This window comes from Mytilus trossulus, chromosome 3 (assembly GCF_036588685.1).
Source record: "Mytilus trossulus isolate FHL-02 chromosome 3, PNRI_Mtr1.1.1.hap1, whole genome shotgun sequence".
Classification (NCBI taxonomy): Eukaryota; Metazoa; Mollusca; class Bivalvia; order Mytilida; family Mytilidae; genus Mytilus; species Mytilus trossulus.
Window position 1 is genome coordinate 74,591,354 of NC_086375.1, and position 72,089 is coordinate 74,663,442.

Sequence of the window (72,089 nt, forward strand, 5' to 3'; positions counted from 1 at the left end):
GCTGTCCTTGACTGTCGACTTTTATATTATTGAAAGTAAAACTTATTTTCAGGAAATTCTTTCGGTGATATTTAAATATAAAGATAACATATTCTGGTTTAAATCTACAGAAACTGTTATTTGATCCATGTTGATATATTTCATGGCAAACTGTTTTTTTACTAGCTTGAGATAAAATGTATTTGTCGTCTAAAAGGCCAAGTGTGATCCAATCATATTTTTAACAGCCTTGAACAAATTTATTTAGCATTTTTAACTTTTCCTAATGCAAGCTCAAGAAGGAAATATTTGTAGATAACACGTGCGTCTGGCACACAAAATATTAATCCTGGTAATGATGATTTATAAATACCCATGCAGTTAATTTACCCCAAATTTTAAAAACAGAGGTAAAACCTGGACACAGTTGTGCGGTCAAAGTTGTCACAAAACTTTTGTGATGTTTTCATGTAACCCACACCAAGCTATATAGCTGCTAATATGAAAATTTTCTTAAACTTGAATTTTACTTGAAACGGGGATTTTATTTGAGACATGCTAAATGAACTGTTTAAATGTTAGCTACTCTACTTGAGTTTTATTTCGGATTGTGTAATTCCTTATAAAGTCATACGACATGCGCATGTTCAGGGAAGGGATTAAGGATATTAGATCTCTAAAATGTATTTTCAGAAGATTTTTTATTTTTTTTATTTTGTAAGTTATTTTAAAAAAAACCATTCCCATGATTTCATACTAAGTCTACACTAATATTTTACAAGTACATGTGTGTTATTTGATTTTCCAATAAATCAGTGATATATGCAACAATTTATGTTATAAAAAACTATTTCGGACATCAAAAGCTATTATTCGAATAAAATTATATGTATATCGTGTTTTACTTAAAGAAAAACAAGGAGAATTCAAGATATGAAATACTCATTAGGAGTAATCAAATTTAATACAGATTACACCAACTATACAAATACAAAATATGACACACACTTGAAACAGAAAGCATCCAAACAAGTTAGATTAGCAACTCTCGACATATTATAGCCTATAACGATGGCAATGGACAAGCAGACAGACAGCATTCGCCACTAAATGTGTCATGGTATTCATAATCCAACAGATTTTAATTTGTTTGATGACGTGGAAATATTGACGTTGATTTAAACTGTTTTAAACCGTACACATCGTGCAAAAGCATGCATAGTATTCAGGAAACACAGAAACAAATGCCGTATGCTCACACGGTACATCTTTGCAAACATTTTTATAAAGCAAAATATTAAGTCATTTCTTAATAAAGCAGCTATAACGAAATATTCCTTTTTCAAAAACTGTATTTCTTCTTTTCAATACCTGATTAAGTGTCAAATGGTTTTAATTTTAGGATTAAGAACAGGTTAAGAATCTGTTACAAAACCCATTTACGGTTCCTTGTCATAAGCATAAGCAACATATTTATTCGTTTCTATTTATATTACTAGTATGAACAGTTGTTTTGCAAAAATGTTTGAGTTTCTAGTGTAGATACTAGTTAAATGTAATAGATGATAAGGTTAACATTTGTAAAGCACATTTATTATATGAACCAAAAAATGATTAAAAAAACCTTCTTTAAGAAAACATCCAAAATATTATGTTGAATATCTTGTTACTTGATCGAAAACAAATCCAAATAATTACAAACTTATACTACTCAGTTGGTCTATAATATATTAAATGAATGTAACTTAATGTGAAAGAAATAATAATAATACTTTAAACGACTAAATTACCCCATTTTGTTCTAGACGAAAAGTATACAAGAATACTCAGATATAGTTTGAGTCACAACGATACAGAAACCGAAGGTAGAAATTATAATTTTCAGTAAACTGATGAAATTTTTTATTTTAATGCTTGGCTATTGAACAATGTACCTATTAATAGAATATTCATTTGTAAATTCGAACCTGCACTAATTGCATAATAAATTGTTCATGATCTATGTTAAGTGGCATGCGAGATCTTATCGTGACTATTACTAGTATCAATATCTTGTTTCAAATTTGGCAACAACTTACTGTATATAGTCCAAGGACAAATTATATGATTATTACGTCAATCTATTATCCTAGTACCTTTTTATGTGTCCTTTAGAGTTTTTTTTCTCGTTTAGTTGCATTGTCATTACCCTTTCATACATATATTAGTATTAGCCATTATGATCATCATCTGTTTTCTTGTAAGTAAAACAAATTCTGAAAAGCTCGTTTAATTTGTAGTTTAAAACAGGTTGTTGTCAAATCTGAAATTCTAGAATCACACCAGTTAAAATTGTTAGGTCCTTTTCATTTGGGATTTATAAATACGTAGCCACAGTGCAACTTTAAAATTATAAAACTATACGAGTTCAAATCAAACTGCTAATCATTTTGGATTTCTACATACACCGCCTCTGTTTATTATTTTACCGTTGAAATAAATTAGTATACAAGCTTAAATCGACCAGTGCTGTTTAATGTGAACGTATAGATCTACGCAGTCTCTATTGTAATAGTTTATACTTTCGACAACTGTGAAATCTTAGAATTGGACCAGATCATATCTGACATCCCTATTACTAGTATTTGAAAGGCATTACTTGACCATGCATAAGATCATAATGTTTTTTTTTACTATAATACACACTAAAATAATATACGAGTGGTTTATGGTGCTAGACACGATGTCTGCGGTGTTGCCATGATGTCGCACAAGAAAGGATTCGAATCCCGCTGAGGGAAAAACGAAAATTTGCGAAAGCAATTTATGTAACTTAACACTTATTTAAGATGTACGAAATATTAATGAGCTTGGCCAAACAAGACTTGCGAGATAGTGTAATTAGATTCACGTCGTGACTTCCGTTTCCATGTTGAGCGAGTGGTTGAAAAACTATAAAAGCTATATTGCACGATATAGTCGGCAAATTGAATTCTGATAATTTACAATCTGCACTGCTGTCATTAGGGAATTGTGATTAAGTACCTACTGAAGAAACTTTATTTCTAGTTTATCCTGCATGCACAATGGCGATCACTAAGACGCTAGATGAACGTTTATAGTGTAGGGATACAGGCGAGCCCCTCCATCTGGTAAATGACGTCACAAAGGCGCGTATAATTGACGAGTTTTTTTCCGGTAACGGATGAACTCGAAAGTGGTCTATTAATTTATGTGAAAGATTTTAACTTACTAAGTCCTTATTAAGCTCCGGTTCAAACTTAAATATGAAAAATCTATCAAATATGCCAAAAAATGTCACTTTTCAGATGTTTTTTTGTCAAAAATGAAAATGGCCGCATGCGTGTAAACTGTTCATCCTCAACCTTTATATATATACATTTATATAAATATATGTTATGTATTATCATCAAATACAAGATATACAACTTATATTTTAATATTGAGAATGAACACAAATGTGGCAACTTTCAGTTAAAAAAACAGAAACCATCTAAAATTAACCTTAAATGCGAAAATTGTAAAGATTTCAGTAATTTAGCTTGACTTAATGATGCTAGTACCCCATATATGTGCATTGTTTTGTAAAATAACAGCCCATATTTATGTAGCAGAAGCATTCTACTTTCCAATAAATAACTAAAAGTTTGCATTTTACCAATTTGGTAAAACTGCTATATTTTGGAGAGTAGACGTGGTAAACAGGTGTTTAAGTTTTAATTACTGATCATTTCTGGACCTACTCCTTTGAAGTATAACCGAAGACTATTAAAGGATCCGATTGTCTTGACCATTAAATATCAAGTCCACTAGTCTTGTTTATATCCATACAGAGAACGAATACTCCCACATTACAAAAATATAAATATAGATTAAAATGACATAAATAGAACATTGTAAAATGTAGGTCAAATGAACTGGGAAGCCCTATTAAGATTTTCAGAAAACATCGAAACCAATCTATAGTATTTAAATTCTTTAGATATTTTGAAATATTTATTTTTTTGCATTTATAAACTAATGTATTAAACCAAATAGAAACGGTAAAAAATATATACACAAGTATTTTAGAGTTCTGTGAGCTACTTAGACTTTTTGTTGGTATTCAGGTATTTAGAAATGAATACTAGTTGAAACTGAAAATGAAAGTAGAAACTCCATTTTCAAAAACTCTATGTGTCAAATTGAGTTTTCAAATACGATTAATAGTTGCACTTTCAGAATTATTATGCTTGTTTCTACTTGAGGAGTTTGGATATAAAACATAATGCTGGGTCAACTTCTTCATTTATCAAAAAAAGTTTTAAGAAGGTTGTATACTAAAACTCAAACTGAAAACAGCAACTGGATTGATTATGACAATGGATACATGGAGACATGCAAAATGGATATAGAAAATTGTGCCTCTTGTGACGAAAGAAGATCGAAAGTAATAGATCATTCAGAACTTAAACATGTTAAGGAGGAATCATGGACAATTCAAAATTGGTGGAATCTCGAATGCTTAAAACTAATAATTTCACTTGCCACATTATTGATCAATTTCATAGTTGTTTCACTCATGATATGTGATCTTAAACTTTTGGAAGGCAAAATGTATAGTAAAAGTGAAATGCAAAAATATCAACATAATACAAAATCCGACTTCTGTATTCACTTTCCTAAAGGCACTAACAAAGGGAGGGAACTCGATAGCTGGACGTTTCATTGTTTAAAGAATTCACAATATTTGCGGCATTTGTTTGATATGGTTAGTATGTATCTTCGAAGGAGAAATATAAAATAAGATGTGGTATGAAAGAAGAGCTATGCAATCTTTACCGATAGTATATTAAAATTCTTTACAAATCAATGTTTCATTTTCAAATGCAATACACTTTTGAAGTAGTGATCCGTACTAGTCTTACACATGTTGCCAGCTTTATTTTGTGTTTTTATATAACAATAACAATGTTTGAATTAACATTCTCCCTAAAAATCTATAACATATGACTTAACATTTTATTCTATTTTCAACGTTCTAATATGTTCTTTCTTTTATAAATACTTGGGTTGAAGATTGATAGTAACAAAAAACAAGTGGGGGGGGGGGGGGGGGGGGGGTAGCCAAATAAGTAATAAGAAAGTATTACAACATGTATTAACCATAAATGGTAATTAATACCCCCGAGATCTAGTTTCTAAAGAGAGAAAGTTCTTGACCTTTAAATGTTGACATGCTGAATACCATGGATCCTTTTCCATGACGTAAAGTCAAAAGATAAAACTCTTTCTACTTATATTAATATATAATATTATATACATGTAAGATACTATATTCTCTCTCATATTAAGTTAAACTGTATATGAGGAGTAGAATTATTGCACGCGGCCAAACAATAAGATTAATTGATTGTTGCATATAAATATATTATACGATGAGAACAAATTAAATTAAAAGCACAAATGTGTTATGCAAAGCAGTATATAACATAAGGAGATGTGGTATAAAAGAATTATCCACCAGAAACCAAATGACGTTATACATAACAACTATAGGTACCGGTAGTCATACGGACTTCAACAATGTGCAAAATCCATACTGCATATATCAAGCTTTATAGTGATAAGAATGACGTCTAGGAAATTGGGAATTCATCTGAACGGAAAGAGAAGCAATTGTTTCTTTAAAAATAAAGAATGGTGGTAGAGATACTTCCTTGCATCATACAATCTACGAATCTCACAGAGTTGCTGAAAGATTCGTTTACTTGAAGTCAGCTAGGCACTTATCCTACAATATATACACAGTTTTTTTTTATTATTTATTGCAGATGACGCTAAGTTCGAAACGACGATTAGTTCCACATTCTGACAATATCAATGTACAACAGAAAACCGTTTTCCATGAGTATGTACAAGGACAGAGTTCCAGTAAAAACGGTAAATAAGGCAAAACGTGTTTATATTTTAAATGTTTTCCTACATCGGATCCACATAGATTACGTACATTTTGTACACTAGTATTATTTCAAGTTATTAAGGTTCATCATAACAAATGGACAAATATGGCCGTATTTTTACCTCAAAAACTACTCTGTGTATAGACTAATATGTGCTGTTTGAAAAGTTTTAATGCCTAGCATCCACTAGATATATAAAAGTTAAATGCATTTTGTGTTTAAGAAAGATAAAATCTTTCTTGGTTTTTGCTGGGCATTTTTTTCCCTTTCTTCAGAAGGTGCAAAAATAAACGAACACCTACATTAATTTTGATACTGTCCACTCACTGACTCAGATAAACTCTTTAACTCACCTATAGTTGTGAAGATACCTGGTGTCCAGGTCAATTAAGGACAATGAAAACAATACAAACCGGTTTTTTTACCTGAGGGAGCATCTCATAGTTGTTCCACAACTTATAGTCAATTTTCACACCTTTTGCATGAAGGAAAAAAAATGCCCATCAAAATCCAAAAGAGATTTTATCTTTCTGAAACACAAAATGGATTTAACTTTTTTATATCTAGTGGATGCTAGGCATTAAAACTTTTCCAACTTTACAAGTAAGTCTGTACTCAGAGTAATTTTTGGCATGTAAATACAGCCATATTTGTCCGTTTGTTATGATGAACCTTAAAACAAAACAGATGTATGTATTTATCAGGTCATGTCAAATAATCCAAAAACTTATGACTAACTTCAAATAGACAGCGCTGTCACAGCTAATCTCCCAAAAGCATGTAGAGCAAGACTTAAGTTAGCTTCCTTGCTTGGTTTTTATTTTGTAATAATCATTAGGATAACACCCAATTAAATTCAAATATTACATGTACAGTTTCGACTACGCCTATATGTATTATTTAAAGATGTCAATCTTATATACCAAGCTTGTATAAACAATCATAGGATCAAAGCAAGCAAGCCAACCAAAGTTGTTTGCCTGCTAGAAGAGTGTTGAGAGATAAATGTTCAAAGTTTAAATAGGAACATGAAATGAAAAAAAAACTTCGAACCGATATCGATTCATGTGAGAAAAAAATTGGTCAAGTATAGTGTAACGGAATTTATAGGTTCTGTGGTAGCAATATCTAAGCATTAGTTCAGTCAAAATTAAGCACATACTACTGTTTAGGAGTCGGCATGTAAGCATAACTAAAAGACCAGAAAACAAATACGTATAAAACTGGCCGGAATTTTAATATTTAAAAAGGTCAAGCTATAGTATTCGTGTTTAAACAGCTTCATATGTTATAATTGCTATAACATACGTAGAATTAATAATCAAATTGCACTAAACTGTCCTTTAAACTTTGAAAATAAAGTGAAGCAATTAAGATGTGGACATACATATAAGATCATGAACAGTGTTCGGCATTTTAAAACACGATATTTTACAAGCATAAACCTAGATCACGCAGTTTCAATTTTGTTGCTCCTTTAAAAGTTAACAGACTGGACTCAACATCTTAGTTCCGAATAACATAAAAATAGGACCAAGACGCGTCCAAAGCTGCTGTTCAAAGGAATCTGAATAATCAGTACATTTGTCACAATGATTTAGTATATTCATGATTTCAATTCAATAATTGTCATTCACCCATTTCATTTCTCTTTTTGTAATCTTTCTTAGCGATTTACACTTCATTCAAAGTAAACGGAAACAGTTTTATGGGTAATCCTTTGAATATCAACTAAAGAGTGCATTCTAGAATTAGAGCATTTGTTTTATTTTTTAAGTCTTATCATCACATATTCATAACTTAGTTTTTATGTATAATTGATTCCTAAATGAATTTTATATATTACCATACCAGCTTAATTATGACTGTTCTATATCTTGATAGCTATTCTGCGGATTTTAGGGGGGGGGGGGGGGGGCAGTATATGCCTTATAATCAGGTAAAGCGTCGACTTCAGCATAACACTCTTTAACATTCATCGAATATAAAATATCTTATCAATATATTGTCTCTAAAATATCAAAGTTCAAAGTTACTTCATTACAAAATGAAAAATAAGTATTAAGTTGAGCAGTATGACGGGTAGGGGAGTTTGAATTTCCACTGCATGAACAATTTATTTATGGTGGATAGAGATAGAATATTTTGTCTTTTTAATTGAAAAAAAAACATAATTTTATTTCAAGGAAGCGCTGACAATAATGATGATCATGAAATAACAAACTTCTTCTGTTTATAAAAAGTAATATTCTATCATATGATAATATCGAAGCAGAAAAGAACAGTAAGAATATAATATACTGTAACATACCTATACTCTTACAGGGTTTGTATCTTTTGCATGAACGACGATTAAAAAATAATGATTTGATATTTCTTCCATTTATTCAGAAAATGAAGAGTGTCCGAAGTTATCAGGACTAGTAAAGCTTAGAAGTTTATTAACAAACAGGAATTCAAATACCAATGAACTAACCGTTCAAACATCTGGACTTTATATGATTTACGTACATGTAGAATTTCGAAGTCTAGACCGTTGTTCAAGGTCGCGGAATGAAGTTAGTATTCAAGAAAAGGGACACGTAATCGTTTCTGATTCAATAGGACACAAAGAGGGACCTCTTGTTTGTCAACCAAAAGTATATTCAGTCTTTGTAAAGCTGAAGGAATCAAGCTCTCTTACGGTTAACATCCCAGACACCAGCTTTCTTGAGTCTCATTGGAAAAGTAACATGATAGGTGGCGTTCTTGTTTCATGATTAATTGGTGACTATAAGGACACTGTACAAAGTCTTGTTGGTAATAAAATGAATTATGATGTACATTTCAAAGGCAGCAATCTAATTAGGAATTGGACAAATAGTGGCATGTGACTGTGACATTTGTTTGTGTTGCTATCTGTTATTAGAATGATTCTTGTATATAAATAAGTTTGGTATCTGGATTTTCCCCTACTTTTTAATGAATAGTTGTAATATGTCACCTCAAAATAACAAATCTGCAAGAAATGATCAGAAATACGTGCAGTATAAGTATCAGCAAGATATTTTTGAATTGTATTTTCATTTTTTATGCATTTTGTGTATTTCCGGGTTTTAATGTGTAACCCATCTTTTCTCATTTTAGAGGTCATTTCTGACGATCTTAATTTATAATTTAGTTCAATACCAAAACGAGTATAATCCTCTGCTAACGGGAGAACATTGTTTGCAATATGCCAATCATATTGTAACCGAACTTCTCGTGGATTTCGGGAGAATTGCATTACACAAGATTTCTTCGCATTAAAGCAAAATCGCCATCTATTAGAATAGTCAGCACATGTATCTAACATTCGCTGTAAACCTGACGGGGTTGTGCCAATACATGAAATGTCGTCAGCGAGGGCAGGTGAGCAACTGGCTACTAGTATATGATATACACCTGTTTTTTTGGTTACATTTGTCAAGTTTAACCAACATTTCGTTTATAAATATTAAATATTATAACCCAGACAATACTCAACCCTGCCTTACACCTTGTAATACAGGGGGAAAAATCAGAATGACACAGAACTCATGGTACCAATATGGGCGTATGACATTTGCGCCGATTTTGAAAATTTTCATTCTTTCATTTGCGCCGATTTCATTTTTTCATTTGCGCCGATTTAATATTTGCTCCTAATTAGATTTACTGGTAAGTTAAAACTTTGTACATGTACTGTGCTATACCATTGGTAAAATCTGGTTATTATTGTTTTTCATCCATGTTTAAGTTAATTTGGATTCATATAATTCTGGAACTTCGTTGTAACTTGATGGACATATTGCACTCCGAAACGGAACGAGGAGTCAATTCTCTAATCACCGAGGGCCATACATATCGCAAGGTCAGTGTTCTGAAATATAACTACATATCTTACTAATGTACCATAAAATCGTGTAAAGCCAGAGTTACTACGACTTCTATTGTCAAAACACAGACCGAGCATAACCATGTGGCAGATGTCCGAAAAACAGATGCTAAAGAACTACGGATACGGTCAACAAGGAAAAAAGTATGGAGATGTATCTTGTAGGCCTTCTTCCACCTCCCAGTGGTGAGCAGAGGACAACAGTTATATACATGTTGTGTCATTACATTTGTACAAGTGGCAAATGAAAGAGGTCTATAATGATAAATGACAAATAACATGACTTGGATAAAGAGTTCTCTCATTGACACTCATTAGACATATCACATCTTCTTATATCTATTCACCTGTAATTTACCTGTAATAAAATCGGCGCAAATGAAAACAAAAATGGGCGCAAATGAAAGAAAAAATCGGCGCAAATGAAATACAGATCGGCGCAAATGCAAAACGCCGGTTACGACAGTCATTTATAACTGACCACATTTTACCTGTTACCCCTATATTATACAATTTATATATTAACCCAATTCTCCATAAGTATCAAAAGCTTTTTTAATATCTAAAAATGCAACAAATATTTACTGAACAATTCAAGGTTATGATAAATAGTCTCATGTAGGTTAAATGATGCTGCTTAGCAACTAAGGTACTTTTGAAATCCTTGCTGTTGGATTCGGATTTTTTTTATCAAATAGCACAAAATTTATTAACCGAGCTTTAATAACGCTTTCAAATAATTTCAAAACACAGGACAGTGAACTAACTGGTTTGTAGTTATCAGGTGAAGTCTTGCCCCTGGTTCGACCTTTGAAGATAGGAACAACGAGGCCTAGCTTTCAGTTCTGCGGTATTCGCCCTGGTACAGGGACATACACATAGATTTTTATTGTTACGTCTTTATTTTGTTTTCTTCTAAAACTTCATTTTATGATTTTTCCTTTAAACAAAATGATAAGTTTGTGAAAAATCAAATTCATTTGTTATAAATAATGTTTAATTCCAATAACAGCTTAAAGGGTTACATACACATATAAATCATAATAATTTCATATAACCCAAAAATAAGAACTTTTACTAAATACTTTTGGCTGATTATCACAAAATATAAATATAAAAATGTTCATGAAATAAAATATAATAAATACTACTATAAACGAAATACAAGCGGAGAATGATAATTTTTGATTAACATAAAATGTCAAATCAAATTCTGTATAATTACAACCAAAATCTAAGTTTTTTCTGCTGTCAGATGTAAAAAAATTACATAATTTATTTAATTCTTAATATTTCTGACAAATAACAGCAGGATAAGTTTGTACGCATTTGTTTGACTATTTTTTATATTAAAACAAAGGGTTTCCATTTTCAGTTTCCATTCACAACTTTCATTTACAATTTTTACATATTCTAATATTGTTATCCACATTATAATATCTGCCTGTTTCTTTGTTTAAAATATGAGATGATATGCGATATTTACTAATGCATGATTTGTATATTATATAGTTTGCAGGTTTACCTAAAGAAAAAATGCCAAGCATGTGTACTATACATATATGTATGAGAATCTAGCAATTAAACATTATTGAACTGAGTTAAGTTCATTTGTAAGATTTCATTGATATAAGGAACTATATACATTCTATGTCATTGTACTGTATAAGTGAATAGAGATATAAAAGCTTAAAACAGGTTCGAGGAGAAGCCATATTTTGCTTTTTTTCAACGTAGTTAATATAATTTGAGCTCGGATCACGTCCATGTAAATACAGTCAGTAGGATTTGAACAACCACGCATGTTAAGTAGCATTGTAGATGGAAAAACATCATGCGGTGAAACAGGGGATATGTTACCACTAGTGAATGGGAGGTTGACAAATGTTAAACTTAATTCGTTGTGAGTATAAGAAAATTCCAAATAGGTCTATCTAGTTTCAGTCGTTTCCTTAATTTCATAATTACTGAGGCATAGTAGATTCACGACCTGTTTAAAATATGAGCTATTGCGTGAGTTATCATCATTATTCTTTTGAACGTGAAAGTTAAACACGTTAATTTACCTGCATCTTCGCTAGCCAATGGATGCGATCCACTTCCGTTCTCTTCTCCCTTGGTGAATTGAGATAAACTTTCGGAGACACAAGGTAAGGATTTTTTCAAAACTAAATCATTAACGTGCAATAATTAATAAACGTATTTTAATTGATATAATTTAGTGTCAGCACAGGTAAATAAAAGACCCTGCAAGATGAAGAGATTTGAACAGATTGAATGCAAAGTTTGTGGACAGTACTAAATAGAACAACGTCGAAATGTAAAAAAAAAAAAACAACCGAAATACTGACTATGATAGCAGTGAATGCTAAATATGTAGACCACCCTTAAAGGATAATTTCAGATCAAAATATGTTTTCCATTGAAACTATTTTCAAGTAGAGTCGACCACTCAACTTTTAATTTCAGTTTTTGCGACATCAACTCAAAAATGTTTCAACAGCACATCTTATGAATGGGCTCAGTTTGAGATTCTCTTACATTTTCACTAAATGATAAGTTTTATGATAGTTTGACAATATTCGTTAAATTAGTAGTGAAATCGTCTTATTATAGTCCCTTTCGGGGCTTTGCAATGCATTTGATTCCATTTCTGGATCGCATAACAGCTGCCATCTGTGGAGACACTTCATGGTTAGGATCAAGTTCTAATGTAAATCTAAAATTATAGTATATCGTTAATCAAACAACAGTTATTAAGTATTATAGCATGAAATGAAATCATTTGACAACTTAGAAAATTTAGAATTGGCAATGATGACATCTACAGCGAAGAGGTAAACTAACAAGCCAATATATTCATTAAACATGTTATCACTTGCAAGTTTGATCTTCGCAATTTGGTTGACTGTATAGTATTTATAGTCAGAATAGAAACTAAATTCATTATACTTTTGTTTTAGTTTTTTTTTTATAGTTTCTGGACATGACGTTTGATTTATAATGTGACTTAACGGCTTGTGAATTCTAGCAAGTCACACTAACATTTATTTCCGTTGACTTCCGAAATAGGGACATACAAATACCGAATAAATCTTTAACATTATAATACATTAAATAGTTTTACCTTTCAAGTATTCTGGTAATAAGAGTCTTTTCTTCGTTCATTGCAAAATGTTGTCCAATACAATTCCTAGAACATATAATATATATCTTTATTAGAAGAATAAATATGATGAGTGTTCATTTTAATTAGTTTCTTGTGTATATTTCGGAGTTTAGTATGACGTCCATTATCACTGAACTAGTATATATTTTTGTTTAGGGGTCAGCTGAAGCGCGCCGTCGTGTGCAGGAGTTTCTTGCTGCATTGAATACCCATTGGTTGCCTTCGGCTGTTGTCTGCACTTTGGTCCGGTTGTTGTCTCTTTCACACATTCCCCATTTCCATTTTTAATTTTATGAAACTATTACTTGTTTATGCAAACAAAGGGCCAAAACTGAAATCAAATATACGTAACCACTCATAAGAGAAACTTGGTATGTGTTTATACACAAGAAAGACTTGGCATTTGTTTATACATAAGAAAAGCTTGGTATTTGTTTATACATAAGAAAAGCTTGGTATTTGTTTATACATAAGAAAAACTTATTAAAGTGAGAGGGTTAGCGCTATAGAACCAGGTTTAATCCACCATTTTCTACATTTGAAAATGCCTGTACCAAGTCAGGAATATGACTGTTCTTGTCCATTCGTTTTTGATGCGTTTTGTTTTTTGATTTTGCCATGTGATTATGGACTTTCCAAATTGATTTTCCTCTGAGTTCAGTATTTTTGTGATTTTACTTTTTGGTATGGTTGTTTTTATATTATACATGTTAACTTATAGTGTATGCGTGATAAACTAAATTAATATCAATTATATTAAACCACTTACAGAAGGATTTGATATTTTTTTCTTCAATATTTTCCATGTTACAGTGTATGTGTAATAAATCAACCATACCTTGGTCCAGCAGAAAATGGAGTAAATGCAAAAGAGTCAATCTTTGTAGCATTATCCTTTGTAAAGCGACTTGGGTCAAATTTCATCGGATCTGTCCAGACAGCAGGGTTGTGATGGAGACCGTATATGTTGATACGGAAAACAGTATCTGGAGGAAAAGTAGTTTCGTCGACAGTGAACTCCTTTGTGGATTGTCTTAGAATTAAGGGGACTGGTGAATGAAGCCTCATTCCTTCTTTTATGCACTGTGTTAGAAATTCAAATTTTCCTAAATCGTCCCTGAAAAAATAACAATATCCTCAAGAAAGATGTAGATTACATGCAATCATTTTTGAGACGAATTGCAATCTTCTGGTAATAAGCACCGTTTACCATCCGCGATTTTAAACCAAGATCAATCAAATAAATATTTGTTTTGTTTTGAACAACATGCGGCAATAAAATAAATTTGATTGCAATTTGAATAATATGTATCTATATATCAAAAGATCTTTCTCTAATTTTAGCTGATAAATGTGGAAATTGTGTTTTGATAACCAAAGAAGGGCGAACGATACCAGAGGGAGAGTCAAAGTCATAGATCGAAAACAAACTGACAACGCCATGGCAAAATTAAAAAAGACAAACAGACAAATAAAAGTACACAAGACTCAACCTAGAAAACTAAAATCTAAGCAACACAAACCCCACCAAAAACTTGGGTGATTTCAGGTGCCCTGGAAGGGTAAGCAGAAATTGTTCAAATGTGGCACCCGTCGTGTTGCTCCTGTGTTTACAAACTCGGGAAATAGTCTAATTCGATAAGTCACATTCGTGAAAAGGGACGGGTATTGTAGTATTGTATTCCATAATGGTCAACCAACTCGTGATGGAATCCGTAAATTTACAAGGGAATGATTGCATCTCAACCATTTGGAACTCCTTGTTTAATAGCTTCCTTGTGAGCAGTAACCCTCTATCATTTATTTTGTCGTAAAGTTTTGTTTTAACCGACCTTAATTGTTAATTTCTTAGTGTAATTCAAGATATGAGGCCGACTAAACTGTATCTGTTGTATTCTTTATTTCTAAAACTATGGGATAGATGCGTTCAATATAGTCACGAAATTTTGAATTATTTAGTGAGAGAAACATCATCTATATAGCGGAAAGGAAAGTTAAAGGATATTTTTAACGTCTGATCCTTCTTTCTAAGAAGTTTCTGTATGAAGTCAGCTTCATAATGATAAAGCGACACGTCGGCATAAAGAGGGATACAATTGGTTTCCATTGAAATGCAGACAGTCTGTTGAAATACTCGTCCCTCAAACGCAACAAATATGTTTCCAATCAAGAAATCAAGCATCTTGATAATGTCATGTTCAGAGAAAAATACTAAGATTCGGTTAGTATGGTTAGTTTTACATGTTTAACCCAGCTACTATTTATATGCTCATGTCAGCAATCTGTAGTTCAATGTGTTATGTTGGTTTATATCTGTCATAACTGTTTTTCTTTATTTAGTTTTCTCATTTGAATTGTTTCATTTTATTCATGTCAGGGTCTGTTGTAGCCGACTACAAGGTGTGGGTTTTTCAATGTTGAAGTTTGTACGTTTGCCTTTAATTGCTTATGTTCATTTCATTTTATTATGCCACATCTCCTTGTTTCTTTAATAATCGTGTAGTCTATCCTAAGTGTTTAATGTTTTGTGCCCTTGTGATTTTTCGACGTTATTTTGCCATATCTTTGTTCAGTCCTTCTTCAACTTCTAATTTCGATTGTCAATTTGGTATTTTTTGATTTTTCTATCTTGATTTTTCATTTTACAGAATTTAATCATCTTATGTCAAAAATTACAATTTCGTATTCCAGAATGCGTTGTTCTAGTTGTTGGCTTCATATTGTACAATTTCTATTTTCAAGATTGTCACTTTTAAGAGATTTTAAATGTATAGACACACATTATAGTCATTATATAGGAAACGTACCATTTTACAAAACCAGGATTATTTTCAAGCGCTTTGTCGACCTCATCCTGACACATTTTCTGGTATTCTGGATGTTTTGCTAAATCATACAGGATCCAAGATATGGCACTGGTTGTGGTGTCATGTCCTGATATGATAATATATGTTGGTTAGTATATTGTTTTCGTGGTTACATTGAAATTTACAATATGTTATAATTCTTCATTAGTATCACCTGTCAGATGAAGTAAATTGATGTGGTATAATTTTCAAATACACAACTATCACCAAGAGACTTGTCAAAAGACAAAAAAAACGAGGATCAACTGAGCCATCGAACGGACTACTTTGAGCAAATCCTTTACTGTTTAGTAAGCCTTATAAAGAGGGGGGCAAGGGGGGTCCCAATAACAGCAAAACAGCAAATTGATTTGGCTTATAACAGATAACAAGGAATTAAAATGGACAATAACAGATAACAGTAAATGAAATATTAAAAAAAAGTCGGGTCCTTGACGAATCCTGTATTTCTTATTACGGGTATAATTCTTTGTAATGAATTCCATTTTCTATGAACATCTGAGAATACCTTTTTTCAGCATTTGTTTTTTAGAATTATGTATCTAGATATGTATTTGGTATTTTGTTGTCTGTCTGTCGTCAACATGTCGGACATTAACTCAAACACCCTTTATCCAATGTACATAAAACTTTGGGAAATTGTTTATATCTATTGACCTGAGCTCCCTATTGTATTTTTATTTTTTATAAATTTTAGATTTTGAGTTTCTGAGTAATGGAATTTTATTCAATAAAAACGTTTTTTTTCCCCCAGTTTTCTGATAATATCTCAAAAATCCTTTCACAAATTTGCAAGGAATTTTGGTGAACTCAAAAACGTTGTCTGCAGTTCTCATGAAACTTTGATGTATTGTTTATATATACATGATAGTTATCGAATATTTCAAAAACTTGATGGGAGTATCATGCGCATATAGCGTAGCTGTTTATTTAACTTCGTCCTTTCTACTCCTAACATAACCTCCTTGGTTATAGAATACTTTTTTTAGCATTTATTTTTGTACAGTTATAGAAACTCACACATACTTGTAATTCAAATAGTGTGTAATAAAATTGAGAATGGAAATGAGGAATATGCCAAAGAGACAAAACTGATATCTAGTAAAAAATCAAGGGCAGTTATGGTATCAAAATAGGTCCAATAGACATAGTTCTTGTGTTTGTTGCTGCTAAAAAATGACCCAATAGAGTTTAAGTATATATATATTTTCGCATTCTGACTTTTTTAAATTCTCATTTATTGAGGTGTGTGAATTTTTCTGAATTTGTCTATGAGGCAAAGTTGTATATAGGATAGAAAAATCAAAAGCAACAATTACAAGCATGCAATTTATCAAGTACCTCAGTCGTATCAATTTTGACACTCCAAAAGTAATGTATTCCACTTTTTTTCATAGGCCTTATTTAAACAATATTTTATCAAGTTTTTGATTGTTCCAAGTCTACTAGTAAGTAGAATACATAGTTTAGTAGGGGAACAATGGCTTAAAGACGAAATAAATCATTGTTTGTAATGAGTTTTGTGCAGCTTGGAACCCAGAACAAGGAGGGAAGAGAAAAGAGGGACGAATTATACCAAAGGGACAGTCAAACTCATAAATCTAAAACAAACTGACAATGCCATGGCTAAAAATGAACTTTCATTGTACAATGTATTTCAGTGGTTCTGCTTTGAGAAGAGCTGAGTCAATGTACCATATAACATAAATGGTAAATGGTTAACTGGTTGTAATGAACTTTTCCTTAATTGAGATCCTTGTCGGATATTCCTGGCCATATGTTTTCCTTTTTGTCATATTACGAAGTGTTCTTATTTAATATGTTCGTAAGTACCGGAAACAAGGAACATTATCCTCAAACAAACAAAAATAAGATAATTCTAAATAAATGTTTAAAAAAAATGGAATGTATTTCAAAGGATAATCTCACTTCTGTGATGGGTATATGTTAATGGAACCCTTCTCCGAAAATGGGACCAACTTATTAGTAATGGTAGACTCTTATGTCCAATGATCTTCAATTTCTACCAATTTTTGGCCGTCAAAAAAATGCTAACATTCCAATTTTCAATAACAGTTAACAGCAAATGCATTATCACAATAACAGATAACAAAAAAACTAAAAGCCCAATAACAGCTAACAAAGAATAAGACAATAACAGCTAACATTAAATATATTTTCAGAATAACAGATAACAAAGAATTAAAATGCCCCATAACAGCATAACAGTTAAACCCCTTGCCCCCCCCTCTATAAACGTAAGTTCACGGTTTTGTGTAAAAATGAATATCAATAAAATCAAATCAAAGACATAATTTAATCGCAAACTGGTATGCAAGTAAAACAAATATTGCATACAGCAACCTACGACAACCACTGACTGACATGGTTTTGACTTGAGACATGCACATTCAGAATGTGGCGGTTATAAACATGTTTATCATAGAGATTTATCTAAATCTGTTATAGCGATAAAACAGCTCAACATAAGAAGAAACTTGAAACTTTTCTATTGCAAGGATTTGTCGTATCATCTATGCACGAAGTAAGCAAAACCAAAAACACAAAAGCATTAATGACCTAATAAAAGTACTTGCTGTTGCTGAAGGCTAGTTATGACTAACTTTAAAAACAGAATTGTGATATGATAATACCAGCTTTTCATTGTTGATGTAGTGAAGAAAAGATGTATATAAACTGGCTACATTTAAATGTCTTAGTAATATAAAGAGTAATATGGGATATTTCTTGCAAAACAACGAACAGATAAATTCATCTATAAAACACAAGAAATGTATCTTACTGGATAAATGTGTTCCTTATATCATATAAAAAATACTTCCAAACGTAAAATTGAGAATGGATATGGGGAATATGCCAAAGAGACAACAACCCGACCATAGAAAAAACAACAGCAGAAGGTCACTAAAAGGTCTTCAATGTAGCGAGAAATTCCCGCACCGGAGGCGTGCTAAAGCTGGCCCCTAACAAATATATACAAGTTCAGTGATAATAAACGCCATACTAATTTCCAAATTGTACACAAGAAACTAAAATTAAAAAAATACAAGACTAACAAAGGCAGAATACTACAGAATGTTTTTTTTGTGAAAGACTTTAAAAAAAGACGGGTTTGTTTTTCTTTTCTATGATTTATTAACAAGAAAAAGTGATAATAAACCTGAGCAACCGATAGAAATTAAAACAAACCTCAGTATTTATAATTATCATCACATTCCTCGCGGACCGGTTTAATAAAAACAAAACAGCTCTCAACTACCAATAGGAAATAAGAGATACTTCAGCGAACGATTTCAAGTAAAACAAACCTCATTGACCAGTACAAAATTTTCAAACCTCATTGCCTGATATGAAATAAAACAACTTTGGCGACGAACGATATACTAAATAAGACAAACCCCTTTGATCGATATATTAGAACAATTTGGTTAGAATACATAGCAAAGTTTTCAAGAAATATTTTTCATTTTGTTCACTTCGTCAGAAAATTAAAATGAATATCATGGCCAAATATTCAATAAAATTTTAATCATTTCTACATCTACATCTTATAATATTATTAATTCGTATATTTTAACAAATTTGATTCGTTTCGGGATAGTCACATGTTACACTATATTTTCGAAGGTTGAGAGAAAACGGCGGATAGGAAAATGCATATTGGCCGGCAAAAAGCATATCAGTTATTTTTAGAATATCTAAAAACCGATATACTTTGTGACGTCATGTAATGAATTTCAGAATATTGTTTAATCGATAATTTGACGAAAAAAATCTTCAAATACGTAAGATGTCAAAAATAAAGTCAATGAAATAACATCTTATATGTTGTTATTGTCAAGGAGACAATGTGATATCTTTTAAATTCCAACAAACCTAAATGACGATTTTGATAAAAATATGGTCGGAAATTAATAATATAACAAATATAGCCTTTGTATGAGGTCAATACAGGATATATCGACCTTGGACTTCGTCCTCAGTCACTATACTTCTTTCATGTCAATATATCCTTGTATCGACCTCATACAAAGGCTATATTTGTATAATATTGATTTTATATAAGTAAGTCATGCAGTTATTTGGTGGTGTATTTATGAAATGCTAGGGCGTTTTTGAGTGAAAGCTCACGTTTGTCCAATAAAGTCATACAGGACTCAATGAGCGATAGATGATTGCAACAAAAACTCTACGACCAATATAGTAGCACAAACATTATCAAGCGATAAAATGTAAAGTAAAACGGAGACTAATATTAAAAAAAACAGACCTCACCATGAGCAGTGAGCCCTATTGATTAAAAACATCCAGGTGACCGATATAGTATATCGAAACCATAGAATAACCATCAGCGACCATGATAAAGAACAACGATGAAAAAGGTGTTTGTTAGATTTGTCTTTCAAAACATATACTAAAATGTATATAATTGAATTTACCTTCAAACATGAACGTGTCAACTTCGGCTCTTATGTCAGTGTTGCTCATTCCGATCCCATTTTCATCTTTAGCAGAAAGGAGAATATCTAAAAAGTCTAAATGTTTCTTTACATCCCTTTGTCCACTTTTCTGTAAATAATGTATGAGCTAAATCATTTTCTCTTACATTCCAAGGCCAAATCCCAATTTGTTACAGTATAAAAAAGGAAGGGAAGATAAGAAAAGCTACATTATGTATAGAAATGGATTTATTTCGATCTCAGATTGACCGAAATAATTATACTCATTTCAATCCCGTTTGTTCAAACTAACCTATATCGCCGCTGTTTAAATGCAAAGGAGTGTTAATTAAAAATTAAGTTAACAAAAGAAGAATATAAAACAGAAACATTCTTCATTTATTCTAAGAGTAGTAACGACTGTTAATTGACCAATCCATCAAATGTATGTAATACTGGATATACGATTGTATATAGATATAGGAAGATGTGGTGTGAGTGCCAATGAGACAACTCTCCATCCAAATAACAATTTAAAAAGTAAACCAGTATAGGTTAAAGTACGGCCTTCAACACGGAGCCTTGGCTCACACCGAACAACAAGCTATAAAGGGCCCCAAAGTTACTAGTGTAAAACCATTCAAACGGGAAAACCAACGGTCTAATCTATATAAACAAAACGAGAAACGAGAAACAGATTCCTGACTTAGGACAGGTGCAAACATTTGCAGCGGGATTAAACGTTTTAATGGATCCAAACCTTCTCCCTTTTTCTGAACAATAGCATAACATCACAACATAGAAAAACATACGATAAAATATCAATTGCCAGACTTAGCTCAATCAAAAAACGTATGATTACACAATGAACGAATAAATTTGATCTGCGATATCTGAATACAAATGCACAGTTAATTAAATATTAGGCTAGTTTTCCAGTTTAGCACAATAACAGATATATGACTGGTGTCAAAACACCTTGGAGTTTCTACGAGGAACACAATCGAAACTAAGTATGTATAATAAATTATCACATATTTGTTAGGATTACGTTGGGTTTTGCATATGTAATAACCTCAAACTTGCCCGGGGGAAAACTGTTATTTTACCTGTTATGTTTCATAAAATTGTAAAAATTTAACTTTTGCCCCCTTTTCTGTAGAACTTAAGTATGTGATAAATAGATTATAGCATGTCTTTAACATAATAGCCCTGGGATCATCCTTCGATCCATATCGGCCCTCAGTTAAAGCCTCGATGCCGAAATGGGAGTTTCAAGATGATACCAGGGCCAATATGGAAAAGGGCATGTTGTAATCTGTACATATTGATTTGTATAGCAGCCCGTAAGATTCACATATGTCGTTTCCAAATCTAGACTAGAATCATAAACTCATACTGATATACATCAACATCGAAAGGATTATTAATAATATTATATTTACAAGTATTTTCTTTCTATTATCAATCACGTTGTCTGCCACACTATGGATATAGTCACAATATTTTCTGAATGATCTCCCGTCTGAACTCATATTATAGATGAAATCAAAGATCATCAATGGATTGCTGTAAAAAAAAAGTTTTAGCCAACTTAGGTTGAAATCGCAGGAATTGTAAATCTTAGCTTGAATTAGCGATTCTTAACATGTCCCTAATATTGTTTATCTCGTTTTCAGAAGTTGTACATCCATAACTATGTCATTTGTACATATGTTAGCGTTCCAGATAAAGGTTAAAGCAGTAGAGCACTTCAGAGCACTTCAGAAAAAAAGGAAAATGTGTCCATGGAACAAACATTATAATCCCGCTTGCAAACAAACTAATAAAGAGACCTACATACATCAAGAACAGTAAAAGTTACAAAACCGAAATTAAAATTTAACCTGAGTCTTGTAATTAGATCATTGTGTTTCAGTTTCATAACATTTAGTTGAGGCAAACTTGAGTGATAGAATGGAAACGAACAACCCAGCAATTTTCTATTTGCAATGGGGAATAACTAAAGAACAGTTAAAGAAATGCTATACAAGTTCGAACTTGATCTGGGGCTATAACACGTTAACAAACTCGCAGACAAATTGGATCAGTCAAATATTTATATATGAAACATAAAAAAACCTTATTGTTTTCAAGAATGTGGCATTAGAAAAAAATGACGATTTACACAAAACAGGTGTATTGGTATGATCAATTTTGATCAAACTCGTAAAATGATACTGCAAATAAACATTAAGGGAAAGGGCATAAACAAAAAGCGATTTTAAGTAATGACATGAACATGTATCAACTGTTTGTCACTTGATGTAAAGCAAACGTAAAGAATAGGAAAGACATAGGTGTACGTACTTATTTCGTCGAGCCACACATTTTGTTACCTCTGTGATTGCCTTACAATATGGATGTTGTAGTCTACAAATAATGAAATATTCATTTGCTGGTAATTGATTTGAAATATATCATTATCAAATAATGCAATTTGATTCCATTATATGTGTGATTTGATTGAGGGATTGTTTATAAACTTTACAGAGATATTCAGTTCAAAGACAATATTTCAGTTTGCATCTGCGTGTATAATATAAGGAATAAAATGGTGTTTAGATTGAGGACCTTGAAGTAAACGTTTCCCAAGAATCTGTTCACGAAATTAAGCGAATATTTCAAGATTTAATATGTTATCAATTGTTTGATTTTATAAAACTGTTAAATAGTATTTTTCGTCGGAGTGAGCGTATATAGTCGTGTACGACTTTACCAACGTGATGTGTAACAAATGATGATGTACAATGTATTCATAACTTGGGCCGATTGAGAAATTGTCATGTTGATATAAAAAGACAAAAGACCTGTAATATCGAATAAATTGGGGGGAAATTTACATAAAAGTTATTATTGAATGGTCATTATCGTGATATATGGACTTCCCAAAAAACAGTGGTATTGACTAAGATAGTGATAACGACTAAGCCGTTGGCGAGGTCATTATCGCTGTCGCAGTCAATACCACTGTCTTATGGGCGGTCAATGTATCTAGATAATGACTAAGCCGTTGGCGAGGTCATTATGCTGTCGTAGTCAATACCACTGTCTTATGGGCGGTCAATGTATCTAGATAAGCCGTTGGCGAGGTCATTATCGCTGTCGCAGTCAATACCACTGTCTTATGGGCGGTCAATGTATCTAGATAAGCCGTTGGCGAGGTCATTATCGCTGTCGCAGTCAATACCACTGTCTTATGGGCGGTCAATGTATCTAGATAAGCCGTTGGCGAGGTCATTATCGCTGTCGAAGTCAATACCACTGTCTTATGGGCGGTCAATGTATCTAGATAAGCCGTTGGCGAGGTCATTATCGCTGTCGCAGTCAATACCACTGTCTTAATGGCGGTCAATGTATCTAGATAATGGACACAATAACTAGAATGTTTATTTCATTCAGGAACCATGATAAATCTAAATTTCTTATAAACTCTATTAGTTCAAATCAAACTTAGTTATTGTACGATTTCTATAAGAAAGAATGAAGATCATAGTGATAACCTAACATTAATGCCATTCATTTTAGGTCAATTTTTCAGAATTGCAAACAAAACAAAATTTACTATAATTTTATAATAAACAAAAACATATAGCAAATATATTCAACAACCTCAATATAAAATTTAAAACCGGAAAATGATTAAATAAAGGGCGATATCTATTGAAAGAGAAACCACACACAACCGGACATCAACATGTTGAAATAATTGGCCTTTATAACATTTTTGATTCGAGCGACACTGATGAGTCTTTTGTAAACGAAACCCGCGTCTGACGTTAATATTAAATTTTATTTCTGGAATCTATCGTGAGTTTATTTGTAACCACTGGGTCGATGCCACTGCTGGTGGAGATTTATTTGTCCGAGGGTATCACAAGCCCAGTAGTCAGCACTTCTGTGTTGAGTTGAGTTATCATTGATATATAGATATAGGAAGATGTGGTGTGAGTGCCAATGAGACAACTCTCCATCCAAATAACAATTTAAAAAGTAAACCATTATAGGTTAAAGTACGGCCTTCAACACGGAGCCTTGGCTCACACCGAACAACAAGCTATAAAGGGCCCCAAAATTACTAGTGTAAAACCATTCAAACGGGAAAACCAACGGTCTAATCTATATAAATATGCTTATAATTATAAATTAATTGTTAACAAATCTTTGAATTTTGGAAAAAATAAGGCTTTTATACCTCCGGAATAGTTTTATTTATCTGAATTTGGCCAAACTTTTAGGAATTTATGGACCCCAATGCTCTTCAACTTCGTACTTTATTTGACCTTTATAACATTTTTGATTCGAGCGTCACTGATGAGTCTTTTGTAGACGAAACGCGCGTCTGGCGTAAATATTAAAATTTATTCCTGGTATCTATAATGAGTTCATTGTGTTAACGACCGTGTTTCTGGTCCGTTTTATTCTGTTAATGACAGATGGAAAGTATTACTTAAAATAAAAAAAGAATGTCATGTTGGCACTTGATGAGTTTATTGTTATCCAATAAGAAAAATATAGATTCCACAACTGCAACAATTGTATTACGATTTTTCCTCCACTCGAAACAGTTAAATTTTAATATTTAAAGCCCGAGGCTTGCCGAGCTTTTTTAATAATGAAAATTTAACTGTTAAGAGTTGAGAAATATCGTAATACACGAGTAATAGTGGTTGAATCTGTTTCTCTAATGATATTTATCCTAACTTTTCAAATATTTGAGGAAAGTGGTGTACTTTTGACGTAACGTCATCAGGCATGGTCGCTTTTTTTCATGACGTCACAATAAGAAAGTTCGGAGGAAAACAAGAAAGTTTAACGTCACAATTAAATTTCAACCAATCATTTGCCGAGAAAGATTTTTCACTAGTGAGGAGAAATATTTTTCTCACACCGGTCAGGAAATGTGAAAATAGCACAAAAGTTAGAGAACTTATTTTTAACCGATATGAAACAAAAAGGAATAATGAATTTCAAATAGACCATCAGGTTTTGAAAAAAACAAATTAGTAGAAATATTTTACCTATCAAGCTGGCAATTTGTTTTATATGAAAACGCTGACTGTAGAATAATATCTAAGGCACAGTTACTAACGAGTTGGAATAAATCAAAACTTTCTCCAGTTTCTGCATACTTCTCTAGTATATCCTGTAGAAGAGACAGAAGATAATAACGTGTACTATATTAAATATACATGGTACAAAATCAAAACACACATCATCAAAAACCAAAAGCAACCGAATTGCTCTTTAATTTCTGTACTCAATATTAATATATGATATTTACACAATATTTGTTTGTATTTAACAGCACAATGAGCAAAGATAATTTAATAACCAACGGAACAAAACAAGAAAAGAAACTACAGTCCAATTAATTCTAATTTTCAGTCTTGGTTTTAATTCGATATGACGATAAAAAATTAACAGTATGAATTTGTGGCGTCATATATTTAACAACATTTGTAACAATATTGAAATTTTTCATATAATTGTTTATATGTTTTGGTGTTAAAATCTGCTTGAAGGACATTCAAATCGAAAGTGAATCTGTATGTATCTAAAAGACGGAGTAAATTTTTATTTTCATTGAAACTATTGTTTTAGTCAAGAATGTAATTCTAATTCATTCTTGTGATACATGATAAATTTGGCCAATTCGGTGAATGAAAACAACTTACTATTAGTATGTCAACGCACTGGTTACTGATTGTTTGGTATCCTTTCAAAATTTCAAAATGGAAAGCCGGTGTAAGAAGTCGACGTGATCTTGCCCATTTAGGACCTCCTGCTATCAGCAATCCTTCACCAAGCCATGGAATCAGAGTTCTGTATGTTGGTCCGTGACCAACAGGTTTCGGCTCTTAAAATCAGTGTAAATTATTTGCAAAACAATTGTCATTATTTACTTGACGATATTATCTACGTGAAAAGATATACTCATGGAAGTTTCAGTTTGCAATGTGCTACAGTTTTTTTACGAAAGTTTTCGATAAGAAATAAATAATTTTAACAGTAAACCGGTAACTACAGATCTATGCTAAACAAAACATGCTTTCATTAAACCAAGAAATAAATCATTTCTGAATGGTTGTAGAAACTTGGTCACGGAAACAATTTCTAAAACAATATTCAGCGGTTGTTGACCTCTTGACCTTTTTTAATCTAAAATTTCAAAAAAGATCCCACGGTTTATTCTAAGGGTTTTGGCTGGTTTCTTGTTGCTCAATCTTGAGTTTCCGGAGTAGTACTTGGTGCTTTGTGAACTGTTGTTTGTCTGTTTGCTATGTATCATTAATCTTAGTGTTTATCCTTTTAATGTGATCTTGCAAGTTTTCAATACAAGTTTTTTAAATTTTAAATTTTAAAATCTTAAATCTATGTTGCATCTAAATGATAATGAAAAACGCCAATTTGTCAGTACAATTAAAAAAAGTTACAAAATGAATTGTAAAAATATGATTTTTCTTCCGATGCTATTTTTTTAGCATGAAAAGCTTGGCAAAATGTATAAAGTGACTCTTGAACCTTCTGCCCGTGTTTTGTGAATTCCATGGCGGTTAGACATAAATGGAATACGTATACGTACAATTGACCATAGGATAAGGCAAAAAGAAAGTCTTAAGTAAAAGAATATATACCTGCAGTCTTAAGCAATACCTTTACAGAATCCGGATGTACCAATGATACAATTGGTGTAAAAGGTCCAAACCATACACGGTAGAACTTAGGACATCTTCGCATCAGTGTATTAATCTGATTTATGTCTACACTATCATTTTTGACATACTGCAATACAAAAAATCAAATAAACTTTGATTGTATACCATAAATTAGAAACATAAATCCTAAACATATTTCATACACAAAAAAAAAATCCTTCTTCTAAGTTTGACACCAATTTTTAGTATGCAATACCTTCCTTCTCGCTCTTTTTTTAAACTTACAACTAGATAAAAACGACAAACATGAGAGTTGTGACATATTGGCAGTTTATTTTTTTAAACTATCTTATCGAACTTTCCCTTTTTCATTTTCTTGGGAACTTCTTCCAATTATAACGTGAATGTGTCTCAAGTGCTATTTTTAGAATTAAAATTCAATCTTAACTGTGTGATTCTTAAAAAGAGGGACGAAAAATACTAGATGGACAGTTGAACTCATAAATCGAAAATAAACTGACAACGCCATGGCAAAAAATGAAAAAGACAAACAAACAAACAGTAGTACACATGACACAACATATAAAACTAAGAAATAAGCAATACGAACACTTCTAAAAACTGGAGGTGATCTCAGATGCTCCGGAAGGGTAAGCAGATTATGCTCCACATGTGGCACCCTAAAAACGTTTAATCAATTGTTTCATTGGTACAAATATTTGGATGGTAGTTTGTTTGAACCAGTAGAATATCTTTAAATGCAGATATCTATACATTTTGTGCTAAGTACTTTCTTGAAGTGTTTTTTTCAACTTATTTTTACACTTTATTTATATGTTGAGTTGGTACATCGTGTCCCCACCATCACCATGTGCATGTTTCAAGCAAGGACGTTTAAATTCAGTGGTAGTCGATCGTTATTGTTCGACTTATTTTTAGTTTATTGTTGTAGACTAATTCCGGCCTTTGGTTTTCTTTATTGAATTGTTCTATATTTTGTAACAACCACTATACGATATTAATTTGACTAAGGCTGAAGGCCGTATAATGACTTATATTTGATAGCATATTGTCCTTTGATTTATTGCAAGTTGTCATATTAATACACTAAATAGCTACTTCTTTAACTGTCTTTCTCAAATTTTTATCAACTACACAACACAGATGCTACATATGACGTTTTGAATTTTCCTAGGAGTTTAGTATTTTGTGTTTTTACTATGTAGAATTTCTAAGTTATTTGATTTGATAGAAAATCTTGTTTTATTCAGTTTGAGTATTGGGGTTGTTCGATGGGTGTAATATATAGAAGCAAAATTAGAGTACGTGACATGTTATGGTCATAATTATAAATAAATGGTTTCTTAAAGTTTCAATTTTTGAAATACTAAGGCGTTTTTACTCCGGAATAAATTACTTAGCTTGCTTTGGCAAAATATTTATGATTTTTTTTTACCTTTATGCTCTTCAACTGCGTACTTACGTTGTCCTTTTTAACATTGATTGTTTATTAACTTATTGAAGCGTCACTGATGAGGCATGTGTAGACGAGACGCGCATCGAGATCTGTCACAAATTTAAAATTTCAATCCTGTTATCTATGATGAGTTTATTTTATAATTAGTTATCAAAAGTACCAGGATTACAATTTTATACGCCAGACGCGCGTTTCGTCTACATAAGACTCATCAGTGACGCTCATATCAAAATAGTTAAAAAGCCAAATAAATACAAAGTTGAAGAGCATTGAGGACCAAAAATTCCAAAAAGTTGTGCCAAATACGGCTAAGGTAATGTACTCCTGGGGTTAGAAAAGAAGAGCAACCAGCCATTTACACTAATGTTTGGCCTTCCTTGACTCCATACATAAACCCTATCAAACATGTCTGAGATGCCATTGTCGGAAATCTCAACCGCAGAGATTCACCTTTACAAAAGTTTGTCGATTTAAAAGTGGCATTTGTTGTTTAATGCAACAGATTTCCCCAACTAAAGTTGTGAAGGCTTGTACCGAGAAGATACGTCGTGTTATGAAACTGTACCGGAAATGAGGTTGTTACACATGCTATTGACTCAAATATTGACATTAAATTTGCCGAACATATCAAAGTTATGTGTAGAAAATTTTAATGATATTGGGTGATTAATTGTTGTAAAAAAATAAAATCTCAGTGAAACTTAAATTCCATTTCTAAATTGTGTAATTTACACTATTTCTATGAACGAAAAACCTACATGCATAGAACCTTCATATGTGACCAAAGTTATATTTGTGGTTTGTTTATGGTATACATTAGCAAAATTGCTATATAATTGTTTTCTATTTTTCGAGGAATAATTGATTTTTTAAATTTGAAAAAAAATCGATGCAATAAAAGTAGGTGGTGCTTAACTTTTGGCGGACTGTATATATCAAACCTTGTATTTGACTGTTATAACTGTCAGTAATGTTGACCTGCAATAACATGATTTTTTTATTGTTATTTTGTCCGTATTCACGGTATTTGAATCACAGGACCCGAATTTCTTAATAGTTAAAGTAAATGTTGACAAACAATTGTTTCCTTTCATATAGTATGCTGTATTGCTTTAAAATGATAACATTTGATCACATCAAAGTTGACGGGTGTCTTTTGGTGGACAATGCATTTTATTATTGAGTCCTCACTTGTTCCGAAGATTTAGATATGATAATCTTTATATAAATAAGGCCGTTAGTTTTCTCGTTTGAATTGTTTTACATTGTCTTATCGGGGCATTTTATATCTGACTATGCAGTATGGGCTTTGCTCATTGTTGAAGGCCGAACGGTGACCTATAGTTGTTTTAATGTCTGTGTCATTTTGGTCTCTTGTGGACAGTTGTCTCATTAGCAATCATACCGCATCTTTTTTTTAAAATATATTTTCATACGATTTATGAAAAGTATAAGCAATACCTTATGCTTTTCTACCTCAGGAATCGTAGCTATATTAGGCAAAAAATTGAGGTCAATGCTCTTCAACTTTGTATTTATTTTAATTTTATTTTTTAACTTTTTTTATTCGATCGCATTGATGAGTCTTTTGTAGACGAAACGCGCGTCTTGCATAAATACAAAAGAATAAATCTGGTATATATAATGAGTTAACATGCCCCTTTAGATGAGCTCATACATTAAAGGTGTAGAGACTTTGAAATTGTTTATGATTTTGTTTCAAGTTTTCGAAAATATGTATTTATATTATGAATGAAATTGCAAATTTCAGTTATATTTGTTATTCTCATCGAATCTTGTTAAATGCTTAGTTCGTTTCTGTGTGTGTTAAATTTTAATGTTGTGTCGTCATTCTCTTATATTTAATGCGTTTCCCTCGGTTTTGGTTTGTGACCCGGATTTGTTTTTTCTATCGATTTCTGAGTTTTGAACATCGGTATACTACTGTTGCCTTTATTTATTCAGTACGTTTTGTTTGTACTTAATATAATGCTCATACATTTAGATAAAACCATGGACACAGTTATACGCTTATGAGTACAAGATTAATATCTATTTATAAGCGAATGATATAGGCAAAACGCAACACACGTCTCTTAGTATTTATAGATTATCGTTGATCATGTCAAAGAGATAATTTTTTTCGATTGAGCAAAAACGGCGAGAAGTGAGAATAGTAATCGAGTTGAGATGACCATTGATAATCTGTTCATCGCTATTTTACATATGATTTGACACCCTTAGTTTCTACCGATAATCACTCGACTCCTTTTAGAAATACAAAGTTGAAGAGCATTGAGGACCAAAAATTCCAAAAAGTTGTGCCAAATACGGCTAAGGTAATGTACTCCTGGGGTTAGAAAATCCTTAGTTTTTCGAAAAATTCTAAGTTTTGTAAACAGAAAATTTATAAAAATGACCATATAATTGATATTGATATTATAAGATTGAGGAATTTTTTGAATTAAAAATTTGAACAATTAACAGTGTTCTAACCACAAACGTCCAAATCATTAAATACGTAGCGGAATTAACTACTTGTGGTTTCTTATAAATTCTATATATTAAAGTGAGAGGGTTAGCGCTATATAACCAGGTTTAAGCCACCATTTTCTTCATTTGAAAATGCCTGTACCAAGTCATGAAAATGACAGTTTTTGTCCATTCGTTTTTGATGCGTTTTGTTATTTGATTTTGCCATGTGATTATGGAATTTCAAAATTGATTTGAAGTTCAGTATTTTTGTGATTTTACTTTTTTCTCGATAACACAGACAGCACAAATAGACCTCGTAGAATGCTTACATAATTTTACTGTCGAAAACATAAAACAAAAACATGGTTCATTACAATAGGTACTTTGATTTCCATCACAAATAGATATAAAAAAAATAAAAAATTATTCAACATATTACCTTTCCCTCAGTTTGCCAACACTATTAATCATATTACTTTGACCTTTTTCGCGATGAAAAATGTTTACATACGTACCAGATGAAGATTACCACGGATCCAATGCTTTTGTTCGATGCTGTATCCCGGCAAAGCATCGAAAAAATATCGCATTCGTTGATATTTTATTAAAAAGCGAATTACAACAAAGAAAATGTACACACTTATTCCAAAAAAGACTGTCGAATAAAAGGATCCTGACGGTAAGGTTATGTTCATCATGTTCCAAGTAATGTTGACTCACTTTAATCCGACCTTTCTATTCAAAGTTTTATATTTAGTAAAGTTACAAGTTAAAAATAGCACAATAACAAATAACAACTATAATGTATCACTGTTGATCGTTTATCAAATGGACATTAATGTATGCATTTGCAAATAATCATGCGTGATAACGCATAACCTCTTCTCAACTTTGTAACTGTTGTCTCATATAGCAAACCTTGCATTTGACTGTTATCACTGTCAGTAATGTTGTCCTGCAAAAACATGATTTGTTATTGTTATTTTGTCCGTATTAACGGTATTTAAATCACAGGACCACAATTTCTTAATAGTTAAAGTATATGTTAACAAACAATTTTTTCCGTTCATATAGTATGCTGTATTGCTTTAAAATGATAACATTTGATCTAATCAAAGTTGACGGATGTCTTTTGGTGGGCAATGCATTTTATTATTGAGTCCTCACTTGTTCAGAAGATTTAGATATGAAAAGCTTTATATAAATAAGGCCGTTAGTTTTCTCGTTTGAATTGTTTTACATTGTCTTATCGGGGCCTTTTATATCTGACTATGCGGTATGGGCTTTGCTCATTGTTGAAGGTCGAACGGTGACCTATAGTTGTTAATGTATGTGTCATTTCGGTCTCTTGTGGACAGTTGTCTCATTGGCTATCATACCGCATCTTTTTTTATTTATATTTTCAGACGATTTATGAAAATTATTAGCAATACCTTAGGCTTTTCTATCTCAGGAATCGTAGCTATATTAGGCAAACAGTTTAGGAATTGTGGTCGCCAATGCTCTTCAACTTTGTATTTATTTCAATTTTATTGTTTAAATTGTTTTTTAATCGATTGATGAGTCTTTTGTAGACGAAACGCGCGTCTGGCGTATATACAAAAAATAAATCTTGTACATATAATGAGTTTACATGATCCTTTAGACACTGGTATTAAAGAGATAATAGTAACTGAAATTACGATTATCCCAATATGGCGACGGTAGATATAGGTAAAATCTTTACACTCATTTTTCTTAAATGTAGCATGCTTTTGTCAATAGTTACTCAGCTGCAAGGTTTATCTATACCATTACATCATATTTGAATCGTAACGGTGCACTGGAATCGTCTGAGCGCTTTGAAAATTGCCGTTGAAAAATTCGGTATGATAATTGTAACTCTATGGTATTTTTCTTCTTTGATAATCGTAATTTTTCGTTATCGGATAATAGTAACTGGATCATAATAAATGTGTCTTTCTGCATTTCAATGATATTTTGTGTGTTAAAAATGCAAATGTCAAGTTTAACGATGACATAAACGCATATAAAAATAATATCTAGGACAAATTTACCTATATATATATATATAGAGATACAGTCATGGGACAAAAGTGAGTTCCCAGTAAAAAAAAAGTCCTATCATTTCAACTTGTACATCTAATATTTATAACTGACAACAATATGCATAACCTTTTAGTTTAAACATATTTTATTTGCAAAAGTAGCAAAAGGGATTGGACACAAGTTATAACAACATTAGAGACGTCCTCTCCTAATATAAATATAAACACAAAGTTCATTAGATAATGGCGAAAAAAACATAGTAGCAATGTATGTAATACATACTTTAAACAAAAATTATAAATAAAATGAAAAGAGAAAAAATAACAATATAATAAGGAATAGTAATGAAACAACTAGACTGATGTGAAAGGTTGTAAAGTAGAAATTTAGAATGTTAATTGATTGTTTTACAAATCTTTGTGTTATTCTGATATAAGATTGTACGGACTCAAACATGTCTTTGTTTTGCTGAAAAGAAAGGTCACCGTCACCAGCTAATAGAACCTCAATGGATATAGCATAACTTTCTAATTTTGAAAACAGTATTTCCGGCTTCGTTGTGAAGAAAAAATAGTGTATACTAATATCCTCAACAGGTTGGCCACAGCTGCATGCGGACTGGGTTTAATATTCTGAATTTAAAGAACTGCACATATTTCTCAAACGTGTATGAATGATATTAAGTTTTCTATCCCCACAACTAAAATAGGAAGGTGGCTGTATCAATATGGACTTCATCTTTCGTTTAAAAATATTTATGTTTGGACGTACGTATGTCGGGGGAAGGCTATTCCATTCAATAGTAGTGGATGGGAAAAAGGATTTTCTAGTTATGTCTAGTCTATAACCGGGTACTACATAATTATTACTGTTTCGCAAATCGTAGTTAGATACTTGACCAACAAGCGGGGGCATTAAATCACAGATAATCAGGGGCTGTCCCATTATGTAAAGAATAGAACATATTGAGCTTTCTGGATTTTCTTCTGTCCACAAGCAATTGCCAGCCAGTTTAAAAATATATAGCTTCCCGACTAGCAAACACGGGCAACCCAGTTACTAACCTCACTGCTTCTAAGGCTGACCATGTTCTAAATTGTCGGCTTCTTGTTGAGTACAACCAACCCATAACTCACATGCATATTCCATAACGGGTCTTATAAAAGTTAAATATATACGAGCAAGATAATTTCTATTCAATACATATTTCAATTTTTTAAGAACATTTAATCTCGTGCTTGCACACTTTAAAATATTTTCTATATGTGTATGGAATTTACCATTGGAATCAAAAGTAATCCCTAAGTGTTTATGACAAGAGACAAATTCTACTAATTGGTTTTGAAATTATATTTCAATATCATCTGGGGAAGTATGGCAGGAGAATATCATAGCCTTTGTCTTATTAGGGTTAAAGTTAATATAAAGCCAATCTTTAGACCATACTGAAATTTGTTCTAAATCGCTGTTTAAGACATCCCCTATAGTGTAAGGGTTATTGTTGGAATAAGAAGGAGATGTATCATCAGGAAACAATCGAGTTAAACTTGTCAAATTATCAGCTATACCATTTACATAAATAAAAAATAGTAGGGGACCTATACAGAGCCTTGCGGAACTCCTGGCGAATAGGTATTTGAAACAAAAATGCTTTGTTTTCTATTTGAAATATAACTTTCAAACCATTTATACAGATTTCCATCAATACCGTACGCTTTTAGTTTTATTAAGAGGCCACTATGCCATACCCTATCAAAAGCTTTCGAGGTATCACATAATATAAAAGATGTTATACAGCGATCATCAAGTGACATGCATATCCTATAATAAATTTCTATTAGATGGTGAACCTTTTGATATATACATGTACCTGTTAAAGATACGGAAAATGAAGCAGCTGTCGAGTCAGCTATTGTGGTAAGTCCGGTTTTTTTTAGGGGGGAGGGGGGAAGGATGGATTAGCTATATCCCATATCCCATATCCCAAAAGTGCAATCCTTTCAATTCATTGCTCAAAATGAAAGTCACGTATACCACATTTTCATATGTCATATATATGTTTTGCCTCCAATATCACGTTTATATTAAATTTATGCGCAAAATGAACAAAAGTTTCCGTCAATAACTTTACAACTGCATTATCGGATTTAACAGTTGATACTTTTATCGGTAGATATGAGTGTTCATATTTCCCTTTTCCTTATAATTCAATAAATATAGCCGTCCATTTTTCCCCCTTTGATTCCCTTTTTTCTATTTTATACTGATATAATATATGATTTTAAAAATTTAATTTAAATGTTTTGATCAAATACCCAATGCATGTATTTTAGGACGTTTCCTCAAACAGTGTTGATGGTAAAGGATCTTAAATAGTTACAGTTTATTGTTACTATTGTTTATTGTTACTTTTGTTTATTGTTACTTTTGTTTATAGTTACCTTTTTTTAGCCTTACCTATAGTCTTAACACATGTACGAAGCACTTGACGGACTTAAAAAAAAACACACACAAATATGTATATTGATAAATTACATCAGAAGGCATAACATGTACATCATCACAGTCGGAACTTGTTTAATTACAAAGATTTTTATAGATTTTACAACAAATATTTTGTGCTTCAGAAAAATGCATATGACAATTAGGTTAGGCTAATTTTTGTTTTCATTTAATAGAAAATAACTTATTTTATGGCAAGTACAATGTATGCAAATACAAAAATGTTCCTTGTTTAGTACCTTCAATATTTGTCTCTACAATATCTTCCATGCATATGTATGCATCATACTTTTCATATACCGAGTATTTATGAATTTTTGAATTAGTTTGTTTCTAATATTGCGGAATATGCGTTATTTTATTCTCCACTTTGCAGTCATTCTTTGAATAAGTATTTCTTGTAAGACAATTTAAAGCCACATCAACTTCGTTTCTTCATTTTCGGGCTTTTGGCAAAACCATAAGAGAACACAAATCCATGCTTGTCAAAGAACTCCACGTTACTTAATTTCATAATACACAAAAAAATCCCAACCTTTATCTATTCTTATATAGCATTGAATGTTTAAAGGATGTCATATTGTTATAATTCAAAATTAAATTTGTGTTGTTTATAGTTATTTTCTGAGATATCGAAATTTCATTGACAGTCATGAAGTAGCTAAAATGCCAAAAAAATATGGTATGATTAACAACGAGACAACTTTCCACAAGAGACCAACATGACTCAGATATTAGCCAAAATAGGTCACCGTACGGCCTTCAACAATGAGCAAAGTCCATATCGCATAGACAGCTATAAAAGACTCCGAAATGACAATGTAAAACACTTTAGACGAGAAAACTAACGGCATTATTTATTAAAAAACTAAATTTTATGATATACTAGTATGTAGATATAGGAAGATGTGGTGTGAGTGCCAATGAGACATGCAACTCTCCATCCAAATAACAATTTATAAAAAGGTAAACCGTTATAGGTCAATGTACGGCCTTCAACACGGAGCCTTGGCTCACACCGAACAACAAGCTATAAAGGGCCCCAAAATTACTAGTGTAAAAAACAATAGCATAACATCACAACATAGAAAAACACACGTTAAAATATCAATTGGCAGACTTAACTCAATCAAAAAACATAAATTAATACACATATGTAGCTGTTTTCCTAAGAACTGTTAATAATATATGCATAAAAAGAAATGTCATAAGATGTTGGGACGTTTCGTAAATAATTCATCGACAAAACTTCATTATATGCTATCAGATATATGTTTTTAGTGTCAATATCAATAAAACACTTTCCAGTTACGATTATCTTTCGATTTATAAATACCATAATTACGATTATCTTTTTTTCCGAGTTACGATTATCATCCCTAATTTTTCAACGGCAATTTTCAAAGCGCTTAGACAAATCCAGTGCACCTTTTCGATTCAAATATGATGTAATGGTATAGATAAAACTTGCAGCTGAGTAACTATTGACAAAAGCATGCTACATTTAAGAACAATGAGTGCAAAGATTTAACCTATATCTACCGTCGCCATATTGGGATAATCGTAATTGCAGTTACTATTATCTCTTTAATACCAGTGTTAGATGAGCTAATACATTAAAGGTTGAGATACTATGAAATTGTATATGATTTTGTTTCAAGTTTTCGAAAATATGTATTTATATTATGAATGAAATTGCAAATGTCAGTTATATTTGTTATTCTCATCGGATCGTGTTTAATGCTTAGTTCGTTTCTGTGTGTGTTACACTTTAATGTTGTGCCGTCATTCTCTTATATTTAATGCGTTTCCCTCGGTTTTGGTTTGTAACCCGGATTTGGTTGTTTTTTTCTATCGATTTACGAGTTTCGAACATCGGTATACTACTGTTGCCTTTATTTATTCAGTACGTTTTTGTTTGAACTTAATATAATGCCTATACATTTAGATAAAACCATGGACACAGTTATCACTTATGAGTACGAGATGCATATCTATTTAAAGCGAATGATATACGCAAAACGCAACACACATCTCTTAGTATTTATAGATTATCGTTGATCATGTCAAAGAGATTAATTTTCTCGATTGAGCAAAAACGACGAGAATTGCAATCGAGTTGAGATGACCATTGATAATCTGTTCATCGCTATCTTATCTATGATGATGTTGTCAATTTTATGTCAATTATATTGACAACGCCACGTGCTCCATTGGGTTCTAGCGATAATAACTCGACTCCTTTTAAAAATGCAATTTTCAGTCAGCAAGTTTAAATGAAAATTTCGAAGAATAGCAATAAATCATTATATCAAAGAAAATATATAGCTCATAACAACAAAAACCCTTAACAGTTGACGCAAACATCAGTAAAAGATTTGATTCAACGTGTTAAAAAGGCATTTTATAAACAACTGTCAAAGAGGCATATGGATCAATATGTTGCTGAAAACAACATTTTAATTAAACATTGCTAATTTGACATGTTTTAGAAGTTCCGACGAAGGCCATCTCTTCTACAAAATATCGGGAAAACAAACCACGACTTTACCAAACAGCAGTTTGATTTTACTTCAATGAGAATGTTCCACATTTATCTTGAGGATAATTTTGGAAAGAAACATGTAAAGTTCTGACACTCTTGCCTCTTTGTGCAATCGTTATGCTATCAAATAGTCTATCTAAAATAAGCCATATTATGTTGTTTGGAGCGTAAATATTATGAAGTGGACTTATTATTTTTTTCCTTATTTTCTCTTAAATTGCCGCTTTTGAGAAATGAATTGAAGAGGAAATCTACCACAACGATTTTAAAGACAAATATACCTTTTATATGCTTACACAAATAGGTGTTGAAATAAGAATATGAAGACACATTCGCAAGACATTATATAGAAATTCAAAGACTGCGAATGTTTGTCTAATTCATTAAAACGCTGATTTTTCCATCTACAAAAATTATAATAAATGAAATAGACACTTTTTTCGATAAATCCATTGAAAAGAAACGTACAGCTAAAATCAGGTTTGAGAGGAGGTCATCAAATGTAGTTTTCTTTATGTTAATGTAGTTTTAAATCAGTTATGAGTACGTGATTGTAGTCAGTAGGGTGGGAACACGCTTGTGTTAAACGTGTCTATGTATATGTTTACACAATACTACTGGAAACCTGAAATCGTCACGATTGTAATAAATTTATTTTAGTCTAATGGCCCATATCTATATATGAAAATGACACATCTATCCACCAAGGATCAAATGAAGTGGATGTAAATAAATTATAAGTAACAGCACGGCCTTCAACAATGAGGAAACAACATATTGTAAAGGTGGCTAATTTCATTTTAAAAACAACACCAACTAGATGTATTATTGCACTAAGATATTGGTTATTGTGTGGCATGACATGTATCATAATTGTTTATGAACATGAAATTAAAGCAATTATCGAAAGTATAAAATTGAAAATAGAAATGGGGAATATGTCAAAAAGACAACAACCAACTAGAGAGTATATAACAGTCGAAGGCCAAGAGTATATAACAACCGAAGGCCAGCGATGGGTCTTAAATGCAACGAGAAACTCCCGCATCAGGCAGTTGACCTTAGCTGACCCCTAAATAAAATGTATACTAGTAGAGTGAAACTGAATATAAATACATGAATTCTGCCAAAACCAAGTCTGACAGTAGAAACTGCACACTTCAATTGTACTGCAAATAAAAATTCCAGCATTTTCAGATAAAGACATTGGTGTTTTTTAAGGCTTGAGATATAATTGCATTTACAAAAGAAATATTTCTTTGGATGACATCTTTATAAACAACTTATCATATAGTTTCTTCGATTTAACAACAGAGATTTTTTTCATTTAATTTGAACTGTTTTAAATGCATATTGTTTTGAATAAAATCATGTATTCAATGTTTGGTACATTGTCGCCAATTCAAATCTGCAAAACGTAAAGAGGATGTCTTACTTGTTTTGTCTTGATTAGTATGATATATATTGTTTTCATCAATATGTCAAAATTAATTACTTTTTAAGGCATTGTTTTTTTATGTGTAATAGAATGTCGCGAAAGTCAAAATTAGTGTATATGGAGTAAACATATGTATTTGACGCTAATATTTATTTATTTTGAATAAAGGAAAAGTGTCAAGGTAACCAACTCTTCACAAGAACAAATTAAAATTGACATTTTGGTTATTTAGCTTTTAATATCAGACACTGGACAGACTTTAACTGTACAAAGTGTGCAGACAGAGTATAAGCAATAAATTAAAAATGTAAACAAATTGAATAACAGGCTGTTTGTGATGAGTACGAATAAAACATGTAGTTTAAACATTTAATATCGGTTCAGATAAAAATGTGCATTGCATTTCAAAACTATTTCCTAATGAAGCCGACTACAATGTACGTATATCAGTTCGTTGAGAAATCAATAAATGAAATCTCAAAACTGTAAAGTCTTAGACAGAAGATATTCTTTAAATTGATATTTCCTTTAAACCAGCTTTCAGTAACTGAAATAGTGTCAGATCTGTACTTAGTGTCGTTTGTGTTTTGATAAGGTTGTATGTGCTTTCTATTGACCTATCCTTTTTGACTGATTTTTATAGTTTGTATTATATTGTACTGCTACACCACTGCTCCGGGTTATTAGCGGGTCACGGAAGCAATCATAGTCAATCCTACCATATTATGTGTATATGTGCCTGTCCCAATTCAGAAGGCTATTATTGGTTTGTTGCTGTACATTGTACTACATGTTTTGTTCATTACATTGTATATACATCAGGCCATCAGTTTTCTAGTTTGATAATATTTATATTTGTCATTTCGGGGCCTTGTTAAGGCTTACTATTCTGTGTTGATAAGTGTCGAGGGGCGTTCGGTGACCTATAAATGACTTCAAGGTCATTTTTTTCTGGTGGATATTACCACGTCTTCTTATTTTTACAACCATTCTTAGTTTAGCTCTCACTGCAACATGTTTTTGTTTGTTCAAGAAAATATTATGAACAATGATTGAATCCCTCAAAATGAGCTTTTGACTGTTTAACTAAAGTGATGAGTCGAATACTTTAATTTGGATTGAAATATTCATTGATCGCTAAATCAGTTGGGAAATTGTCTTATTATTGTTCCTTTCTGCGTTTTGCAATGCATTTGATTCCGTTTCTAGATCGCATAACAGCTGCCATGTGTGGAGAAACTGTATGATCAGGATCAGGTTCTAATGTAAATCTACAATTATAATATAGTTAGAATTTGACAACATCAAAATTAATTGGGGGTAAGTCAAAGAGAAAGTTCAAATTCTAATATGGCATGCTCCTTTCGCTTTGTTTACACTACCGTGATAAAGCTCCCGATATATCTATACTTAGCGCAGACTCATAAATGTACATAATAATTGCTATTATAATATACCTCCATGGTATAACGAATGATGACATTAGGATGACAAGGTAAGACGAAAAATGATTTGTTTAATTTAACATGTTATCACTTTCAGCTGAGGAGTTTCCTAGTAGTTCTGTTTGTTTTTTTACTTTTTACGTTGCCAACTTGTTTGCTTTAAATCACATGCTACTTTGAGAAATCGAACTGCGGTATACTACTGTTGCCTTTATTTACATTATGATGATCCCAAATGTCCGTCATAGTTCTTACTTCAGTCATTTTAAGTTTCTAGAAATGAACATTTGCTACTGCATGATACATTACAGTTGATGAAGTAATATCAGCCGACGTCGACCTTACAGACAAATCTGATCCGTAATCCGTTAATTCAGACTGCTCATAATCACATGTAATTGGTGATTTCTCAAGCATTTCGTCCCGGGTGTATATGATGGTTATAACAGAAGTATATATGTAGGACTCAAATCTATGGCGGGTTCCAAATCCATGGTAGATTCCTAATCTATGGCAAATGTGACGTTACAAATGCCAAACAACTCAAATCTATGGCAGATTTTTGTTTTCTCCAAATCTATGGCAGATAATTACCATAACGTCACATTTGAATAACGCCATATTACATCGTCGCCGCCGCTAACGATGGTGGAACCCATTGATTTGAACACAATTCCAAATGAAGGTATTTCTTTTGACAATTTAAGGATGGTTTATAAAAAGCCATGATGTCATCTTTTATCTGGAAAAAAGGCAAAATGTGCTGTACCTGCCAAAGCGACCGATGAATGATGACACTGCGGCTGTTTTCAGTACCGGATATTTTAGAAAAAGGAGTTATAATAAATAGTGTACGGCTGGAAAAGTTTATAAATTGAAAAATCAAATTACCAGATACCTTTTTGATTTAAATTGTCACCAAAAGATAAAAATAAAAAAAAGTAATAACGATGAAATAACATTATGTGAAAATTTAAACTGTTCAAATTTCTATTTCTTTTTGATATTAATAAAAACCTGCCTTCTTATTTTTTAAAGGACTTACTAGTTGGTTTAATGAATGAGCTAAACAGGAACCATGCACAGATTATATTTTTTTGACATTTTTACGTGGCGCGTCATTTCAATCTTTCAGGTTTGAATTCGTTATTTACGAAATTGTTTGGTTGACCATTATGGAAATCAATGTTTATTTCACAAATGTTTAAAGACATGATCCCGTTGTCGTATAGTTCCACTTGTTTAAGACAAGTAATTTGACGTATATGTACTGCAGTGCTTTCCATTTGCACAACATTTGTCATAGATTTCGAAACAACAAAAAAAACCGCCATAGATTAGGAAATTTAAAAAACTTACCATAGATTAGGAAATAACAAAACTTGCCATAGATAAGCAATGGCATGACGTCATATTTACCATAGATTTGGAATCTGCCAAAGATTTGGAACCCACCATAGATTTGAGTCCTACATATATACGGTGTGGAGGGAAATTAGATAAATTTTACATTTTAAGCTAAACTCACGAGACTTCGATTGTCAAGTATAGATTGCCTTATATGTGTTGTTGCTATTCAAAGTAGTGTGTGTTACAAAAATCAAATAGATTTCATAACCATTATAATAAATTAAATGTTACCTTTCAAGAATCCTCGTTATTAGAGTCTTTTCTTCGTTCATTGCAAAATGTTGACCAATACAATTCCTATAAAATAATAGATATGTTAATTGATTGAATCATATTATATTATTCCTCTAAGAAAGATTTGCTATCTGCTTATATTATACATATTATATTTGTTTATATCAAATATGTCATACGTGTTTATATTAATCATGTTACAGTGTATGTGTAATAAATTAACCATACCTTGGTCCGGCAGAAAACGGAGTAAATGCAAAAGAGTCCATCTTTGTAGCATTGTCCTTTGAAAAGCGATCTGGATCAAATTTTGTTGGATCTGTCCAAACAGCAGGATTGTGATGGAGACCATATATGTTGATACCGAAAAAAGTACCCGGAGGAAAAGTAATTCCTTCGAGGGTGAACTCTTTTGTGGATTGTCTTGAAATTAAGGGAACTGGTGAATGAAGCCTCATTCCTTCTTTTATACATTGTGTTAGAAATTCGAATTTTCCTAAATCGTCCCTGAAAAGAATTATTATTTTCTTATGAAGAAGCACACATATATACATATTATATGAAATTTTGACCATTCGTCAGATTACTACCTTTTGACAGCAGGCACATTTCATCAACCTTAAAGAATATAACTTAAGTAGTCAATTTAACATTTGCTTTTGGGCAGACCAAATGCAGTATCGAAATATCCCTTGGTTAATTAAATGATTTAAGGTATGTAAGACATCGTTCTCTAATTTTTCAGACGATAAATATTGTAAATCATGCTTTAATAATTAACAAATGATTCGGCTGGAAATTTTGGTGTTGCTCAGTCTTAAGTTTCTATGTCTTGTTTTGTGAGCGGTTGTTTTCTTCTCCTCGTATTTTGCCGGTCTTTTTTTTCAACTTCTGACTTTTGTTTTCCATTCTGCAATCTTGCTATTTGTGTCTCTTTTTTATCTGTGAATGTCAAACCTTGCAATTATGACATTATTATCATTATCAAGGTAAAACATAAGTATTTTTGTTAACATTGAAAAAGAACGTGACACGCCTCCGTAGAGACAAAGGTTTTATGTGCAGTAACATATCTTCTCTCCGGAAAATTAGATTTTAAATATGATTACAAAGTGTACAAATATTGTTATAGGTAAATTAAAATATACCATACATTTATTTTAAAACTGATCATATTTTCAGGAATTAAATGAATAAAAAGATTTAATATATCAAATCATTTGAAAACTGTTACGAAAAAGTTAAACTAACAAAAATAAACTCACGTCCGATAAGCTTTGACAATTAAACACACGTTTAACTTTTTATGTATTATACGTACCATTTTACAAAACCAGGATTATTTTCAAGTGCTTTGTCGACCTCATTCTGACACAATTTCTGGTATTCTGGGTGTTTTGCTAAATCATACAGGATCCAAGATATAGCACTGGTTGTTGTGTCATGTCCTGATATAATAATTTATGTTGATTAGTATGTAATTGTATTTATTTCAATGCGAATTTTTTTGATAGCGAAATTTCAGGCACTTCAATTTCACCTCAAACGAATTTTAATGTGAAAAGAAAGTGAAATCAACGTATGTGACTTTACTTAAATCGCACCTGACAGTCTTTCAGTTAAGATCTTTATTTTTAAATTTATTTAATATCATGAAAAAACATTTCTTGTAGCGAATAAAATGGTATAAAACGCCCTTTCACATATACACATGGAAAAAGTATTGAACACTTGAAAAATCAGCCTTTTATTTTGAATGGAATGGGATAAAATAGGAATAGGATAAAATATTTGTAAAATAATTTTGAAACGTAGTTAATGGTAACATTGGCATTACAACGAACAAAAGATGTATGAAAATTTTTTTTTTTACAACTTTCATTGTAGTCGAACTTAACAATGTCAGACATTTCGAAATTAATCTTTAGATGCTTTTTCACATCATTGTTGATACGCCAAATAATTAGTGTTTTGTGCGCAGCCTCAATTCAAACAGATAACCGCATCTTAACGTCTTCTGACTCCTGCCAAAAGTCGACTAATTTGTTGCCAAGGTAGCAGTAACCATTCCTGACGAATGATATTGTTTATTTCATGACGTGTTTGAACTGGGTGTCCTTTCGTGCACTTTACGCCCAACAGTGTCCAATGTATGCTCGATGTTGTTCAAATTCGGGCTACGATCGGGCCAAGGAAGATAAACCAAATTCCATTGAAAAAGAATCTTCCTCTACGATGCTAACTTCCAACTTTGGCGATATCTGCACTATATTGGATCCGGGCAACTGTGTGTCATGTGATTATGGACTTTTCGATTAGATTTCCCTTTTAAGTTTTTTTTGTGATTTTACTTTTTTCGTAGGCAAAGGTCCCCGAAATGGTCTCATCGCTCGATAATAAGTAGCGATGAGCCGTTATCGAACAGTCCTTGTTTAACGGCTCCTAAATGGTCATCACTCTTTTTTTTATGATTGTATTATTTGCAATGGGTTTCCTTCAGACCAACCTTCATTATGCTTGATTTTCCCTAGCAGATGTTATAGGGATATTGGAAGGTCTTTAACATCGTTTGTTACCTGATTTTTATTCCAAAAACGACTTATAATGAAATGGTGATGACCAACAATACGTGCAATTATCACAGCCACATACCTGTTTCTCTCATGCTGATTATCTGCCATCTTGCTGCAGTTATGAGTTGTGGATGACAAGTTACAAGGTGTCAATCACATAACTTTATAAACTTGGTTATTTGAAGTGTTGAAAACAATGAAGATAAAAACATGTGTTATTGTTTACGAGTTCAATAGCTGCATGTGCCGATAAGAACTTATCGAGTCGATATTTATTGAATAAACTCAGATGTTATAAAAAAAAATCACTAGTTCTATTTCAATAAATTATATCACAAAAAAATAAGGAGTGTTTTTTTAATTTGAATTTGATTTTCAATTTGTTGTTGCAATACTTTTTTCCATGTGTATATAATGACAAAATGTGGGAAAAAATCTAGTACATAACAAAAGGCCTAATTTATGATAAAAACAATAAACGTAAAACATATATGACAAACAAAATCTATGTTTATCTCTGAACAAAGGGATTGTCACTTTGGACACTCACATACAACATATGGAGGGGTTAGCCATGAGTTTAAACCTCCCATTAACTAATAGAGTGAAATAACAGCACAACATTAGTACAAACTTTAAATATCATTTTAAAGGGAACCGATTTATCTGACCAGTCATAAAATAATTACAAAAACGTTAACAAAATGACAAAAAAAGAATTTATTATAGCAAAGTACTTGCTGTTGCCGAAAGCTTATGATGATTTCTTTTAAGAAATCTAAATTGATTATCGTAGCTTTTTATTCTGAAAGTTATGAGGACAATCATGCACAAATTAAACTAGCTTTTAATACCTAAGAGTATGCGTACTTTTAATGCGTTCTTATACACGAACATAGGGTTTCTTGAATAAAACAAACCCTGTGACCTAAATAGTGCTGGACAAACATTGGAGGCCGAAACAAAGCTAAAAAAAACCCATCAGTGACCGAAATTAAGTAAAAACAGCCATCATCGACCAATATAAAGTAAAACAAACCTTAATTTTTGACGTAAAGTAAAACACGTTTACCGACTGAAACACGAAGTAAAACATAACTAAGCGACTGACAATATAGTAAAAACAAGTGATCTACATGTATATACAGTACTTCAGTGACCTACGTAAAGTTTATCAAACCTCAGCAACAAACATAAGGTACCTAAATGACTGGCATAAAGTTTATCAAACCTCAGCAACCAATATATATGTACCTAAGTGACCGGCATAAAGTTGTTCAGACCTCAGCAACCAATATATATGTACCTAAGTGACCGGCATAAAGTTTATCAAACCTCAGCAACCAATATATATGTACCTAAGTGACCGGCATAAAGTTGTTCAGACCTCAGCAACCAATATATATGTACCTAAGTGACCGGCATAAAGTTTATCAAACCTCAGCAACCAATATATATGTACCTAAGTGACCGGCATAAAGTTTATCAAAGCTCAGCAACCAATATATATGTACCTACGTAACCGACATTAAGTTGTTCAGACCTCAGCAATCAATATGTAAGGTACCTCAGTGACCAACATTAAGTTAATCAAACATAAGCAACAAACAATATGTTAGGTACCTAAGTAACCGACATAAAGTTGATCAAACCTCAGCCATCAATATATATAAGGTACCTCAGTGACCGACATTCAGTTTATCAAACCTCAGCATTGCCACCAATATATAAGATACCTCAGTGACCAACATTGAGTTAATCAAACCTCAGCAACCAATATGTAATGTACATCAGTGACCAACATAAAGTTCATTAAACCTCAGCAACCAATATGTAATGTACATCAGTGACCAACATAAAGTTCATTAAACCTCAGCAACCAATATGTAATGTACCTCAGTGACCAACATCAAGTTAATAAAATCTCAGCGACTTATATAAAATAACACCTAAACGAACGATATAAGTTAAACGAACCATAAAAACCGTCATTACGAATTACAACAAATTTAAGCGACCGATATCAATAAGAAAAGTAACACATAAATGAGTGACCAATTTAACGTAAAACAAACAAACATAACTTTGTTCGAGTTGATGTCGATCCGACAAAGGTACCCACTTATCCTGGCGACGATAACGTGTTTTTTTTGGAATATTCTGTCAACAATTAAAGAATAAATATGAAATCATTTACCTTCAAACATAAACGTATCAACTTCAGCTCTTATATCAGTTTTACTCATTCCTATTCCATTTTCATCTTTAGCAGAAAGGAGAATATCTAAAAAGTCTAAATACTTCTTAACGTCTTTTTGTCCATTGTCCTGTAAATAAGACTAAGATATACAAGGATTGTATGCATCTGCTTTTCTCTAAGATAGAAGGTCAAATCTTGATTTATGTTTCCTATATAAAAATATATAGAAGAGAAGAGAAAAGAACTAGTCAACAAAAGTAACGATACACAAGTTTGAACTCCAATTTATTATAAAATACAATAAATAGGAAAACTGTTAAAGTATGCATTATCCAATGAATTACATTCATTGGCAAAGCAGATGCATATAAATAAAAGAATCCGACCAAATTGAAAAGTGAGAAAATACCGTGTTATTGAGCACAGGAGTTTAAAGCAGATCTTGTTTAAGTTTAATTTTAAAGTTGAAAGTTCGAATATCGTTTTCTTTTAATTTGTTTGGTGAAAATATGACCATACAAACAACTTGGCATTCCAAGAGGAAATTAAAAGGAGTAAATGAATATAATAATTTATTTATATATACAGGAGCCTGTGAGGTTTCGAATATATGCTGTTTCCTTATTGTAAATTGAATTATGAACTCATATTCCAATACATTTACATGAAAAAGATTATCATTGAGATCATACTTACTAGTATTTTCTGTCTACTATCTATCACACTATCTGCGACACTATGAATATAGTCGCAATTCTGTTTAAATAATTTCCCGTCTGAAGTCATATCATAGATGATATCAAACATCATCAATGGATTTCTGTTAATAAAAACTAAATTTAAATGACTAAAGTTTGCTTTTACAACGGTTCAAATCTAAGGCACTGTTGTACTAAGATTGATTTGAATAGGCTTATTAGGGACTTTATATAATATTGCTTCTTACGTTTATCAAGTGCATCCTTGGCTTTGGTATTTATATTTAAAAAGATGTGGTATGTTTGCAAATGAGAGATTCTTTGAGTTTGCTTGGTTTTTTTTAGCGTTCATGGTGTCCAGAAGAGCGCTTCAAATGCACCAAATTTGTTAATTGTTATTTTCATTTAGTAACTCAACACATTCATTCAAAAGTAAAGAATGAATATAACACAAAAAGTGTGAATGAGAAGGAGGCATCGGTTAACGTACCTGTTTCGTCGACCAGCAAGTTTTGTAACCTCTGTAATTGCCTTACAATAGGAGTGTTGTTGTCTGCAAATAATAAAATATTTATTTGTGAATCTATATTTTTACAAAATAATGCAATTTGATTCCAACCTTTTCGTGATTCCATTTAGGGATTTATTTACGACCTAGAAGAAAAAGTTAAACTCAAAACTGTCCGACGTGCATGTTTTAATAACAACTGAAGTGTGCACTAGGGGTATCACCTTTGAAAAAATGGTTTAAAAAAGTCCCTTTCAGTAACAACCCTTTTTTCAAGGAAATAAAAAAGAGATGAACCAAAACCTAGAATATCGAATTAGATGGGAAAATAAATAATTTGAAGTTATAGTTAATTCCAAATAGAGTGGACATTCAAGCTCTGAAACACAGAATCAGCAAAAGTATCTTACCTATCATGCTGACAATTTGTTTTATATGAAAATGCTGACTGCAGAATAATATCTAGGGTACAGTTACTAATGAGTTGGAACAAATCAAAACTTTCCCCTGTATCTGCATACTTCTCCATTATATTCTGTAAGAGAGACAGGACATAAATCACGTATTTATACTAACTATACATTATACAAATTCACTCGCACTTATTAGTTTTTATTGTTTTTGAACTAGCTGTCGTTGACTGCAAATACTTTTAGATCAGTACTTATAGATGTATTTTTATGTGTATCTATCTGATGAGTTAAGCCTTTTTGATATTTATAGTTCTTTCTTATGTTGTATTGTTACTACACTGTCCTATGTTAGGGGATGGTTGGGGTCCCGCTTACATGTTTAACCCCGCCACATTCTGTATTTATGTTCTTGTCCCAAGTCAGGAGCCTGTAATTCAGTGGTTGACGTTTGTTGTTGTGTTACATTTTTGTTTTTCGTTATTTTTTTGTTTATAAATAAGGCCGTATTTTTCTCTTTTGAAGAGTTATCTCATTAGCAATCATAACTCATCTTCTTTTTTATATTGGTATACATACATTCTTGGAGAATTAGACCTACTGCGTTGATGATATGAATCAAGATTTGACCTTCTATCTTAAGACATTAATCAGTCAGAATCCGTATTACATATGTATGACTGTTATAAAATTCATTCTTATAAATAACTGAATTTTCTCACAGACCATGATTATCAATATATTATCGTACTTGTATATCTGAGCTATATATACATACTAAAGTATAAGTAGCATTCGTTCCTTTATTACCGTTATCAAAACATTATGGCCAAATTGTCATTTTAAATATACTCCAAAAAGTAGCACTGACACCTTGTTTCACCATCCTTTGCCTTAACAATTATTATTTTTAATTTCCGAGTTTTACCATGGATATAAATAACAATGAGAAAAACCCATACCATATAGTCGGCTACAAAAGGCCCATACATGAAAATGCGAATCAATTCAAACGATGACAAACTAACGTTTTAATTTATAACAAATCAATTAAGTTAAACGATAAACAAATATAACAGACATGAACGAATGAAAACCACTGAATTACAGGTTTCTAATTTGTGACCGGCACACACGAAATATAGAGGAGTTAAACATGCTTATATGCGCTCAACCCTCCCCTTACCTTGGGATAGAGATGTAAAAGCACAACATAAGAACAAACTGTTACAAAAGTTGTAATTTGGATATCGGAATGTATAACTTCTAGAAACAATCAAAGTGATGGATATCACTCATGGAAAGATTAGGAGAGTAGTTTGAATTATTTCATATTAAGGTATGGTGGGGGGAAATGAACATTTATAAAGCACTATTGCTGAAAATTGCATTTACAGCAGGTCTTTAGAAGGAAACTTGCTTTTCCAGTATGAGGATAAAGGTGCTCAAATTAAATAATATGGGTCTCTAAATTTGCACAATTTTATTTAAACTGCAGTTTATATCTTATCGAAATTATGTTGCCGGTTCTGAACATGTTTCAAAAAAACAAAAAAATACAAAAATTCTTCTAGTAAATGTTACCAAATATCCTTGTAAGACATAAATTTAGACCAACAGCTAAAAGCTTTAAAGTGCCAACAAAAATAATCTAAAAATGTTGTTTTGGGGCATTTGTAAGTTGAAACAGAGGTTATATGGCATTGAAAATTAAAAGTTTTAGAGTGCCTTTTGATCAAATTTTAATGTATTTTTCAACACAGGGCATTTTCAATTTTATTTTTCAACGTAAACTAATTAAAAAACTAATGTTATTGAAATGTGGATTCTTTCTTGATTGCAAAAATATATATTTACTTCTAATAAAAATTCAATTGACTAAAATAGATATAATGATTGATGGGAAATAAACTAATAAACAATGTTTTTTTATAATTAAAAGTTTATAAATTTTAAAACTGTTTAAAGCCAATTCCTGATAAAAAAGTGAACTAATCTAAATTGTTGATTAATTACAGATGATTATTGGAAATTTATCAAGTAAATTATAATAGGCCATACTTGAATACCTTTTATATATACATATTTATATTCATATTTCATTTTTTTAAGATCTTGCTATTCCATTAATCATTTATCTTTCAGATATAATTTACAGAATTACTTTATGTAATGTAGATCAAAAGTAATTGGCAATAAATAAATCTATCATCCTTATAAATATCAAACAAATAATACACACATTTGTGTAATCAATTATGAGGTCAAATACTTGTGTATTAAGAATTAGATGCATATTTGAGAAGTCTGTACAATTATGTAAGACTGATGTAGATAGGTAATGTGGTCAATTTGATTGGCAGTTTGGGAGGTGGGGCATTGTAATTAAAAGTCCACCTTGTCTCTGATTGTTTAGTGATAATGACAGTTGTAAATCATACTAGTTGAATCAATACCCACTTACCTAATCAAAATGATTTTAAAAAAGCCTGCACATCAACACACATTAATGACATTCTTGAATGAACTGCTCCAATAATATACCCAGTTTTTTCAGTTTATTTGTGTATTATGTGCACATACATGAGAACTATAGGGAACTATATTTTAGTGTGAATACATTTAGTAACAGTAGCTAACCTGTCATGATGTTAGGGAGGGTGGTGCCTAAGTAAAGATTTAGAACAAGTTCTAATCTTTCCAAAAACTAACTACATAAGAACAAACGACACAAAGTACAAAAAAAAAGAGTTCTCGCAGTTTACCATTTTTACATAAGGAAATGCCTAAAAGTATATCAATTCAGGAAAATGGCAGTTGTTTTCAATTCGTGTAATGTGTTTGAGCTTTTAATTTTGCTTTTTGAGACCAAGTCCCACTAGACCACGATAGACGCTGAGGTCGCGGTATGAGCGGCATGAAAATGTTGATTTTCGTTGTTTTCACGATGATACTACGTCCTCATTACGCTTCTACAATGATCACGATATATACGATTAAACAACGTTCTCAACTCTTTCTACGATTACCATGCTCCTACTGCGCTCATTACGTTCTTACTACGACCAAACCACGAGTTATAATATTGCAACTCGATCTTACCACGCTTCTACAGCGATTATAGCACGTTCTTATCCCGATTATACTGACCAACGTTTTGCACGAAAAGCGTTTGACGACGTTCCTCAAAATAAGTCGATTTCGACGATTTCAAATAAAGTGTCAGGCGTTCAAGCATATTATTGATGAGGTCAATTTACTGTTGTGAAGTTGGTAACCGATTTCGGTTTGTCGGAAAAAATGCATATTTTTTTAAAATAAAACTCAAAGTGGTCGTGTAGATATTTTTTTAATGAATATTCATCTGTCTTTCCAGACCATAATTCATTATTTTCCTTTCGACAGCTCTTCACTTAAACGAACCCGATACATTGATTTCCAAAGGAGTAGGTTCAGTAAGACCCCTTTTTGGCCCCAAAATATAGCAGTTTTACAAAATTGTGAAAATGTATTTTTTTGCAATTTTCTGGAAAGTATATTGCTTCTGCTTCATACATATGGACGGTTTTTGACAGTACAATGCAGATATATCGGGTACTAGCATTATTAAGTCAAGCTAAGTTACTGAAATCTTCACAAATTTAGTATTTTAGTTAAATTTTAGATGCTTTCCGTCTTTAATGAAAGTTGCCGCATTCGCGTCCATTTATAATATTGAAATGTAAGTTGTATTAATTTTGATAATATAACATAACATATATATAGGTTGAGGATGAACACGGATGCGGCCACTTTCATTTTTGACAAAAACCATCTGAAAATTGACGTGGTTTTTTTGCATATTTGATAGATTTTTCATATTTAAGCTTGAATCGGAACGATTTTTAATGACTAAATCTGAGCTAAAATTGTTTACAAAAACTAATCGAATCAAGTGAAATAGACACTTAAGTGTTTAAAAAGTGTTCAAAACCTTTCGTTAGATGAACCTGAAATTTGAGACCAAAATCACCCCTTACCGGACCTACTCCTTTAAACATATTCGTTTTTAATATAAATTAGATTTTGAATTAATATTCTCCTATTGTTGGCATATTAAATATACATTTGTACATACTCCTGTTGTTGCATTTCTTCCCGCCTCCGTTTCCTTTCTATATTTCTTCCTTTCCCATTGCTTCCTTTGTAGCAAAATATTTAGGAAGTTAACAATTCGGGATTTATGTTTTTTAAATTTTTCTGATTTCCGTTTTTTTTATGACATATCCATTGTTTGTTATAATTGCCATCAGTGGGTGTTCTCTATTTTATTTTATAAACAAACAAACAAATATACGTGTTACTTTTTACGATTTAAAACTTGCAGATAGACAATGTTCCTTTCATTCGAATTAAACTGGAAACAAATAATTACTATATAAAATAAAATAAAAAAAAACAACTTTTGAATGGGGACATAAAGTTGGACCCCCTCCACCGTTTTAAAATGGCTGGAGCCGCCCCTGTATACTTTTTAAAACGTTCTACAAACCTTATACGATCGCACTACGATCGTCAACGTTTTCATTTTTTTTCACAGTGGCGGTGTACGAGACTCTCCATTTTGCTTTTTCCTTGAAGTTCCGTATTTTTGTTATTTGACTACTTTTTACTGAAGTAAAGATTGAAGCAATTTACAACTCGTAAAAAAAATACTTTCCTCCCAAGACTAACAGAAATCAGTAAATTCAACGGACTTAGCGTGTCTTCATAAACAATTAGAAAAGCGAATGTCCTTGTGGAAAACCTAATTATCAGTAATCACTATCGACATTTTATTCGTAAACATTTGAGTTTTACGTTCAGATATGCTCGACTATTTGAAAGAATCTTTCTTAAACATGTTATGTTTACACAAATAAAACACGAGATCCTACATTTAGAAGTTATTTAGTACACAGGCATAAATTTTTGTTTTATACTTTTTATAAATAAATACTTACTATTAGTATGTCTACGCATTGGTTATTGATTGTCTGGTATCCTTTCAAAATTTCGAAATGAAAAGCCGGTGTAAGAAGTCGACGTGATCTTGCCCATTTGGAACCTCCTGCTATCAGCAATCCTTCACCAAGCCATGGAATCAGAGTTCTGTATGTTGGTCCGTGACCAACAGGTTTTGGCTCTTAAAGATATTAAAATATTAAAACAGTTTAACTGGTATACAAAACAGAACATGCATTCCTAAAAATGTCTCGTCCAGAGTAATCACTTGTGGAAACTTTTTATCGACAAAATAATACTATAACAATGAAGCTATGTATGATTTCTTGTTTTTATTTATTTTATAAAGTTTGAAATTTACATAGTTTATTTCTGTTTTTTTGTTGTTGGCAAAATTCGTGTTGTTTAATCTTGAGTTTTTCTCTATAGTGTATAATTGTTGACTGGAGTTTGTTTGTTAGTTTTGTTACTATAGTCTTGGTATTGTCTGCTCTAATTTTTATGGTTTTTGAATGCTCCTGTATGTAACTTTTCTCCTTGTAATTTGATTTTTTTAGTAAAAAATACAAGACTCATGCACAATTAAATATATAAGCTGCCATTGAAATGAATCTTCGTAAAGAAGACCAATAGTCCAAAAATGTATCAAAATCTATTGTGTTATACTGTATTGTATATATGAATTTGTACAAATATCTCACATATTTTTTCATTCATGTTTTTCATCTCATTTATTTTGCTCTAAAAAGTTATGCACTTTTCTAATTTGCCATTTTTTCTTCTCTCTATGCGAGTAATAAGGATGTGCAATTTATTATTTAGAGAGTTTTCAATAAAAACTATTTTTTCCGAAAAGACCAGACAATTGCCGAAATAAATAAATACAAAAATGATAGGAATACAATATATCGTACTACTGGGAAAAATAACACTATCCCTTAAAAAAGAAAACCTATGATGAAATAGGATTTTCAAGAAACGTAGTGAGTTCCTGTTCGACTGATAGCAATTGTTCAGTTCGAAAAATCCGGCTGTTTAACTGCTCTATGGTCGGGTTGAAGTCCTTTTGACACATTCCCCGTGTCCGTTCTTAGTTTTTAATTGGTGTTTGAGTTCTGCTATGGATGCTATCTCTTTATTCATAAAAAGCTTCCGTCCTTGTTTTGAAAATTTCCATAGAGTTTGGGAAAGCTAATGGTAATTGGAAAACCTTAAACCACTGTGACAATCGTATATATTGACGACGCTCATGGAATGAAGTTTCGATTTGTCTTGCCCGTGTAATTGTTTTGTCAGGCAAAACAAAATTAGAAAACATATAGTAGAAAGACGAGGATATAATAACGAAACTTAAGCAGATTAAAAGTACACAGAATACATACCTGCGGTTTTAAGCAATACCTTAACCGTATCTGGATGTACCAATGCTACAACAGGTGTAAATGGTCCAAACCATACACGGTAGAACTTAGGAAATCTTCGAGTCAGTGTATTAATCTGATTTACGTCTATGCTATCATTTTTTACATACTGTTATAAAGAGAAAAAAACATATTACCTTTTGACAGATATACATATCATCAATATAATATATATATAAAGTGAAGTAAGATAGTATCTCCTGTGGGCGAACACGAGAGTTGTGACTGTATACCTCTACCTTTTCGTAAATTATTATCAAACGGAAAGGGTTTTATTCATCAAAGGGTATCTACTTTAACATGTGTAATGTTAGAATCATCATCTCTCATGTTTCTTGGTTTAGATACAGTGTATATCGATTATTATAGAAAGTCCTTTATTAGATTTTACGATAAGAGAGACGGACTTTGTACTATACTGTTAATTGTCCTTTGTGGTATTCGGTTTTTAGACGTGCACATTTCCGTGCAACTTGTATAGTAGTATACATGTATGTGTCTCATGTTTAACATTTCAATGAATTTAAGCTGTATGCTCACTGAACTATTGTGAAGTCGGGAGATTTATTATTTCTAACTATTTAAACATTTACTTTTACCAAATCGTTTCATACATGTAGATACAAATATTTGTTTTGACGTTTGTGGCTGTTACATGAAGAATATTTTAGAATCTTTGTTTTGTCGTCTTTAACGTTAACTTTATATCTGATCAGTGTCTAGTCCTTTCCAAATTTATTTTACAGTTTGTTGTGACACCATCGTCTTATGTGTGTATGGTGTCTTCTGATTGTAACCAATGGCCAAGGTTAAGGGATGACACTGATGTAAGCTCCGCTCAGTCTTTATGTGACTTATCCAAGCCAGGAACCTGTACTCATATTTTTTTATTCTTGGTTGTAGACTATATCTCCATATTTTGTAAATGGGCTGTATATCCTGAGTAAAATCTACAAACCTTTAAAACTACAAAACACGGGTCGAACATACAACAAGTGAACAGGCACTCAATACTGGTAATATAATTCGAGGTGTTGAGAGTTTGTGTTCTCGGTTTAATACATATAAGCGGAGTTATTATGCTTCTTATTATTTCATTGATTTATACCAGTATCCTTTAGTCCTTTTACTCAATGCCAAAATGTCCTTTAGTCCTTTTACTCAATGCCAAAATGTTCGGGTGGACTGGATAAATCTAATTTTTTCACCAAGAAAAATTGGCATGATCCAAGTTTTCCCCTACCGGCCTGGGTTGATAACACCTTGGAAATTATGTTAAATATAAAGATAAAAGACTATATAAAAAGAGCAAGAACAGTTATAACACTTAAACCTAAGTCAGTTTTACACTGCTTTAGCTGTTTGAGATGAAAGCCAAAACCTTAATTTGACCCCCATGGTCTATTTTTAGAAAGTGTCGCTATGTTTTTAAATGAATGAAATACAACCTATACACTTGATGCCCTATAGACTTATTTATAATAGATCTTACTTAGCTGAACATTTATTGCCGTTTATACTTTCTTCTCTATCTATTATAATATTAAAGAAAATAACCAAAAAAGGATTTATTTTTTTAGATTTAAGGCAAAAAAAAATTGATTTTGTCCCCTATGTTCTATTTTTAGTCTATGAAGGGTCAGTGCTCTTGTTTCCGGGGTATATAAGCCATTTAGAATTTCGCGGGGAATTATTCATTAATTTTTCTTCAAATTACCAATTCATTGGCAGCAATCCAACAAGTCATCTGCAAATTTCACGGCTGATAGAACTTGACCTTATGAATATGTTCACCCTTCTTCAGATCTGATCTTAAAGATTTAGCTTGAAAGATATAAGTCAAAAACTGCATTTCACCCTAAGTTGTAATTTTAGCTATGGCGGCTTTTTTGTTGTTGTTGATGAAACAGAAAATAAAATACAAACTTTTTTCTAGATACCCAAAGGATCATTCTGCTTTAATGGGGTTGCAATTGGTGGAGAAGATCTCTCAAATAGTTGACACTGGACGGACGACGACGGAAGCCAAATGCTGGTAAAAGCTCAAACTTTGTTTCAGGAAAGGTGAGCGTAAAAGATAGCATACATGTAGGTGTAATGAAAATTCGACATTTTTTTTTTAAATAACATATACTGTACATGTTACACACCGGCAGTATATAGCATACTTTATTTAACTCTATCAATAACCTTGACATAGAACTTAATATGTTTACATACCAGATGAAGATTACCACGGAGCCAGTGTTTTTGATTCGTGCTGTATCCAGGCAAAGCATCGAAAAAATGTCGCATTCGTTGAAATTTTATTAAATATCGAATAACAACAAAGAAAATGTACACAGTAATTCCAAATAAGGCTGTTGAATAAACAGATCCTGACAAAAGGCTTATGTTCGCCATGATCAGTGTAAGTGTATACAATCGTTAGTGCGACCTTATTATAGGTAGTTTCCCACAGAGTGACAAGTTAAAAATAACATTACAGTCTAACACCCAGTGCATTATGTAGAATTTCAGTAATGCGTGGTCATTAATCCATAATGCATATCAAATAGACAGTATATTTATTTGTGAATGAATTTGAATGATTACTCGTAGATTCTTCTTAATTATCTTTTATTAAATCATTGTCTTACACTACAAATTCGTACCCGTTGGATATGATACTGATAATTGATGTACCCTATATTTGACCTTTATCACTGTCAGTAATGTTGACCTGCGATCACATCATTAATGTACACCTTGATGACATTATATACATGTACAAAACTCTGTCCTATTTATCAGTTGTTTTACTTTGTTTATTAATCTTTGTTTGTATGTTTGTTTTTCATATTATTGCATGACATGTTTTTGTGTGTGTTAAAGTGTCCTTTACAGTATATAACAGAATTAAACAATTAAATACAGGCGGAAACCCGGTTAAAATAGAACAAACGAATCGAAGCTCGATCTCTGTTAGAGAAGGCGATAAATGCTTACTGTAATGTTAAGTACAATAACAAAAAAATTAAAAGTTGATAGAACCAAACAAAAATTAAATGTCAAATTTCTGCTCAATTACGAAGTATTTTATTTTAAAAACACTATTTTGCATAAGTTGTAGAATATGCATAACCTCCGATTTAAAGAAAAAATAAATACCACGGACGGAGAAAAATTCAAAAAATGGGTAACAGTTGAATCGAAAAGAAAAAAATGGAGTGTACCTTTTTAGCTCAACTGGCCCGAAGGGCCAAGTGAGCTATTATAATCACTTGGCGTCCGTCATCCGCCGTCGTCGTCGTCTATGTACCGATTATCAGGTTATCTGCATGTTGATATCGTAAAATATCAGCTGCGAGACATAATATGAAGCTTTTTGTCGAGTGAGCGTAGCGAACGAGATCAAAAAGCCTTCATATTATGTCAAGCAGCTGATATTTTACAATATCTGAACAGAGTGATATAGACAGTGGGACGACCGATAATAGCTTTTACAAACATCTTCTCCGCGAAAAATACGGGGCCAAATTTAACCATACTTGGCCACAATCATTGTTAGAGTATCTAGTTTAAAAAAGTGTACGACGACCCCGCCCACCAATCAAGATGGCCGACATTGCTAAAAATAGAACATAGGGGTAACATGCAGATTTTAGATTACAACTCTGAAACCAAAGCATTTAGAGCAAACCTGATATAGGAAATATTGTCTATCATGTCAAGATTTATATGCTCTGAAATTTTCAGATGAATTGGACAACCCGTTGTTAGGTTGCTGCCCCTGAATTGGTAATTTTAAGGAAATTTTGCCGTTTTTGGTTATTATCTTGAATATTATTGTAGATAGAGATAAACTGTAAACAACAATAATGTTTAGCAAATGAAGATCTACAAATAAGTCAAATGACCAAAATGATCAGTTGATCCTTAAGGAGTTATTGCCCTTTATAGTCATTTTTTTACAATTTCTCGTGAATTTTTGTTATCTTTTACAAAAATCTTTTCCTCTGAAACTACTAACATTAGTTTAACCAAACTTGTCCACAATCATCATTAGGTTATCAAGTTTAAAATTGTGTCCGATGACCCCGCCCTCAAATCAAAATTGATTCCATGGCCGCTAATATAGTTCATAGGGTTAAATGCAGTTTTGGACTCATTTCTCTGACACCGAAGCAGATTTGGCAGATCTGTCTACATAATATTATTTGTTTTCGGTTAAGAGCTGTCTGCCCTGAAATTTTCAAGACCATTCAGGCAAGCCGTTGTTGGGTGCTGCCCTTGAATTTGTATTTTTTTTAATTATTTTTTTTAACTTTCGGTTATTATCTTGAATTTTATTATAGATAGAGATAAACTGTAAACAGCAATAATGTACAGCAAATTTAGATCTAAAAATAGGTCAACATGAATAAAATGGCCAATTGACCCCTTAAGGAGTTATTGCCCTATATAGTAAATTTCTAACAATTTTCATGAATTTTGTAAATTTATACAAAATATTTTCAACTGTTACTACTGGGCCAAGTTCATTATAAATAGAGAAACTTGTGAAAAGCAAGAATTTCAGTTAAGTTAGATCTACAAACACATCACCATCACCAAAACACAATTTTGTAAACAAAAAACATATGTGTTCTCAGTTAGTTTAATATGCACATAGACCAAGGTGAACGACACAGGCTCGTTAGAGGCTCTAGTTATGTTGGGACATGTTTGAGTTGAATATTTTGTCTTGAAAACATATAAAGCAAGATACAGTTTTGGATTTCAAATATTTTGGCCACGAGCATCACTGAAGAGACATGTATTGTCGAAATGCGCATCTGGTGCAAGAAAATTGGTACCGTTAATTTTTTTAATACATCATTTCGCTTTAGATTCTATCATTTTTAATTACATATCAAGGCTACAGGTTGACTTTATAACATAAGAAGTTCACAGTACTAAAAGATGAATACCTTTCTAATAAATCACAAAAAACAGAGTAAGTGTGTTCGAATATATTAATTAATTACTAAAAGTACTTGACGACAGTCTTTTAAGTAAGATCTTAAAATTGCATATTTCGAGTAAAAACACCATTTTTTGGTGTGATGATTAGGGTTTATAGTCTTCTACCACTGAACATGTTTACTCTGCCCTTCCACGAAAAATCTAATTACAATTTTTTAAAATGTTTATGAATTTTCAAAAATTCCACATGACAACCGATCATTAAAGCTGACTCAATGCAGACAAGATCATTAACTGATGCTCATTAGCTAGTAGATACATTTGTCTTTTAAAATACCACTGACATATATAAGGATCTTAATGGTGCTATGTGGATAAATTTATCGGTTTTCAAGAGCTGAATTTTAATTAAGTTAACCAATCTTGATATATATATCTTTATTCTCAATAAACCATCATTTTGACAAGGTATAGAGAAATACACAATATTATGTACAATATTTACAATATATACAATATTCAATAAATACATTTAGTAAAAGACATGTTACAAAAATAATTAATAGGGTGGCGTCACACTAGATAAAGCCAGGAGTTCACACAGATTTATTTATAATTTTGATAAATTTGCAGAGTTTACTCAACTTAACCTTCTTTTTTGATGACATTAATAATTTATATTTTAAAATATTTGGCTTTGTGTAGCTATACTTTTCAATGTAATTTTTCCTCTCCTGTTCAAAAAATTTGCATTCCAAAATAAAGTGAAATTCATCCCCGAGTTCATTGTTTTTACACAGAGTACAGTTTCTATTTTGTCTGCTGGTGTTTAGCCATCTCCCAGCTTCAATGGGTAATTCATGATTAGTCGTTCTAAATCTGCAAAATTCTACTAGATTTTTGTTATCTAAAATATCTAAATAAGCTTCAGAACTAAAACTATCTTTAAATACTTTGTAATTTATAGCTTTTGGTGATTCTTCTAACAGTAAGTGCCAATTCTGTTCAAATTGATCTTTAAGGTTTCTACTAACTGTAAGACGTAGCCAATTCAAATTAATAAAAGTTTGTGAATTCCAAATATATGTTAAGCCACATTCATTCAAAATATTTTTTATGTTATCTAACCATAAAAATTTATCTCCATTTACAAATGACAATTGAAAACATAAGTTATAGACAACTTTTGACAATTTTGACTCCTTTCCAGAAAGAATTTTACCCCAGAATGATATCATTCTATTTTTTATGTCAATTTCTAGAGGATATCTTCCAAGTTCGCCATATATCATATACGATGGTGTAGAAGATTTTAAATGTAAAAGCAATTTGCAAAATTTTAGGTGGACTTTTTCGATTATTTCATTATTGCTAAAACCCCATACTTCGCACCCATATAATAAAATAGGCTTTATCATCTTATCGAATAATTCTAGTTGCGTTTTGATTGAAAGCCCGTGGTTTCTGCCTAATTTTAGAACCTCGTAGAAAGCCTTCGTTGATTTATTAGCTATGGACTGTTTCGCTTTCTTAAAATTCCCACTTCTAGCTAAGTCTATTCCTAGATAATTAATACTATTCACTATTTCTAATTCTGTTCCCTTCAAATTGAAATGTAGGTTTTTTGGAAGTGTTCCTTTAGAAAATATCATGATTTTACTTTTATCTGCATTTACTTTCAGTTTCCATAAAGTACAGTAATCTTGAAATGAGTCAAGTTGCCTTTGAAGATCTGCAGCTGATTCTGCCATTAGCACAGTATCATCAGCATACAAAATTACAAATAATTTCAAATATGTATTAAGTTTGATTTCAATTTCGTTAGTTATCGTTTGGAGACCATCTAAGTTACAGTTTGATAAATATGACTCGAGGTCGTTCATAAATAAGGCGAAAAGAAATGGTGATAAATTTTCCCCTTGGCGTACCCCGTTACTACACGGGAAAAATTCTGACTTACAATCATTATAAGAAATACAAGACTTTGTACCGTTATACATATTTACAATTATATTATACATGTTACCATTCATATTATTCACTAGCAACTTGTACCATAGTCCATCCCGCCAAACTTTATCGAAAGCTTTTTCGAAATCAATAAAAGCGCAAAACATTTTTTTCTTTTTGTTTTTTAGAATTTCAAAAAAGTTAAAAATTATAAACAAATTATCGATTGTTGAATAGCCCTTACGAAATCCACATTGATTTTCGTTCAAGATAAGAAATTCGTCTGAGAACTTAGTTAATCGCTCACTCAAAATTGCAGTTAAGAGTTTCCCGAGGCAGCTTAAAATTGTAATTGGTCTATAATTTTTTGGGTCCATTTTGTCACCTTTGTTTTTGAAAAACGGTTTAATATTTCCAATCAGCCAACCATCTGGGACAACACCTGTTACAAAAATGATATTAAATAGTTGTTCGTAAATATCTAAAAATATAGTTTCTGTTGACTTGATATATTCATTTACAATCAAATCTTCTCCCGCGGCTTTATTGTTTTTTTAGTTTTTTAATACATTTTTTAATCTCGTCTCGATATAAACGATATGAATTTAATCGTAAATAAATGGAGAATGTGTCAATGGGACACAGATGAAACCTCCGCGAGCATTTAATATTACAAAGGGCAAAACTCGAGAACGACAAAAGTGACGCCTCCCGAATTCTAATTTGGTCATTGTGTTATGTTAAAACATTGTGTATTAATTTCATAACATTTGGTTAAAGCAACATAAAGTTACAGAATGGATTTACAAATTGTGGGACGTATGGATGGGCAAAGGTAACACTTAGTGCCCCTTCCAGTGACGGCAGGGAGCATACACTGGATGACAATAAAGACAAAAACAAATTTACAACTATACTGTTAAAAGAATTAAATTTTCAAATTGTTAGGGCATATATATATACATTTTACAGGTTAAAATGAAACGGCTAATTGCATCCCCAAACTTTTAAATTTTAAATGCCTGTTCTTTTGATTTGGTATCCTGCCACATGAAATGTGCAACTCGTTAAAATTTCATATGAACCCTTTGGTACATCGCAAAAGATTTTGAACGTTAATCACGAGAAATTTGTGATCAATTTCAATGTAACATTTATGCACATATAAAAACCAAGTATGAAGATTTAGCTCAGACAGAATCTGCCAATTTGTGTATGCGGACACAAATTTGTATTTTTCCCTCGTCCGGAACTAGTTAAACAAACTTTGTAATTGAATAACTAATCTTGAACTTCATCCAAACTTTGAGTAATTAGAAAGGAAGGTAAATCCATGTTTATTTATCAAACAACAAAATAAGGGAGCATTTATCTTTAGATAAAGGCAACAATAGGATACCGCTGTTCGAAAACTAAAAATTGATTGGATGTGGGGTGCGCAAAAGATCAAACACATGCGTTTGATTTATTTATTGGAAATGCGGTATAGTTGTCAAACTTGTTCATTGATATTCTTCAGTAAAAACACATTTTTCTTGCATTTAATTCATATTTCAAAGTTTCATTTTTTCTTATCTCAAATTTGGTCTTCGGAATTTAGGTAAATTTAAGACTTAAACTTAGACCTTTACATTTAAGATAAAGAAATATATCAAAACTTAGAAATAAACTCGTCGTGTATATACCAGGTTTACAATTCTGTACGCAAGACGCGTGCTTCGTCTTATATATATAGCGATCGCAACTTGAAATTTAATTCTAAACTGTTTTATTTTTTTTTCAAAATGAAATAATTCAATTTTTTCTAAATGATCCGAAATGTTTGCCCTTCAATGCTCAATATGTTTTCTCAACGAGGACTTCATACCGTTTTAATCGATGGGAATTTAATAGTAATTAAATTCTCTGTATTGCCATTGTATTCCCTTAGCTCCCTTAAATCGGAGACTATATATTAAGACTACAAACGTATTATAAGAATAGTTTTTGAATAGTTTAAACATGTTATCTGGCGGAAACTTTATTAAAATGATAACTTTTTATTATAAATATGTGTGCCTTATCAATGGGGGACTTATGAAACAACTACATATTTTCAACTCTTTTTAAAAGTGAATTGATATCACGGTGAATTTTTTGTTTGTCCTGGTAAATCAAAGTTTTGCGATGCGAATCAGAACTGACCAATTACAAGACAAACATAAAGAAACAAATTTTGGTCCATGTACACATTTTTGGATAGAAACAAAGGTCCATGAAAAAAACTATATGTCATTGACCAACATGGTAACACTTCAAGTTCCGGTCAGACAGATTGATGTTTTGTCGTTTTAGTTAGAACAGTAACCTAGACGATTGATGTATGCATCGGTACAATGTCTCTTCTTTACTCTGAAAAACAGATTTCATTTCAAACTGTCACTGGCACATTCAGACAAATGGATGGTCTTAGAACATACGTTTGCAAATGATTGCTGAATTTTGTGATTTTGAAAGATAAGACAAGAGACCAAGGAGTAATCTGGTATGATATATAGTATAAACGGTAATAAGAAGCATCATTGTATTGTAGGATTAACAAGGTAGGTGAAACTAGACGATCATGAGCTGCTAATTCTTCCGGAGCACCGGAGTTCTCCGCTTATCATATTTTTTTTCCATCTTTCTTGTTGACCATTCTGTTCTACGTTTTCATCGACCTCTCGATATGGTTTCTCCCATTTAAAAAAAAAATGCAATGCTTATAAGATCATTTATATGTCTTTTTAATAATTATTTCATACATAGGGGCCAGCTGAAGGACGCCTCCTGGTCCGGGAATTTCTCGCTACATTGAAGACTTGTTGGTGACCTTCTGCTGTTGTTTTTTCTATGGTTGTCTCTTTGACACACTCCCCATTTCCATTCTTAATTTTATACACATATTTGATTATTAAATTTGGATGAACGGTATTTCACATCCTAAATATTTTGGATAGAGACAAACGTCCACGCAAAATTCATATGATGTTGACTAACATTGTATAAATTTTTCATGTTTTGTTTTCCTAAATCGATTTATGAATTTAGAACAGCGATACACTACTGTTGCCTTTCTTCATGTTAATGTTCTATTTTAGTTTTAAAAGTAGTTGTGTGTGTATCAAAAAAAAGTCTCTCCTTTGTCCTGAAAATCATGTTTCATTACAAACTGTCACCGGCACATACAGAGAAGTGAAAGGTCAATTCGCCTTTTCATAATTTATGGGTAATCTCATTGTTCGTACACCAAAATGATAATTACGTTACGTCATACGTAGCATTTCTATGGTTTATCACGTTTTGAACCAATCATAACGTTTTGGTGTACCCTTTTGGAAATATTACCCAGAATGCATTAGATTATGAAACGGCGAAATTGAGCCGATGCTTTATAAATAAAGTGATGTCTAAGACAAATGTAAATTTAATGACATCAAAATGTACCTTTTACAAAATCAAGCATTCAATACAATTATATCTACCAGTTGTGAATTTTAATAAACATTACATTCAGTACAATAAGTAATCCATAAAAGTAGATTGGTATTCGGTTCATTACAAAATCGTCAATCACAAAAAGTGTGTATGTTCTTTCCTGAGCAGCTATTCGGAAAAGAGACGGAATCATAAAACAGTGCCCGAAGCAAGGCCGCTATATCAATTACAAGAAATACGAAGGTTTCATAAAGATTAACACCCATCTACAAAATACATTTTCTACATATTGCTTACATATATGTAACACTCAGAAACGTGTCCTTCCCCCCAAACGTGTCCGATACTCCCAAACGTGTCCACATCGACGTCACTGAACTGCAAAACATGTCCAGTTGTAAGAAGGGCGTCAAAGCATGTCATTTGTATTATCAAACGCCTAAACGTGTCCATTTTTTAATAAACAAAACGTGCCCAATCCCCCAAACTTGTTCTTAAATATAAAGGAAACTAAAAGATTGTTACACTGATATTCCGTAAAAATAAAACTGTCATTTTTTGCTTCAAAAAAAATATAATTTAATTCCGAGTTACGATTAGTGTAGATACCTAAAAACCGTAAAGTGTAAATTCTTATAACTGTACACAATTCATTTAGGCCTAATCCCAAATTCCCGGCATAATTAAGGTACAATCCAAGAGTTCCGGCAAATATATTCTTCTGCATCTCATTATAACTTATCCAAAGTATGTTGTCGTCCTGTCCATGCATGAAATATTTGCAACTGGACGTAATGTCTCTTGTTTGCGTGTATTTAAGTGATGCTCGAAACTTAAAGTTCATAATAAAAAACCTTACTACCAGTTTATAATTTTTATAGCTTTTTTTCCATTTTTTTTAGAGAATCAAATAGTTTCTTAGTGAACTGGCTCTTTAGATTTTTAAGTTTAACTGAGGTTTATCCCGAATAATCGTAAACAAATTTAGGCCAAATCCTAAATCCCCGGTATGATAATAAAACTTATGTATAGTATTTATTGTTAATATGATACCGTTCAAATAATGCATGAAATATTTGGCACTGGACTTATGACTCTTGTTTGTATGTCTTCACTTTAGTAGTGATGCTGGAAATCAAAAATTTATTAAAATACCTGATAACCAGTTCATGATTTGAATATCTTTTAAAATATCAGAACTGTTGAAAAAAGGAAGTCAATTCTTTTAAAATCCTACCGTGCAGTATTCGCGGATTACAGCTGATTTCCTAATGCTTGCAAAGTAAAACTTTGTTTGGCTTGCTTGCTTTATTTGTGTAATTGTTAATACAAGCTTTGTAAATAAGACTGACATCTTTAAACAATATGTATAGGCTTAGTTTAACCTGAATATGATATATTTGAATTCAATTTGGTGTTATCCTATGGTAAACGCTTAATCCAACTGAACTAGAATTGTTTGTACATGTATGTGCGCTCTAAACGAGCATAATACTTGCAACTGGAATATAAGCAATTTCAGTCAAAAGTCGATTTATATGTTACAGATTAAATTTGCAATAACAACCGGCATTGAACCAACTTATACTTCTAAATGATCATTTCATCAACTGTGTCCCCCATTATAGAATTGCCGTAAACGTTATTGATTTTATTCATGTACTAGCGCTAAAAGACGTGAGACGTCCTGGCGTTGAATAGTGGACACGTTTTGGCGAATAACAATTATCGGACACGTTTGGGGGTTATAAAATCAGACACGTTTGGGGAATATTGGATATTACGGACACGTTTAGGGAGAATAGACACGTTTGGGGGAATCGGACACGTTTGGGGGACAGGACACGTTTGGGAGTGTTACATATATATCCCCATGAAATGAAAACACTACCATGTATACAATATACGACTTACAAATAACACAAAAACTATTTTATTGTACAATATTGTCTAATGATGTCCATAAGTCGATCAACATATATTTTCGTATACCCTTATACTATATTAGGTCATCAGTAACTCCAATTTGCCGTGGTCATCGATAATGTACCGGGAAAGTTTGATGTATACTAGTATTGTAGAACAAGAGACTATATTATCAGCTGTAGCACTCTTGCTGACTTCCATCGATAATGTACCGGGGTAGTTTGATGTATATTGTAGAACCAGAGACCATATCCTCTGTAGTACTCTTGCTGACTTCCATCAATAATGTCACGGGACAGTTGATGCATATTGTTATCCATAGACTTTATTCTCTTAAGCACTCCTGCTGACTTCCTAGTACTTTTCCTTGATCTCATATTCGTGGGTACAGCAATCAGTGTGCCTTAAGTTCAGTAACACAGTGCTGTCCTTTGATTTCAACGATTGCTGGAGTCAACCATTTTCTGTAACACTAGAGGAAGTATCTGGTTGAATACAGATGAGTACATCGGGACTGCAAAATTCCTCACTACTATGTGGCATTTTACTAGAGGATTAGTACATGTCTGTTTCAATTTGGACGTCTATTGGAGTCTTTTACAATTACTAGTAATATTATCAATAAGATAACGGATGCTGAAAAAGAGAAACACTTTTTTCATCATAAATGTATTCTACAATCGCATTCATATTTATTTTAACAGTTGTATTATAATTTTTTTTATTTTTTTTGTCGATTAAATTATTTTACATGTGGTTTGGTTGAAACCTTGCAGTACAACGTGGTATCAATTTCGTTCATCGTTGAGGACTGTACGATGATCTCCTGTTGGTAACATCTTCGTCGTAAGGTCTCTGGTGGACAGTTGTCTCATTGACTGTAATACCACATCATTATCTCTTTTCATTTAGTCTATAACATTGATAGTTGTCTCGTTGACAATCATGCATCAACTTCACTTTTTATTTCTTGGGAAGTTGTTTTTATTTTCTTACATTTCCGTTTGGTTTTGCCTCGATGCAGGCATTTATCTGTTAATTGATACGGATGTTGATTGTAGTTTATGTCCTTTGCAGTTATTCTTCGATATATATATCTTAGGATAACAAATTAACTGTTTCACAAACAGAGACATTGGCTCCTTGAATAACGACGGTCATCACATCCTTGAATACAATACATTTGATTTTATGATTTTATGATTTCAGATTTTCTTTTCGATGTTTGAAATTATTTACAGTCAAATTAATTTGGGTTTTCTTTTATGGTCGGCATCTATAATACACAAATAGAAGACATGTAATGATTGTTAGTAAGAAAACTTTCCACAATATATTAAATGACACAATACGCACTTTACAAGTTACTCATAATTAAATATTTAGTTTTCAGTACGATGGAAGACATTTGAAAGGATAATGTGTTTTACTTTTCTTTATCTATTTCTTACTTCTATGAAATTGGGAAATAGGTGAATCTGTTATATTTCCTATTTTGCGAATTCGGAATTTCAAAATATGTTATAGATATATTTTGAAATTCCGAATTCGCAAAATAGGAAATATAACAAATCGAACAACTTTGCAATTGATTAAAGCATCAACAAATTCAAATTGCATGAAAATAATTATATAACATGTGATTTTCTACTTACAATATAATATAGCTATGCACAATAGAACAGCTAATAAAATCATATAGGTACTTTTTGGCTTACTTTCTGTAAAATAGACAAAATAGAATGCTGTTAAACCGAAGCCAATACGTTTTTTCAATACAAACTGTGCCCCTTTAATAGCAGATTTATTTCTATATTGCTATGAATCTCAGTTTATGACCAAACTCAGTAAAGACCCATCATTGTTACATTTGGTTGATACATTCAAAAATACCTACCGTTATCTGGATGATATTTTTTCGTTGAATAATCCAGAGTTCTCTAAATATACTTCAGAAATTTACCCAAACGAACTTACTTTAACTAAATCTAACATAAACAGCAGCAGTTGTCCTTTTCTAGATTTAGACATTTCAATTTCAAACGGGAAACTTCACACTAAAATTTACGAAAAAAGAGACGATTTTTCATTTCCTATTGTTAATTTTTCTTTTTTAGACGGCGATGTGCCGTTGGCTCCATCATACGGTGTTTATATATCGCAACTCGTTCGGTTTGCCCGTGTGTGTTCTGATGTCATAGATTTTAACGAACGTAATCAATGCATCACTGGTAAATTGTTGTGTCAGGGATTTCGATACCATAAATTACTTAAACCTTTTACTAAATTCTTTCATAGATACAAAGATTTGATAAGTAAATTTGGCCTGTAAAAAGCTTATTAAAAATGGTATTTCACATCCTAAATTTTATGGTAATATTGTACTTAAAGCGAGGAAATCACTATGTGATCCTTGTAATCTCATCGAACCTTTAAACAAACTTAAAAGTAAGGGTTATCGTACCAATATTGTAATTAGATCTCTGAATATAGTTCACATTGGCACTAATATTGATTTTATCATTAGCAAATTAAAACATAACTAAATTTCATTATCTTTTGAGGCGAGATGTATAGAGACACAGACACGTTAACTTTTATTTCTATAGAAGTCGCTCTTCACTATACTACTACCTGTCGATACATTTATTTTTGGCATTGCACAAGTCATGTCTTCTTTGACTATTAATGACGTTAAAATACTAAATCCCTGTGATGTGTTTTAGTCGATTTTAGTCTCTGATGCATGATTTTTTACTTTTAATTGGTTTTGGCTTTTAACTAGCTGTCAGTAACTGCGAGTACTCTCAAATCGTATTTTCTTGTTAATTCGACCTGTTGATACTGTTTTTAATGCTTTTTTGTTATTTTTTGTTATTTATATGGATCTTGTCTGTACACCAGCTTTGATTATTTGTAATATCTTCAATTTTTCACTTATTCTTACAACATTTGTATAAACTTCAAGTTTATAAAAAAACGTTTTTTTTTCTAAAGTGAACATTGATTGGTTAAATATTTCTCAGTGTGTTTGAATTTGTTTGTTAGCTTTTTGGTCATGAATGTTTGTCTCTAATATTTAATTTACTGTGCATTTGTATTCAGATATCGCAGATCAAATTTATTCGTTCATTGTGTAATCCTACGTTTTTTGATTGAGTTAAGTCGGCCAATTGATATTTTATTGTATATTTCTCTATGTTGTGATGTTATGCTATTGTTTCAGAAAAAGGGAGAAGGTTTGGATCCATTAAAACGTTTAATCCCGCTGCAAATGTTTGCACCTGTCCTAAGTCAGGAATCTGATGTACAGTAGTTGTCGTTTGTTTATGTAATATATACGTGTTTCTCGTTTCTCGTTTTGTTTATATAGATTAGACCGTTGGTTTTCCCGTTTGAATGGTTTTACACTAGTAATTTTGGGGCCCTTTATAGCTTGTTGTTCGGTGTGAGCCAAGGCTCCGTGTTGAAGGCCGTACTTTAACCTATAATGGTTTACTTTTTAAATTGTTATTTGGATGGAGAGTTGTCTCATTGGCACTCACACCACATCTTCCTATATCTATTTGGTGTATTAATGATGTTTTATTCAAATAATTTGATTTAAATTTTGTATCGTCTTTTTTGAATTTGTTTCAGAACTTGACAATAAATTCCGAACGGCATATAACTGCTCATACTAAATCCATCATTACATTGTCGTAGAATCATTATGTATTGTATGTTTTGCGTTGACCAACATAACTGCAACGTTAAACTCATATCTTTTTATCAAGAATAAATTTAAAAAAAAAAAAAATACTTCTTTTTAATTTGATTATGGTTATGATGGTGTCAGGTTAAATTGATAAGCGGTTGATAGTGCAAAAGTTGTATATGATACTATGTTGGACGTGTTTGCTGTTCGTCGTTACTTTTATATACCATCTATAAGAATTGTTAGGTGACGTTATGTTTACTTAGTCTACGGTTAGCTAACACAAGGACGATGCAGATGGTAGTAACTTACAACAATGATTTCATACAGACAATCCTTAAAAGGGACAGCTATACATACAACTAAACTTACCTAAATTATAAGTTGATTTTATTCCTTCATCTGTTCGACTACAATAGACAAGTTAGTTGTATTCTTGTATTATTATTAAAAGTAGTTGTCCAAAATTGTTTGTAGTTTTCATAACAATTCCTATCGTGCAAAAAGTACTGAACATGGCCCATAGTGCTTTCAATTATTCTCTATTCTTATAATTCAAAAAAATAAAGATTTTGTTTAGGAAAAACAGTTTCAACTATAAAATGGTTAAAGTAACGTCTATCGGTAATAAGTTGGAGGAACCAATAATTTAACGACATCGTGAATTTATTGAGATTAAGCAAAAATAAATAAACGTGAGGGAGTCGCATGAACTTTAAAAAGAACGAAACAGTG

The 72,089-nt window shown here is 31.8% G+C and overlaps 3 protein-coding genes and 1 long non-coding RNA gene across 4 annotated transcripts in view; 1 reads left to right on the forward strand and 3 right to left on the reverse strand.

Moving 5' to 3' along the window:
* The first annotated feature begins 4,120 nt into the window (after window positions 1–4,120).
* Window positions 4,121–8,861, forward strand: LOC134712403 (uncharacterized). The gene is made up of 3 exons (XM_063573912.1): window positions 4,121–4,729; window positions 5,793–5,901; window positions 8,313–8,861. The coding sequence occupies exons 1-3, from the start codon at window positions 4,247–4,249 to the stop codon at window positions 8,678–8,680; spliced, it is 960 nt and encodes a 319-aa protein (XP_063429982.1). The 5' UTR covers window positions 4,121–4,246; the 3' UTR covers window positions 8,681–8,861.
* Window positions 8,862–11,083: 2,222 nt separating this feature from the next.
* On the reverse strand, window positions 11,084–31,791 carry LOC134712402 (leukotriene-B4 omega-hydroxylase 3-like). The gene is made up of 11 exons (XM_063573911.1): window positions 31,478–31,791; window positions 26,990–27,137; window positions 26,030–26,211; window positions 25,373–25,497; window positions 22,662–22,724; window positions 21,758–21,881; window positions 20,313–20,442; window positions 15,793–15,919; window positions 13,824–14,102; window positions 12,944–13,009; window positions 11,084–12,535 (listed from the first exon to the last, which is right to left on the reverse strand). The coding sequence occupies exons 1-11, from the start codon at window positions 31,658–31,660 to the stop codon at window positions 12,427–12,429; spliced, it is 1,536 nt and encodes a 511-aa protein (XP_063429981.1). The 5' UTR covers window positions 31,661–31,791; the 3' UTR covers window positions 11,084–12,426.
* Window positions 31,792–40,588: 8,797 nt separating this feature from the next.
* LOC134712401 (leukotriene-B4 omega-hydroxylase 3-like) lies at window positions 40,589–58,161 on the reverse strand. Its single transcript, XM_063573910.1, has 11 exons — window positions 57,599–58,161; window positions 55,340–55,487; window positions 53,957–54,138; window positions 48,975–49,099; window positions 48,547–48,609; window positions 48,055–48,178; window positions 47,356–47,485; window positions 43,907–44,033; window positions 42,814–43,092; window positions 42,583–42,648; window positions 40,589–40,767 (listed from the first exon to the last, which is right to left on the reverse strand). Exons 1-11 carry the CDS (start codon window positions 57,779–57,781, stop codon window positions 40,659–40,661), a joined length of 1,536 nt encoding a protein of 511 aa, XP_063429980.1. The 5' UTR covers window positions 57,782–58,161; the 3' UTR covers window positions 40,589–40,658.
* Window positions 58,162–67,146: 8,985 nt separating this feature from the next.
* Window positions 67,147–72,089, reverse strand: part of LOC134709721 (uncharacterized) — a 5,322-nt gene continuing 379 nt past the window's right edge. Inside the window, exons 2-4 of the long non-coding RNA XR_010106026.1 lie at window positions 71,727–71,764; window positions 69,313–69,378; window positions 67,147–68,293 (exon numbers count right to left, since the gene is read on the reverse strand). This is a non-coding gene — a long non-coding RNA (uncharacterized LOC134709721). The remainder of the gene's footprint in view (window positions 68,294–69,312; window positions 69,379–71,726; window positions 71,765–72,089) is intronic.

What these genes read in the sequence shown, in the direction of transcription:
- LOC134712403 (XM_063573912.1), top strand. Translation starts at nt 4,247, where the DNA reads ATGCTGGGTCAACTTCTTCATTTATCAAAAAAAGTTTTAAGAAGGTTG. An exon ending in TGCGGCATTTGTTTGATATG is followed by an intron (nt 4,730 to 5,792) that starts GTTAGTATGTAT and finishes TATTTATTGCAG; the next exon opens with ATGACGCTAAGTTCGAAACG. An exon ending in ACAGAGTTCCAGTAAAAACG is followed by an intron (nt 5,902 to 8,312) that starts GTAAATAAGGCA and finishes CCATTTATTCAG; the next exon opens with AAAATGAAGAGTGTCCGAAG.
- LOC134712402 (XM_063573911.1), bottom strand. Translation starts at nt 31,660, where the DNA reads ATGATGAACATAACCTTACCGTCAGGATCCTTTTATTCGACAGTCTTT. An exon ending in GGTATTGCTTAAGACTGCAG is followed by an intron (nt 26,212 to 26,989) that starts GTATATATTCTT and finishes ACTGATTTTAAG; the next exon opens with AGCCGAAACCTGTTGGTCAC. An exon ending in CCATTTTCTGCTGGACCAAG is followed by an intron (nt 13,010 to 13,823) that starts GTATGGTTGATT and finishes TATATGTTCTAG; the next exon opens with GAATTGTATTGGACAACATT.
- LOC134712401 (XM_063573910.1), bottom strand. Translation starts at nt 57,781, where the DNA reads ATGGCGAACATAAGCCTTTTGTCAGGATCTGTTTATTCAACAGCCTTA. An exon ending in GGTATTGCTTAAAACCGCAG is followed by an intron (nt 54,139 to 55,339) that starts GTATGTATTCTG and finishes AATATCTTTAAG; the next exon opens with AGCCAAAACCTGTTGGTCAC. An exon ending in ATAGTAGACAGAAAATACTA is followed by an intron (nt 47,486 to 48,054) that starts GTAAGTATGATC and finishes TCTTATTTACAG; the next exon opens with GACAATGGACAAAAAGACGT.